The sequence below is a fragment of the Oncorhynchus gorbuscha genome, linkage group LG26 (genome assembly GCF_021184085.1).
Source record: "Oncorhynchus gorbuscha isolate QuinsamMale2020 ecotype Even-year linkage group LG26, OgorEven_v1.0, whole genome shotgun sequence".
Taxonomy (NCBI): Eukaryota; Metazoa; Chordata; class Actinopteri; order Salmoniformes; family Salmonidae; genus Oncorhynchus; species Oncorhynchus gorbuscha.
The window spans coordinates 19,146,740-19,218,828 of NC_060198.1; the positions used below are offsets into that span (position 1 = coordinate 19,146,740).

The window sequence follows — 72,089 nt, forward strand, 5'->3', positions numbered from 1 at the left end:
ACATAGGTTTATAGGCTATATCAAAGATGTTTCCTTTGCACAGGAAAAATATGGCCTTTGACGTAAACTCACCCCATTCCGTACAAATGTGCTCAACGGCGACATTCAAACGAGGCTGCAAAGAAAACTAATGGGACTGTAGCGACTGTTTTGACTTCAAAATCTGGGGTGTAAACTCGATTTCTATTCAAGCGTTGATCGACATGGTAATGGACAGGGACGGGGTAGGGTGGGGATACCTAGTCATTTTTTGCATCATCAATGCATGCGATCATGACTCTCAAAGCCGCTGTTTACTTCTGAAGATCACTTTCGCACCAGATTTAACCAGATTTAAATTCGACACAAAACTTCAAATAGGTATGTAATGACACATTATATAAACTCTTTATAGTGTTTTATTTACATTTTAGAGGATGATAAGGTAATAAGTTGGAAAGATCGAGTGAAAAAATAAGTTAAATAAGTTTTCCCACGCGAGATCTGTGCTTCTCACTATCACGCATTAGTTTCGCTTCCCCACCAGCCATTTTTAAAAAGAGCTAATTTCCTTCTTGAATCATGCAGAAACGGGCAGCGTGGGGGTAATTGATTCTGTTGGAAAGGGGAGAAATTGTGCTTTACAATGGTATTGACATTACAGTTGATCTGGAAGTATTACGTTTTTGGGGCGCTAAAATAAGGTCAATTGTACAGATCAAGGTGATGTACAAAAGTGAGTGAGTTTACGTTAGCCTAGGCCTACTCTTCTGACACTGACAACAGATACAATAAAAATGACCTTGTCTTGAATGCAACCATGTAATCTAGGCTTATGAAAAAGGGTTCCTGGCTAAAAGGAATCCAGCTTTTAGCAAATTGTTAGTTTTTTTTTTTGCATTTTAGCAACCTTAACTTAATTCTCCTAACCTGCCTAATTGTCCTAACCTGCTGCCGAAATTCTCCTAATCTGCTACGAAATATCAAATATGACGTTAATTTTACAGACGCTGGATCCCTTCTAGCCATGACCATGAAAAGGGGAGACGCAAATTGTACAATACGACGTCCGTATACTCCAGTGGTTATCATTTATTCATATTCATATTGGGTCATCAATAATTTGTTGAGAACTGTATTCATAAATTGGGTGGAAATGTATGGACATTACAGTATAGGACAAAGGCCTCAATGGCATAGGACAACCTGCTGTGTTGACTATTTGTTGTTCAATCCCAACAATATATTTGATCTTTATATGACACTAAAACACCTGAATAAATTAAACACAACCAAACAATAAGTGGTGGAAAAAGTACTCAAAAGTCATACTTGAGTAAAAGTAAAGATACCTTAATAAAAAATGACTGAAGTAAAAGTGAATGTCAACCAGTAAAATACTACTTTAGTAAAATACTAAAAGTAGTTGGTTTTAAATATACTTAAGTATCAAAAGTAAATGGAATTGCTAAAATGTACTTAAATATCAAAAGTAAAAGTATTAATAATTTAAAATTCCTTATATTATGCAAACCAGACAGCACAACAAAACCAAGGGGTCAGAGACCAAGTTCAGACCAAGTCAAGACTGAGACCAGAAAAGTGTGAGTCCAATTCAAGACCATGATTGTAATTGTGTCACATCCCCACCATAATAAGAGATCAAAATGTCCAGTATTTCTGCGTTCTTGAGTCTTCCTATAGATTTATCTGATTTTCATTCTCAAAATCACAACTTTATTTTTATAGAAAAAAAATGTGATGGTCTAAGTCCACAACAATGTTTCAACCATATCAATCTGATTGGGTGGGCCTGGCTCCCCTGTGTCCACCCAGGCCCATCCATATCTACGCCTCTGATGCAAACAGCGAATCATGATAATTGCGCATCACAAATAGCCTACAAACCTACACTTCAGAATAAACTTTTTCAATACCTGGTTTGCATACCCATTGTTACCTTAGTTAGCATTTACTGGTAAATATCATATGTTGAAATGTCTTTCCTACCCTACCAGCTACCCAGTGGTGGGCCGTCAGGGCCAGCAAGGCCTTCTCTGCTGGCCTAAACATCATCAGAATATATATATTTTTAAAATATATTTTCCCACAAATACGTATTAAATTATTCCCCAGAGTAAGAGTTATACTCTTCATTTCATAGCTTTCCTCTTGGTTGCACTGCTTCCAGCACCAGGTTGAGATTTGGAGGGCTGGTCTTTATGTTAGATCTTTTATCCAATCATATTCAGCCATCATGTGTTGCCAGGGGTCTCAAATCTGCCCTCAGGCCTTCAGAATCAACAGTGCGGGCGCTTGTAGCTTAAAGTGAATGGAGATTAAAATTTAGTGTCAAACAATCAGCTTTAGAGTTGGCTATTGTACGCCTGCTGGCTGGTTCCAGTGTTACACAGGAGCCAGCTAGCAGGCGTAGTGCGTGCACGTCTTTTGATTGGATTACCAATATCGAGAGGCAGGTCCTATATGGGCAGGTCTATGCAAACCTTAGAACTTAGAACTTAGCTTCTAAATATGACATTTTCATTGGAAGTTTATAGTGTCCAATTAAACTTAAACGTTGCTTTAAGTCTGTTAAAGTGGCACCACATCTGTGTCAGACAAAACCATAGAGCGGGCATAAAGTTCAAATCTGTGGTAGAAGCTATCCACCGTCTGGCCTGGAAACAATTGGTAAAGGCCCAGTGCAGTCAAAATCCTGATTTCCCTGTGTTTTAAACACACTATGAGGTTGGAATAATACTGTGAAATTGTGAAAATTATGATAATGCCCTTTTAGTGTAAGAGCTGTTTAAAAAAACAGCCTGAAATTTCAGCCTGTTTTGGTGGGGTGGAGTTTTGGCCTGCCTGGTGACATCACCAGGTAGTAAATTAGTTAATAGACCAATAAGAAAGAGTTCCACATTTCTCTGCTAATAACAGTTTGTTTTCAGTTTTCCCTCCCCAGTCAGACCACTTCCAGAAAGTCCTAGCAAAATTCTTGCTTGAGAAATTGCTCTTTGCTAAGAAGCTATTTTTGTTCATTTTTGACCATTTTTGTTGAAAGCAATCACAGTAAGGTACTTTTTTTATTGAATCCATGTCACGGTTGTCGTAATAACATTCGGACCAAAGAGCAGCGTGAAATCGGTTCGACATTTTATTAGAAGTGAATCGCACAAAAAAACTATAAAGTGCAAATGACACGTGAAGCTATGGAGTGCTCACAGGCAACTACAACATAAACAAGATCCCACAAAACACAGTGGGGAAATGGCTGCCTAAATATGATCCCCTATCAGAGACAACAATAAACAGCTGCCTCTGATTGGGAACCATACCAGCCCAACATAGAAATAAAACAACCTAGATTACCCACCCTAGTCACACCCTAACCAAAATAGAGAATAAAAAGGCTCTCTATGGTCAGGGCGGGACAATCCAAAACATACAATATACTTGCAGTGCTCAGCAACTACACCACACCAGTCATCCAACAGACTCCCATTCAGAGCGACACACAGAAGTATCCAGGGTCAATGCCCTGCTCAAGGGCATGTCGACAGATCTCCCACAAGGCCAAACATGGGGACCCAAACCCTCCAAGATCCCCCACAGTTCCCCAATAGCTGCCCCTCAACCATCTGAGACCCCTTCCACAGTCCCCGCCCCCAAGAAAAATAAATAACAACAAATATTTGACAAAAAGCCCTAAAAACCCCCCACCAATGCACCAACAACCAAGAAAATTGACTAAAGAGAAAAAATTAAAAGACAAAGGTAAACAGGAAACAACAATGCAAAAAAAAACAAAGGACATCAAGGACAACTACAATCATAACAGCAAGGCCAAATGTATATGTTTGAGTGGATGTCTGGCACTATTTACGTGTGTGTGTGTGTATGTGTGTATTTGAATGAGAGTATGTGTATACGCATGTGGACAAACACCTGCACGGCATCAGTCTCAGGCACACTGGCATTAGCTGTAAAAACACTGCCCCTCAGTGTCATTCAAACTGACTTTATGAATTAAGTTTTATTTCAACTTTATTTTTCAAACTTTTATATGATGTTTTCTCAATAATACCATTACCTAATAACTGTGTGACAATGCCGACTAATACACCTGTTGACCTAGAAATTGGTTTGACCTAGAAAGTCTGATGGCAGAACATAAAACATCTTGATAAACTGGCAATGTTGATCAATCATATGAATTTAGATTCTCAGATGACTATATTTTCTAATCTAGACCAATATCAAAAACAAGGAAGTGGGGAATGTGTTATTCTGGCTGGCATTCATAAGAGCATACAGGTAGTTCCTCCCATTTTCAGTCCGTTTTCTATACTATAAATAGGAATATCCTTTGAGGATGTGTCCATAACATTAGTGCTTACTCCAAGTGAAACTATGAAATGGAGCTGCAGACATGGCTCCTGATGGTCTTTACGTGCTGCTATGCTGTGCCAGAAGGTAAGACTGAAATATTGGAGATGGCCCAAAATACTATCATGAATTGTTGAATAATTACATGTGTTTCAGTAGTACTTACTGTATTTACTATACTAATAGGATTGCAAAATTCCCTGTAATTTTCCTAAGTTCTACACATTTTCAAACACTAGATTTAGAAAGTTTCCTCCCTTTGCAACTCTAATAATGAATCTTATTCTAATCGTAACAGACATGTTAGGGAAGCAAATCATTTCCCCAGTGAAGTCAAACACTGCCTATGTCAAGATAACCCCTGACATGAACAAAATCTTCTTTGCTGTGACTGTCTCCGTTCGATTTTTCACCGACTACCAGACAAAGGAGCTGACCATTTTCTCATTGGCCACGCCTTCTCATGCTGATGGTTTTGTCATCTTCAGGGGAGATGGGGGAAATTACAGGGTGTACATTGGGGACCAAGGTATCTATTTCTGGGGATTGCCAGACAAAATGAACGAGTGGAACTCTGTTTGTGGGACGTGGGATGCCAGTACAGGATTGACTCAACTGTGGGTGAATGGGAAGCCAAGTGCAAGGAAAGCGCTCCAAGCCGGCAGCTCCATCTCTGGTACTCCCAGTATTATTTTAGGTCAGGACCAAGATGCATACATTGGTGGGTTTGATGTGTATGACTCCTTTTACGGACATGAGACTGATGTCCACATGTGGGACAGAGTGCTCTCCCCATGTGAGATCCAAAGCTACATGAAGGGGGAGGTGTTATCTCCAGGGAATGTGGTAAACTGGAATGCACTAAAATACACAAGGCATGACTATGTGGTTGTTGAGAGGATGCAGAACCTGACCTGTTAAACATTTGACCTCAAGAATCACAAACGGATCATTTCAAACCATGCTTACTTTTGTATACGATCATGTGTCTGTTATGTGTGGGAATAGTGTGGAACAGATTTCCAAAATTAAAATCACTTGGAGCTGATTTCCTGGTGGTTTTACAGTCTTTTATGTCCAACAATGAAAATGAAAACAAGAAAAGTTTTGGGGGAGGAATAAAACCACCCAGGGGCCAAATTTGGCCTGTGTGCCACCAGCTGGGGAAACCTGCTATAGGGGGTTGTATCAATTATGTATTAAAACACTAGATTGTTGATTATAAAATTTGATTTGATATGTATTGGCCATTGAGAGACTTTAAAGCCACTGTCCCCCATATTGGTACTTCTCAGGAGCAGTCCTCCATAGGAATGAATGGAATGCTACATTATTTCAATTTAAGGGCAAAATTACATATATTTAAGCATTTATTTGTTGTAGAGTGAACAGTAACATTCGTATTCTCAAAAAAAATACTTGAAGGAAAAACTATTTTTGTTTTGTTTGTTCATATAATACAATTTAAAAGTATGCATTGAGGTGTCTTATGTAATATAATTGACAAAGTGTTGGAGGGGTACAAAAATGGTGACAGTCACTTCAAAATAGCGCCCCCTGTCAGTCATCTAGTGTTTATATGCACGAGTCGTGCACGTCAAGCAGTGTTCGGAATAAAGAACCAAAAAGGATGTAGCTGTGCCTGCCCACTTATAATTGTTGATATCACAATGCCAAATTACTTTCTCATTTTAATAAAATCTCAATTGTAAATACAATGAAAATGTACAACCATGTCTTTATTAATTGTTTGTGTTTCCATGACAGCCTAATTTTTGACACCACAGTAAAGCAGACAGAGGGCTTTTTACTGTATCACCCTTCCTCCAGAAAGGGCAGGTGTAGAAGAGAGCATGTTGATGGGCATGGACAGAGAGTCATAGGATTTATCATGACCACTGTGGTATGCACACTCCTGACCAGTGGGACCATGCTGTACAGAACTGTCTACCCCTCCAATACCTCCTAAAGCCCCACTGAAGCAGAGTTGGATGGAGTTTGTGGTCAACACCCTGGGAGTGGCAGGGAGGATTATGTCCATACTGGCAATTATTCTGTTTCCCCATTACATTGGGGTTGTAGCTTTGGCCATCACCTCCATCACCAGCATCCTTGGGCCAAGTGCACTAAATACCTCAAGTGTAATTTGTCCATAGACAAGGTGACGGTCATTGGCTGGAACATTTCTCATCCTGGCCGGTACCGCTCATCTGATCTTTGTCTTCTTGGTTGCTCTTGATGTAAACTCGAAAGCCAAAAATGACCAAATCATGAATCTGAATGCAATAGGTGGGCCCCTGTCCTGCTCCTGATAGTAGGGACCATACTCCTGGTTATAGCAGAACAAGCCAGACTCTGCTATTCACTCAACCTCTCTCTAACAGCTCTGTACAGTGACTCATTTGCTGTTACGTAAACAGTGTTGGCAGAGCCATCATCAACATTTATTTAGGGAGTTTCCTCCATATTCCTTGCACATATTTTATTCCTTCATACATTTGTAAACACCAAAAGAGTAGGGACTAGAAAAAGGTCATTGGCTTTCCTGTGGATGTGATGTGAGACAACACCTGGGAAGAGAAGTTCCTGAGGAGACTCTGCAATGAAGGGATATAAATTCAGACATGGGTGAAAAAAATGTATATTTCCACTGTGCTTGATTGAGCTTGCCCTTTACAATGGAACCAATTGAAAGGTCAGTAATTACATACTGGAATTTATATTTTAAAGTTAATGCAAACAATACATACATACATACATACACTGCTCTCTAAATGTTGTCTTATTTACATGTCAACTGATTTATTGATACATGAATAGATCAATGGCAAATAAATACAGTTTGAACAAAAATTCAAACCAGCGAGTTCGGATACTAGCCCAACGCTCTTAACCGCTAGGATACCTGCCGCATTCAGTTGGCTCTGCCAATTCTCCTGTTAATAAACTCATTGGTCAGATGTGACCACATGATGGCGATGGTGTATAAGCCAGAGAGAATAGTCATGCCGGTATTCTTGCAGTCGCTCTCACTCACTTTCAACCTCTGCTCAGTGGTTAGTGAAGGTATTGCACACATGCATACGTGCAGATACACACACACACAAAACACACACACACGCTGTAATGATGAGACCATACAGCAGTAGACTCAAATTGCACATAAAAAACCCACCTTTTTACAAAAAAATTCAACTTCAGAACTGCAAACTGTTTTTTAAGACAAAGGTGACATTAACGTCTGCAACAACTGACAGATCGCAGGTCAGGATGCTCCTGTAGCGTACACAGGGCCGTGTTCATTAGGGCACGCAAGGAATATTTTTAAAACTGTTTTGCAACGGAAAACGAGCATGTCAGTTTCAGTCCATTTTCTTCTGTTTGGTGCCTAATGAACAAGACCCAGTTACCAAGCAATGAGTGCCAGGACACAGAACAACACCGCAGTCAACATATACCTGCAATGTGAAAATCACTACCGCAGTTTGCAAAAAATGTGAAAACTTCTATCTTATTCGAGTCAGTGCAGCTCAAGCTATTAATAGCCTTTTTACTCAACTAAGCCAAACCGGGCCGTGACTAGTTGTACTGTACTGGTCTGGCGTGGTTACTCATCATTCTATAATTGTGATGCAAAGGATCATGTGAAAAGAAAGTATCCAAATTAGCGCAGTGCGGTTTGAGTCGGCTCTATAGTGCGCATCAGGCAATAGCCGGACAGTGTCACAACCTCCTGTCGAGGGACATCACGCACAGTCTTTTGTACCTTTTTTTTATAACACTGAGAGATCCATCCGATGGAGACCGCGACAACCCGTCTGACAGATAAGTACACATCGGTACACTTCTTTCATCACCCCAAAATTCACAACAATATATTTTTTTTGCATTCGATTCACTTAATACATATTATTTTTCTCCATAGCTCATTTTTACACCAGCATTCTTCACATAATAAAGCCCAAAAATCAATGCAACAAGCAAAAACAGAAACTTAGCAAATAATGATGATTCCTTGCAGTGCAATGACATCACATTCAGGGTCTCTGTGTGTGTTGTGTGTCAACTTTGGATATTAAAAGTTTAAAGAAACCCAAGTTGGGTTCTTTCATCTCCTTTCTCTTTCTCCTCTACATCCCACCATCCCTTTTCCTTCCCTCTCTCCCACCATCCATCCTTATTTCCCCATCTGTCCACAGCAGCAGCAGGTGATGGCAGGACGCTTCTCTCATATTAGCTCAGATCCGACGGCTTGTTCAATTCTACTTTTTCTCCCTTTTCTCCTGCACCTATAGGACGGAATAGAGAAGGAGGGTGAGCGAGAGAGTTATATTTTATGAAATTTGATTCAACCCGTTAAAGAAAGAATTCTAATTTTATTAATTTTTATTCAACCAGTTAAGAACAAATTCTTATTTCTTATGACTTCATATAAATTATTCTTTCTTCAAATCAAATCAAATTGTATTAGTCACATGCTCCCAATACAACAGGTTCACCTTACAGTGAAATGCTTACTTACAAGCCCCAAACAAACAATGCAGTTTAAAAAATATGAATAAGAATAAGAAACAGAAGGAACAAGTAATTAAATAGCAGCAGTAAAATAACAATAGCGAGACTACATACAGGGGGGTACAGTGTCAATGTGCAGGGTAATATGTACAGGTACAGTGCCTTGCAAAAGTATTCATCCCCCTTGGTGTTTTTCATATTTTGTTGCATTACAACCTGTAATTTAAATATATTTTCATTTGCATTTCATGTATTGGACATACATAAAATAGTCAAAATTGGTGAAGTGAAAAAAAAAAAAACAGTTGTTTAAAAGAAAACAGGAAAGTGGTGCATGCATATTGATTCACCCCCTTTGCTATGAAGCCCCTAAATAAGATCTGGTGCAACCAATTACCTTCAGACATCACATAATTAGTTAAATAAAGTCCATCTGTGTACAATCTAAGTGTAACATGATCTGTCCAATGATCTCAGTATATATACAGTCGTGGCCAAAAGTTTTGAGAATGACACAAATATTAATTTTTCACTAAGTCTGCTGCCTCAGCTTGTATGATTGCAATTTGCATATACTCCAGAATGTTATGAAGAGTGATCAGATGAATTGCAATTAATTGCAAAGTCCCTCTTTGCCATGCAAATGAACTGAATCGCCAAAAAACATTTCCACTGCATTTTTGCCCTGCCACAAATGGACCAGCTGACATCATGTCAGTGAGTCTCTCATTAACACAGGTGTGAGTGATGATGAGGACAAGGCTGGAGATCACTCTGTAATGCTGATTGAGTTTGAATAACAGACTGGAAGCTTCAAAAGGAGGATGGTTCTTGGAATCATTGTTCTTTCTCTGTCAACCATGGTTGCCTGGAAGGAAATACGTGCCGTCATCATTGCGTTGCACAAAAAGGGCTTCACAGATATTGCTGCCAGTAAGATTGCACCTAACCATTTATCAGATCATCAAGAACTTCAAGGTAGAGCGGTTCAAATGTTGCAAAGAATGCTTCAGGGCGCCCAAGAAAGTCCAGCAAGCGCCAGGACCGTCTCCTAAAGTTGATTCAGCTGCAGGATCGGAGGCACCACCAGTACAGAGCTTGCTCAGGAATGGCAACAGGCCGGTGTGAGTGCATCTGCATGCACAGTGAGGCGAATACTTTTGGAGGATGACCTGCTGTCAAGAAGGGCAACAAAGAAGCCACTTCTCTCCAAGAAAAACATCAGGGACACACTGATATTCTGCAAAAGGTACAGGGATTGGACTACTGAGGACTGGGGTAAAGTCATGGCTAGAAAAAGTAATTGCTTAAAGAAAAAAATAGGCACACAAGTTTGGTGTTAGCCAAAACGCATGTGGAAGACTCTCCAAACATATGGAAGGAGGTAGTCTGGTCAGATGAGACTAAAATTGAGCATTTTGGGCATCAAGGAAAACGCTATGTCTAGCGCAAACCCAACACCTTTCATCACCCCGAGACACCGTCCCCACAGTGAAGCATGGTGGTAGCAGCATCATGCTGTGGGATGTTCTTCATCGGCAGGGCCTGGGAAACTGGTCAGAATTGAAGGATGGTGCAAAATACAGGGAAATTATTGAGGGCAACCTGTTTCAGTCTTCCAGAGATTTGAGACAGGGATGGAGGTTCACCTTCCAGCAACATTTGAGTGGTTTAAGGGGAAACATTTACATGTCTTGGAATGGCCAAGTCAAAACCCAGGACTCAATCCAATTGAAAATCTGTGGTATGATTTAAAGATTGGGGTACACCAGTGGAACCAATCCAACTTGAAGGAGCTGAATAAGTTTTGCCTTGAAGAATGGGCAAAAATCCCAGTGGCTAGATGTGACAAACTTATAGAGACATACCCCCAAAGACTTGCAGATGTAATTGCTGCAAAGGGTGGCTCTACAAAGTTGTCACGTATGCTCTCTCTCCAGCGCTCTAGGTCACCATGCTCCCGCACCTAAGCTGGATCGACAGGTTCCCGCGCCTTAGCAGAAGTGAACGCTCCGCTCCTGATGCCCGGGATCTTCATCTTGGTCAACGTCCTGTGGATGGAGCCGCGCGTCAGGGAGGGGGTGTAGTCACGTGTGCTCCCTCTCCGGCCTCTAGGTCACCGGTCTTCTTGTTATGGCGCACACCTGTCACCATCGTTACGTGTATTATGACACTCACCTGGACTCCATCACCTCCTTGATTACCTGCCACTCCCTTTGGTTTCTTCCCCAGGCGTCATTGTTTCAGTTTCATGTCTGCGTTGTTCGAGTGTCTTGGTTTTTATTATGTTTTCATTTATTAATTAAATGATTCACTCCCAGAACTTGCTTCCTGACTGTCAGCGCACATGTTACAGAAGTATTGACTTTTTTTTTTTTTGGGGGGGTGAATAGATATGCACGCTCAAGTTTTCTGGTTTTTAAATCTTATTTCTTGTTTGTTTCATAATAAAGAATATTTGGCATCATCAAAGTAGTAGGCATGTTGTGTAATTCAAATGATATCACCCCCAAAAAATCTATTTTAATTCCAGGTTGTAAGGCAACAAAATAGGAAAAATGCCAAAGGGGGTGAATACTTTCACAAGCCACTGTAGGTAGAGTTATTAAAGTGACTATGCATAGATAATAACAGAGTATCAGTGGCGTAAAAGAGGGGGTGGGGAGTTGGGCAATGCAAATAGTCAGGGTAGCCATTTGATTAGATGTTCAGGAGTCTTATGGGTTGGGGGTAGAAGCTGTTTAGAAGCCTCTAGGACCTAGACTTGGTGCACCAGTACCCCTTGCCGCCGTGAGGTAGCAAAGAGAACAGTCTATGACTAGGGTGGCTGGAGTCTTTGACAATTTAGGGCCTTCCTCTGACACCACCTGGTATAGAGGTCATTGATGGTAGGAAGCTTGGCCCCAGTGATGTACTGGGCAGTACGCACTACCCTCTGTAGTGCCTTGCGGTCAGAGGCCGAGCAGTTGCCAGACCAGGCAGTGATGCAACCATGCTCTCGATGATGCAGCTGCAGAACCTTTTGAGGATCTGAGGACCCATGCCAAATCTTTACCGTCTCCTGAGGGGGAATAGGTTTTGTTGTGCCCTCTTCACGACTGTCTTGGTGTGCTTGGACCATGTTAGTTTGTTAGTGATGTGGACACCAAGGAACTTGAAGCTCAATCTGCTCCACTACAGCTCCGTCGATGAGAACGGGGGCATGCTCAGTCCTCCTTTTCCTGTAGTCCACAATCTCCTTTGAGGGAGAGGTTGTTGTTCTGGCACCACACGGCCACTCTGACCTCCTCCCTATAGGCTGTCTCGTCGTTGTTCAGGCCTACCACTATTGTGTTATCAGCAAACTTAATGATGGTGCTGGAGTCGTGCCTGGCTGTGCAGTCAAGAGTGAACAGGGAGCTCAGGAGGGGGGTGGGGGCTGAGCATGCACCCGAGGGGCCCCTGTGTTGAGGATCAGCGTGGTGGATGTGTTGTTACCTACCCTTACCACCTGGGGGCAGCCCCTCAGGAAGTCCAGGATCCAGTTGCAGAGGGAGGTGTTTAGTCCAGGGTCCTTAACTTATTGATGAGCTTTGAGGGCACTATGGTGTTAAACGTTGAGCTGTAGTCAATGAATATCATTCTCACATAGGTGTTTCTTTTGTTCAGGTGGGAAAGGACAGTGTGGAGTGCAATAAAGATTGCATCATCTATGGATCTGTTAGGGTGGTATGCAAATTGGAGTGGGTCTAGGGTTTCTGGGATAATGGTGTTGATGTGAGCCATGGCCAGCCTTTCAAAGCTCTTCATGGCTCCAGATGTGAGTGTTACGGGTCGGTAGTCATTTAGGCAGGTTACCTTTAGTGTCCTTGGGAACAGAGACTATGGTGGTCTGCTTAAAACAAGTTGGTATTATAGACACGGACAGGGAGAGGTTGAAAAAGTCAGTGAAGACACTTGCCAGTTGGTGAGTGCATGCTTGCAGTACACGTCCTGGTAATCCATCTGGCCTGTTTAAAGGTCTTACTCACATCGGCTGCGGAGAGAGTGATCACACGGTCATCCGGAACAGCTGATTCTCTCATGCATGTTTCAGTGTTATTTGCCTTGAAGCGAGCATAGAAATAGTTTAGCTCGTCTGGTAGGCTCGTGTCACTGGGCAGCTCTCGGCAGTGCCTCCCTTTATAGTCTGTAATGGTTTGCAAGCCCTGCCACATTAGACGAGCATCAGAGCTGGTGTAGTACCATTCGATCTTAGTTCTGTATTGACGCTTTGCCTGTTTGATGGTTCGTCAGAGGGCATAGCGGAATTTCTTATAAGCTTCCGGGTTAGAGTCCCGCTCATTGAAAGCGGCAGTTCTAGCCTTGCAGCTCAGTGCAAATGTTGCCTGTAATCCATGGCTTCAGGTTGGGGTATGTTGGGGTCTGTACGGTCACTGTGGGGACGATGTCATCAATGCACTTATTAATGAAGCCAATGACTGATGGGGTGTAGTCCATCGGAAGAACATATGCCAGTCTGTTCTAGCAAAACAGTCCTGTAGCTTAGCATCTGCTTCCTCTAACCACTTTTTATTGACCGAGTCACTGTTGCTTCCTGCTTTAATTTTTGCTTGTAAGAAGGAATCAGGAGGATAGAATTATGGTCAGATTTGCCAAATGGAGGGAGAGGGAGAGCTTTGTACGCGTCTCTGTGTGTGGAGTAAAGGTGGTCTTGTCATGCAGGTGAAAGAGGACCCAAAAGCGACTTGGCGAAAACAGAGTCTTTAATCCAGTAAAGTAAATACAAACAAAAAACACAACTTTCACTCGAAATGACGAGGACAAACTGGAGACTCGATCTTGAACAGCAGGTGAACAGCAGGTTGCCTCGGGAAGGCACTTGAACCAGACAGACTCAGACACCTGCTCACCACGCAGCATCTGAGGAAAACACGACACGACAGGGCGATACACAAACACAGCACGGTGAATTCTAGACAAGGAACCGACAGGACAGGAACGGAACACAAAGGAAGAAATAGGGACTCTAATCAGGGGAAAGGATCGGGAACAGGTGTGGGAAGACTAAATGATTGATTAGGGGAATAGGAACAGCTGGGAGCAGGAACGGAACGATAGAGAGAAGAGAGAGCGAGAGAGTGAGAGAGGGAGGGGGAGAGAGAGGGATAGAAAGAGGGAAAGAACCTAATAAGACCAGCAGAGGGAAACGAATAGAATGGGAAGCACAGGGACAAGACAAGATAATAAATGACAAAACATGACAGTACCCCCCACTCACCGAGCGCCTCCTGGCGCACTCGAGGAGGAATCCTGGCGGCAACGGAGGAAATCATCAATGAGTGAACGGTCCAGCACGTCCCGAGACGGAACCCAACTCCTCTCCTCAGGACCGTAACCCTCCCAATCCACTAAGTATTGGTGACCCCGTCCCCGAGAACGCATGTCCATGATCTTATGTACCTTGTAAATAGGTGCGCTCTCGACAAGGACGGGGGGGGAGGGAAGACGAACGGGGGTGCGAAGAAAGGGCTTGACACAGGAGACATGGAAGACAGGATGGACGCGACGAAGATGTCGCGGAAGAAGCAGTCGCACAGCGACAGGATTGACGACCTGGGAGACACGGAACGGACCAATGAACCGCGGAGTCAACTTACGAGAAGCTGTCGTAAGAGGAAGGTTGCGAGTGGAAAGCCACACTCTCTGGCCGCAACAATACCTTGGACTCTTAATCCTGCGTTTATTGGCGGCTCTCACAGTCTGTGCCCTGTAACGGCAAAGTGCAGACCTCACCCTCCTCCAGGTGCGCTCACAACGTTGGACAAACGCTTGAGCGGAGGGAACGCTGGACTCGGCAAGCTGGGATGAGAACAGAGGAGGCTGGTAACCCAGACTACTCTGAAACGGAGATAACCCGGTAGCAGACGAAGGAAGCGAATTGTGAGCGTATTCTGCCCAGGGAGCTGTTCTGCCCAAGACGCAGGGTTTCTAAAAGAAAGGCTGCGTAGTATGCGACCAATCGTCTGATTGGCCCTCTCTGCTTGACCGTTAGACTGGGGATGAAACCCGGAAGAGAGACTGACGGACGCACCAATCAAACGACAGAACTCCCTCCAAAACTGTGACGTGAATTGCGGGCCTCTGTCTGAAACGGCGTCTAACGGGAGGCCATGAATTCTGAATACATTCTCGATAATGATTTGTGCCGTCTCCTTAGCGGAAGGAAGTTTAGCGAGGGGAATGAAATGTGCCGCCTTAGAGAACCTATCGACAACCGTAAGAATCACAGTCTTCCCCGCAGACAAAGGCAGACCGGTAATGAAGTCTAGGGCGATGTGAGACCATGGTCGAGAAGGAATGGGGAGCGGTCTGAGACGACCGGCAGGAGGAGAGTTACCCGACTTAGTCTGCGCGCAGTCCGAACAAGCAGCCACGAAACGGCGCGTGTCACGCTCCTGAGTCGGCCACCAAAAGCGCTGGCGAATAGACGCAAGAGTGCCTCGAACACCGGGATGACCAGCTAACTTGGCAGAGTGAGCCCACTGAAGAACAGCCAGACGAGTGGAAACAGGAACGAAAAGGAGGTTACTAGGACAAGCGCGGCGACGCAGTGTGCGTGAGTGCTTGCTTAACCTGTCTTTCAATTCCCCAGACTGTTAACCCGACAACACGCCCATAAGGAAGAATCCCCTCGGGATCAGTAGAAGCCACAGAAGAACTAAACAGACGGGATAAGGCATCAGGCTTGGTGTTCTTGCTACCCGGACGGTAAGAAATCACAAACTCGAAACGAGCGAAAAACAACGCCCAACGAGCTTGACGGGCATTAAGTCGTTTGGCAGAACGGATGTACTCAAGGTTCTTATGGTCTGTCCAAACGACAAAAGGAACGGTCGCCCTCCAACCACTGTCGCCATTCGCCTAGGGCTAAGCGGATGGCGAGCAGTTCACGGTTACCCACATCATAGTTGCGCTCAGATGGCGACAGGCGATGAGAAAAATAAGCGCAAGGATGAACCTTATCGTCAGACTGGAAGCGCTGGGATAGAATGGCTCCCACGCCTACCTCTGAAGCGTCAACCTCGACAATGAATTGTCTAGTGACGTCAGGAGTAACGAGGATAGGAGCGGACGTAAAACGTTCTTTTAGAAGATCAAAAGCTCCCTGGGCGGAACCGGACCACTTAAAACACGTCTTGACAGAAGTAAGGGCTGTGAGAGGGGCAGCAACTTGACCGAAATTACGAATGAAACGCCGATAGAAATTAGCGAAACCTAAAAAGCGCTGCAACTCGACACGTGACCTTGGAACGGGCCAATCACTGACAGCTTGGACCTTAGCGGAATCCATCTGAATGCCTTCAGCGGAAATAACGGAACCGAGAAAAGTAACGGAGGAGACATGAAAAGAGCACTTCTCAGACTTTACGTAGAGACAATTCTCTAAAAGGCGCTGTAGAACACGTCGAACGTGCTGAACATGAATCTCGAGTAACGGAGAAAAAAATCAGGATATCGTCAAGATAGACAAAAACAAAGATGTTCAGCATGTCTCTCAGAACATCATTAACTAATGCCTGAAAAACAGCTGGCGCATTGGCGAGACCAAACGGCAGAACCCGGTACTCAAAATGCCCTAACGGAGTGTTAAACGCCGTTTTCCACTCGTCCCCCTCTCTGATGCGCACGAGATGGTAAGCGTTACGAAGGTCCAACTTAGTAAAGCACCTGGCTCCCTGCAGAATCTCGAAGGCTGATGACATAAGGGGAAGCGGATAACGATTCTTAACCGTTATGTCATTCAGCCCTCGATAATCCACGCAGGGGCGCAGAGTACCGTCCTTCTTCTTAACAAAAAGAACCCCGCCCCGGCCGGAGAGGAAGAAGGCACTATGGTACCGGCGTCAAGAGACACAGACAAATAATCCTCGAGAGCCTTACGTTCGGGAGCCGACAGAGAGTATAGTCTACCCCGAGGAGGAGTGGTCCCCGGAAGGAGATCAATACTACAATCATACGACCGGTGAGGAGGAAGGGAGTTGGCTCGGGACCGACTGAAGACCGTGCGCAGATCATGATATTCCTCCGGCACTCCTGTCAAATCGCCAGGTTCCTCCTGAGAAGTAGGGACAGAAGAAACGGGAGGGATGGCAGACATTAAACACTTCACATGACAAGAAACGTTCCAGGATAGGATAGAATTACTAGACCAATTAATAGAAGGATTATGACATACTAGCCAGGGATGACCCAAAACAACAGGTGTAAACGGTGAACGAAAAATCAAAAAAGAAATAGTCTCACTGTGGTTACCAGATACTGTGAGGGTTAAAGGTAGTGTCTCAAATCTGATACTGGGAAGATGACTACCATCTAAGGCGAACATGGGCGTAGGCTTCTCTAACTCTCTGAAAGGAATGTCATGTTTCCGAACCCATGCTTCGTCCATGAAACAACCCTCAGCCCCAGAGTCTATCAAGGCACTACATGTAGCACCCGAACCGGTCCAGCGTAGATGGACCGACAAAGTAGTACAGGATTTTGATGGAGAGACTTGAGTAGTTGCGCTCACCTGTAGCCCTCCGCTTACAGATGAGCTCTGGCTTTTACTGGACATGAATTAACAAAATGTCCAGCAACTCCGCAATAGAGGCACAGGCGGTTGGTGATCCTCCGTTCCCTCTCCTTAGTCGAGATGCGAATCCCTCCCAGTTGCATGGGCTCAGACTCTGAGCCAGAGGAGGGAGATGGTTGCGATGCGGAGCAGGGAAACACCGTTGATGCGAGCTCTCTTCCACGAGCCCGGTGACGAAGATCTACCCGTCGTTCTATGCGGATGGCGAGAGCAATCAAAGAGTCCACATCTGAAGGAACCTCCCGGGAGAGAATCTCATCCTTAACCACTGCGTGGAGTCCCTCCAGAAAACGAGCGAGCAGCGCCGGCTCGTTCCACTCACTAGAGGCAGCAAGAGTGCGAAACTCAATAGAATAATCCGTTATGGACCGTTCACCTTGGCATAAGGAAGCCAGGGCCCTAGAAGCCTCCCTACCAAAAACTGAACGGTCAAAAACCCGAATCATCTCCTCTTTAAAGTTCTGGAACTTGTTAGAGCAATCAGCCCTTGCCTCCCAGATAGCTGTGCCCCATTCTCGAGCCCGGCCAGTAAGGAGTGAAATGACGTAAGCAACCCGAGCTCTCTCTCTAGAGTATGTGTTGGGTTGGAGAGAGAACACAATCTCACACTGCGTGAGAAAGGAGCGGCACTCAGTGGGCTGCCCGGAGTAGCAAGGTGGGTTATTAACCCTAGGTTCTGGAGGCTCGGCAGGCCAGGAAGTAACAGGTGGCACGAGACGTAGACTCTGGAACTGTCCAGAGAGGTCGGAAACCTGAGCGGCCAGGTTCTCCACGGCATGGCGAGCAGCAGACAATTCCTGCTCGTGTCTGCCGAGCATGGCTCCTTGGATCTCGACGGCAGTGTAACGAGCGTCTGAAGTCGCTGGGTCCATTCCTTGGTCGGTTCCTTCTGTCATGCAGGTGAAAGAGGACCCAAAAGCGACTTGGCGAAAACAGAGTCTTTAATCCAGTAAAGTAAATACAAACAAAAAACACAACTTTCACTCGAAATGACGAGGACAAACTGGAGACTCGATCTTGAACAGCAGGTGAACAGCAGGTTGCCTCGGGAAGGCACTTGAACCAGACAGACTCAGACACCTGCTCACCACGCAGCATCTGAGGAAAACACGACACGACAGGGCGATACACAAACACAGCACGGTGAATTCTAGACAAGGAACCGACAGGACAGGAACGGAACACAAAGGAAGAAATAGGGACTCTAATCAGGGGAAAGGATCGGGAACAGGTGTGGGAAGACTAAATGATTGATTAGGGGAATAGGAACAGCTGGGAGCAGGAACGGAACGATAGAGAGAAGAGAGAGCGAGAGAGTGAGAGAGGGAGGGGGAGAGAGAGGGATAGAAAGAGGGAAAGAACCTAATAAGACCAGCAGAGGGAAACGAATAGAATGGGAAGCACAGGGACAAGACAAGATAATAAATGACAAAACATGACAGGTCTAGAGTTTTTTTCCCTCTGCTTGCACATTTAACATGCTGATAGAAATTTGCTATAACGGATTTAAGATTCACTGCATTAAAGTCCACGGCCACTAGGATCGCCGCCTCTGGATGAGCGTTTTCCTGTTTGCTTGAGTGCGGTCTTAGTGCCAGCACCGGACTGTGGTGGTATGTAGACAGCTATAGAAAATACAGATGAAAACTCTCTACGTAGTTAGTATGGTCTACAGCTTATCACAACATACTCTACCTCAGGCGAGCAGGACCTTAAGACTTCCTTAGATATCGTGCACCAGCTGTTGTTTACAAATATGCATAAGCCGCCATCCCTTGTCTTACCAGACACCGCTGTTATATCCTCCCGATACAGCGTACTACCAGCCAGCTAGCTGTATGTTGATAATGTCGTCATCCAGCCACGACTCCGTGAAGCATAAGATATTACAGTTTTTAATATCCTGTTGGTAGTTTATTCTTCCTTGTAGGTCATCAATTTTATTTTTGAATGACTGCATGGTAGCTAGTAGAACGGAAAGCAGTGGAGGTTTATTCGATTGCTTATGAATTCTCAGAAGGCAGCCCAACCTCCTTCCTCTTTTTCTCCATCTTCTCTTCACGCAAATGACAGGGATTTGGGCTTGTTTCCAGGAAAGCAGTTTGTCCTTCACGTGGGCTCGTCGGACTTGTTAAAGGAAAAAGCTTCTGCCAGTTCGTGGTGAGTAATCACTGTTCTAATGTCCAGAAGTTATTTTCAGTCATAAGAGACGGTAGCAGCAACATTATGTACAGAATAAGTTTTAAAAATCAGTTACAAACAACACAAAAAAATGAACAAAAAAATATGTTCTTATGAATGTGTCCATATGATGATCACTTTGACCCTGTATTCATAAAGTGTCTTAGTCTCACATTGCTAATCTAGGATCAAGTGCTGATCTACGATCATTTTATCTTATTTCACTTATGATCTAAAAGGCAAAACCGATCCTAGATCAGCACTCTTACTTTGAGATGTTTTATGAATACGTGCCCAGGACTCCATCTTACTTGTTAGATATTTCTCCTTGGCCCGAGCTCGTTCATCGGCATCAAAATACCACACTGTTATGGCATACCTGGACAGCGAGTGAGACAACGGAAACAGAGAGGTCAACTAACATACAATTATTCACATAATAGGTATACCTACTAACACCAACACTACCATTTGTCATGGTCCAACTTTTCTAACAGTATTGAGCATTTTCCAATATATTAAAGCTGGATATTGTTGGTGGTGTTGCTTAATGTGGTAACACTTTACAATAATGTCTGTTCATAGATCATGGCATGCATTAACCTAATGTAAACTATGTCACAATTCAGGCTTCAGCCAAGTTCTCAAAATGGCCTGTGATGGATGCTTTACTTAAATGACATTACAATAAGCAACAAAAAACAGGAGGTTTGGGATTGTGATGGAAGACAAGCAGAAAACCCTGGGTCCAAGGTCAGGAGCATTGACGTTTTCTCTGGGGTCAAAAGGTCAGAGGTCAAGCTAAGAGATCCCCCTACCTGGTGTAGTATGCCGGCTGCACCTCATGGGGGTTCCGCCGGTCCGACCAGAAGAAGAGCAGGCGGTCGAACTTGGGTTCGATGTCGACGAACTGCGCCTTGGCCTCTGGGAAAATCCTCAGGATTCCTCCGTGTTTCTACATGACAATACAAGTCATGTGTGACATCAATACATTATCCAAATAATGAATTCATTCATTCAGAAATTAAGTCCAAATTTAATATAAATGTATTCCCCCTTTTTGATTTGTCAAAGAACATAGAACCAATCCCCTCATAAAACAGCAAAATGTGTGAATAGAAAGAAAAATCACATCGAATAAGAAGCTTTAAAAACATCTACTGTTCTGGGCATCGAAACATAACTTTTTTCAAAATACATTGCTGCAGCAAGGTTCATTGTTAATATGACAAGCTTTCGCAGGGAAACCAAGCACCAAGTTTCATTAGTAATAGCAACTATCATCGAACAATAACTTTTGTAATAAATATTATTTGAAATAGACTACACCTGCTCATCGAACATCTCATTCCAAAATCATGGGCATTAATATGGAATTGGTCCCCCCTTTGATGCTATAACAGCTTTCACTCTTCTGGGAAGGCTTTCCACCAGATGCTGGAACATTGCTGCCGGGACTTGGATCCATTCAGCCATAAGAGCATTAGTGAGGTCGGGCACTGATGTCGGGCGATTAGGCCTGGCTCGGCGTTCCAATTCATCCCAAAGGTGTTCGGAGGGGTTGAGGTCAGGGCTCTGTGCAGGCCAGTCAAGTTCTTCCACACCGATCTCGACAAGCCATTTCTGTATGGACCTCACACAGGGGCATTGTCATGCTGAAACAGGAAAGGGAATTCCCCAAACTGTTGCCACATAGTTGGAAGCACAGAATCGTCTGGAATGTCATTGCATGCTGTAGTAATAAGATTTCCCTTCACTGGAACTAAGGGGCCTAGCCCAAACAATGAAAAACAGCACCAGACAATTATTCCTCCACCACAAAACTTTACAATTGGCACCATGCATTAGGGCATCTGCCAAATCTATATTTGTCCTTGGACTGCCAGATGGTGAAGTGTGATTCATCACTCCAGAGAACGCGTTTCCACTGCTCCAGAGTTCAATGGCGGCGAGCTCTACACCACTCCAGCTGACACTTGGCATTGGTGATCTTAGGCTTGTGTGCGGCTGCTCAGCCATGGAAACCCATTCCATGAAGCTCCCAACAAACAGGTATTGTGCTGACATTGCTTCCAGAGGCAGTTTGGAACTCGGTAGTGAGCGTTGCAACCGAGGGCAGGCGATTTTTACGCGCTACACGCTTCAGCACTCGGCTGTTTCCATTCTGTGAGCTTGTGTGGCCTACCACTTCATGGCTGAGCTTATGTTGCTCCTTAGACTTTTCCACTTCACAATAACAGCACTTACAGTTGACCGGAGGAGCTCTAGCAAGGCAGAAATTTTACAAACTGACTTGTTGGAAAGGTGGCCTCCTATGATGGTGCCACGTTGAAAGTCACTGAGCTCTTCAGTACGGGCCATTCTACTGCCAATGTCGGTCTATGGAAATTGCATGGCTGTGTGCTCAATTTTATACACCTGTTAGCAACATTGTGGCTTAAATAGCTGGATCCACTAATTTGAAGGGGTGTCCACATACTTCTGCCCATGTAGTGTATGACATGACCCTGACTGCATAAAAAAAAGTGATGTGAGGTTTGGGAGCCAAACAGGGCTGTATTTTGATTCAAACCATTTGTACCAGATTCACCTTCAGTTGAAGCTAAATGAGGAAGTATGTGTGTTTGTTGCTATTTACTTCATGCAGATAAGTGTGGTTTGGTCTACACACATGACAAGGAAAACAAACAAGAGGAGCAATCACGTCCACCTCTTCCCAAATGCCCCATACAAAGCTGTTACCATGTGAAGTGTTTCCTGGGAGTTGGGTTAGTGTGAGTTAAGAGGAAAATTTGTTACACCAAGATAACAAACACAATAACACACACGCCAAAATACACATTATGAACAAAGTGGTTCGAGCCCTTAATACTGATTGGCTGACAGCCGTGGTATATCAGACTGTATACCAGGCATGACAAAACATTTATTTTGACTGCTCTAATTACATTGGTAACCAGTTTATAATAGCTATAAGGAACCTCTTGGCTTTGTGATATATGGCCAATATACCACGGCTAAGGGATGTGTCCAGGCACTCTGCGTTGCGTTGTACATAAGAACAGCCCTTGGCTGCGGTATATCGGCCATATATCACACCTCCTCGTAACACACACATCCCAACACATGATCCTGACACACACATACACATAAATGCATGCAAACACACATAGGTACACACAGCAGCACATGCATCCCTACATACACACACACACCCGTTGAAACACGCTACGATAGGAATGTTAAGGGTGCGAAAATGTTAAAAGGAGAATGGCTTTTTCATGTGTGGGGCTACCTTGTTGCAAAAACATGACTCATAACTGCAGGTTTGCGTGAACTGCTTGGGGGCCGGTGTGTGACAGGTATGTGTGAGGGGTGTGTCCATGGGTGGGGTGTGTGTGTGTTTGCATGTGACTACTAGGGGGCCGATGTGTGTGTGCAGTGTGTAAAGAAGACATGAGAGCGGGGTCTGTTGACCTTCAAACATGCATGTTTCCCCCAAGCTTCTCCGGATGATCAAGTTATCCGTTCACCTCCTAAATGAGGCTGGGGAATTATGAAGAACTGGTGGGTATGAGAGAGTACTAACTTGTTCTTAACCCTACATCATAAGTATAAAATAACTTAAAGGGAAAGTATTGCTCTATGGAGTGATTTTAGTGGCAACAGAAATTTAATCTGATCTCAATCATTTTGAAATGATTCAAAATGAATATATTCAGAATCAATTTCTGTTGACTCTAATATCACTCCATAGTGCCGTGTGGATACACTTGCAGTCCCAAAGCATGACAGCATTGAATCCAAGATTGCGTAGCAGTGAGATGTTTTGATTTTTCTTGTCCCGTCCTTTGTATATATAGTTTCTTTCTTCGTATGTATTTTTTATCTAATTTTTCCATCTACGGACTGAACATACTCTCCTGCAACCCGCCTCACCCAATGCCGTATGGATCTGCGATTTTTTTATACTTTAGAACCGTAACCCCCTTCAAGCCAGCCAGCTACTAGCTAGTAGTCAGAAAGCCACTGCTAGTTAGCCATCACTGTTAACAAGGGACATCTGCCAGCTTCAGCCCAGTCAACTCCTGCCAGCCTGCACAACGCGATATCAACCCAGAGCATATCGGACTGCTTTTCTCCACCATATCTCCTGATTCCTACCGCAAGCTCTGAACCTTTACTCTGGATCATCGCAGTTAGCTAGCTGCTATCCGAGTGGCTACTCCTGGCTAACGTCTCTGTCTTGAACCAAGCACCAGTTAGCCTGGAGCTAGCCTCGAATCAAGGCCCGTCTCCCGGCTAGCCGAATAGATCTATCAAGAACTCCTGGGATTCAATTACCTCTTTGGCCAATTGGCCTGGACCCTTTGCTGCCGACACGGAGCCCCGCCAATCCATCACGACTGATCTGCTGACGTAACCGTGCAAGGGGGTTTCAACACGCTTCCCCGTTGTGACATCCCCCTGAGGCCCATCTGCTAGCCCCGGTCTGCTAGCTGTCTGAATCTCTGTGCCTACTCACTGGACCCTATGATTACTTGGCTATACATGCCTCTCCCTAATGTCAATATGCCTTGTCCATTGCCGGTTTGGTTCAGTAATTGTTGTCTTATTTCACTGTAGAGCCTGCAGCCCTGCTCAATATGCCTTAGCTAGCCCTGTTGTTCCACCCCCACACATGCGGTGACAGCACTTTGCTTAAATAGTGCATCTAGAGACATAACCTCTCTCATCGTCACTCAATGCCCAGGCTTACCTCGACTGTATTCACATCCTACCATACCCTTGTCTGTACATTTAGCCATTAATCCATCCTTCCGTGCCCAGAAACTTGCCACCTTTACTCTCTGTTCCGAAGGCACTAGACGACCAGTTCTTTTAGCCTTTAGCCGTACTCTTATACTATTCCACCTCTGTTCCTCTGGTGATGCAGAGGTTAACCCAGGCCCTGCAGCCCCCAGCATCACTCCCATTCCCCAGGAGCTCTCATTTGTTGACTTCTGTAACCGTAAAAGCATTGGTTACATGCAAGTTAACATTAGAAGCCTCCTCCCTTAGTTTGTTTTATTCACTTCTTTAGCACACTCCGCCAACCCGGATATCCTAGCTGTGTCTGAATCCTGGTTTAGGAAGGCCACCAAAAATCCAGAATATACATCCCTAACTATAACATTTTCCAACAAGATAGAACTGACAAAGAGGGCGGAGTTGCAATCTACTGCAGAGATAGCCCGCAGAGTTCTGTCATACTATCCAGGTCTGTGCCCAATCAATTCGAGCTTCTGCTTTTAAAAATCCACCTTTCCAGAAACAAGTCTTTCACCGTTGACGCTTGTTATAGACCCTCTTCAGCCCCCAGCTGTGCCCTGGACACCATATGTGAATTGATTGCCCCTCATCTATCTTCAGAGTTCGTACTGTTAGGCGACCTAAACTGGGATATGCTTAACCGTCCTACAATCTAGGCTAGATTCCCTTAATCTCACACAAATTAGCAATGGAACACACCAGGTACAACCCAAAATCCGTAACCATGGACACCCTTTTAGATATCATCCTGACCAACTTGCTCTCTAAATACACTTCTGCTGTCTTCAACCAGGATCTCAGCGATCACTGCCTCATTTCCTGCGTGTGTATGGGATCCGCGGTCAAACGACCAACCCTCATCACTGTCAAACGCTCCCTAAAACACTTCAGTGAGCAGGCCTTTCTAACCGACCTGGCCCGGGTATCCTGGAAGGATATTGACCTCATCCTGTTAGTAGAGGATGCCTGGTTGCTCTTCAAAAGTGCTTTCCTCTCCATCTTAAATAAGCATGCCCCATTCAAAAAATGTACAACTAAAAACAGATATAGCCCTTGGTTCACCCCAAACTTGACTGGGCTTGACCAGCACAAAAATATCATGTGGCGTTCTACATTAGCATCGAATAGCCCCCACGATATGCAACTCTTCAGGGAAGTCAGGAACCAATATACTCAGTAAGTTAGGAAAGCTAAGGCTAGCTTTTTCAAACAGAAATTTGCCTCTGGCAACACTAATTCCAAAACGTTTTGGGACACTGTAAAGTCCATGGAGAATAAGAGCATCCCCACCCAGCTGCCCACTGCACTAAGGATAGGAAACACTGTCACCACAGATAAATCTACGATAATTGATCATTTCAATAAGCAGTTTACCACGGCCTGCCATGCTTTCCACCTGGCTACCCCTACCCCGGCCAACACCTCAGCACCCCCTGTAGCAAACTTGCCCAACCCCTCTCCCCCATTTCTCCTTCACCCAAATCCAAACAGCTGATGTTCTGAAAGAGTTGCAAAATCTGGATCCCTATAAATCAGCTGGGCTAGACAATCTGGACCCTCTGTTTCTAAAATTATCCGCCGAAAAAGCTGTAACCCCTATTACTAGCCTATTCGTCTGAGATCCCCAAAGATTGGAAAGCTGCCGCGGTCATCCCCCTCTTCACTTTAGACCCAAATTGTTATAAACCTATATCCATCTGCCCTGCCTTTCTAAAGATCTTTGAAAGCAAAGAATCCCACTGTACCTTCTCCACTATGCAATCTGGTTTCCGAGCAAGTAAAACTAAGTGCATGCTCTTCAATCGATTGCTACCTGCACCCTCCCGCCCGACTAGCATCACTACTCTGGACGGTTCTGACCTAGAATATATGGAAAACTACAAATGCCTATGTGTCTGGTTAGACTGCAAACTCTCCTTCCAGACTCACATTAAGCATCTCCAATCCAAACTAAATCTAGAATCGGCTTCCTATTCCTATAACAAAGCCTTCACTCATGCCGCCAAACATTCCCTCGTAAAAGGGGATGTTTTATCTCCCTCTCTAACTTTAAGCATAAGCTGTCAGAGCAGCTTACCGATCACTGTACCTGTACACAGCTAATCTGTAAATAGCACACCTGACTACCTCATCCCAATATTATTACTTACCCTCTTGCTGTTTTGCACCCCAGTATCTCTACTTGCACAGCATCATCTGCACATCTATCACTTCAGTGTTAATGCTAAATTGTAATTATTTTAGTCTCTATGGCCTATTTATTGCCTACCTCCCTACTCTTCTACATTTGCACACACTGTACATAGATTCTTTCTATTTTATTTTGTGTTATTGACTGTACGTTTGTTTTTGTGTAACTCTGTGTTGTTGTTTTTGTCACACTGCTATGCTTTATCTTGGCCAGGTTGCAGTTGTAAATGAGAACTTGTTCTCAACTGGCCTACCTGGTTAAATAAAGGTGAAATAAATAAATACAATTAAAAAAGGGCAAATGATACCTCATGCTTACATGATTGAAAATCAATACCTTTATCACTTTTAGTTTACTCTATGTGATAATAGATTGGCTAACCAAATACTCTCTCTATTCATTGTTTAGGTATTTGTAAATCAGTCGTCTGTACTTTCTTGGTACCTTAACTTGTGTCCTATTGGCAGTTTTCCTTCATAGTAATCCCAACTATGCCTCCAATTTTGTTACCCACTGTCAGCTTATAAAGTTAACTGAAAATGTGGAAGTACCGTAACTTATTTTTAATTTGTACGAGGTAACAATCGGTCTACAACATGGTTTCTACTCTTTGAGGGTGTTTTCACATAGTCCTCTTTAAAGTGAACTGGATAAGATAAATAACTCAGTTATCTTTGTATTCACACTGCCCCTGCCTTTAAAATGAGAACTCAACTACTTTGCCAGTTCACGTCACCTATTCTGTGATCCGAGTCCTCTTTGCATTGAAATTGATATGTTTCGAAAGGAACCAATAACTTTTTCTAACATTCACTCAATGCACTCAGGGTGTTGTCGGACAGTTATCAGACAGCCTACATACATATTGGACGCTAATAGATTGCATTTAGTTAAAAGATTAGATAATACATTTTATCATTTTACTATTAACATGTGCCTTCAGAAAGTATCCACACTCCTTGACATTTTCCACATTTTGTTGTGTTACAAAGTGGGATTAAATTGTGGGATTTAATTGTCATTTTGTGTCAAAGGATCTACACAAAATATTAGAGCTGAGTGTCTTTCTGAGTAAGTCTCTAAGAGGTTTCCACACCTAGATTGTGCAACATTTGCCCATTATTCTTTTCAAAATTCTTAAAGCTCTGTCAAATTGATTGTTGATCATTGCTAGAAAACTATTTGTAGGTATTGCCATAGTTTTTCAAGCAGATTTAAGTCAAAACTGTAACTCGGCCACTCAGGAACATTCCTTGTTTTCGTAAGCAACTCCAGTGTCGATTTGGCCTTGTGTTTAAAGTTATTGTCCTGCTGAAAGGTGAATACATCTTCCAGTGTCTGGGGGAAAGCAGACTGAACCAGGATTTTGCCTGCGCTGAGCTCCATTCCGTTTGTTTTTTATTCTGAAAAACTCCTCAGTCTTTAACGATTACAAGCATACCCATAACATGATGCAGCCACCGCTATGCTCGAAAATATGGAGAGTGGTACTCAGTAACGTGTTGTATTGGATTTTTGATTCAGGACCTAAAGTTTGTTGCAAACAGGATGCTTAAAAAAATGTATTCTGTACAGCTTGTCTTCTTTTCACTCTGTCAATTAGGTTAGTATTGTGGAGTAACTACGATGTTGTTGATCTATCCTCAGTTTTCTCCTATCACAGAAATTAAACTCTGTAACTGTTTTAGTCACCATTGGCCTCATGATGAAATACCTGAGTGGTTTCCTTCCTCTCCTGCAACCTTCCTGGCCTTTATGGTTGAATCTGTGTTTGAAATTCACTAATCGACTGAAGGGACATTACAGATAATTGTATGTGTGGGGTATAGAGATTAGGTATTCATTCAAAAATGTTAAACACTGGGGTTGAATACTTATAGACTCACATGTTAACTTTTCATTTTTTATACATTTGCAAAAATTTTGACAAAATATAATTCCACTTTGAAAAATCTAAATTTAAAACATTTTTAATTCAGGCTGTAACAACAATATGTGTAAAAAATTAAAATAAATAGCAAAATAATAACTGAAGATTAAATCATGCTTTCATTCAAAATTGTACACCCAATGTAGGCTACTGCTCCCTTAAGAGCTAGAATTGATTTTGGACCCTATGTTGTGATTCTCACCAAATATGATGTTGAATAAACAGCTTATGAAGCTCTCTTAGCCTATAGATCACATATTGCAAACAAATAATCTTAACTAAAACATATTATTTGTTAACACAATTATTTTGGTTTTCTGTGCATCCTTGACAATAGCTAATCAATATAAAAAACAGCACTTTTTTGCCAACCTACACCATCTCTCTCTTGTGGCACCAATGTGAGGGCTTATTTAAGGGGAAACTGTGTTGCATTAGCCTAGTGTGGTGCAGGAATAATGACAAGCGAACCTGAGGAGCTCACATTGCCCTAAAAAAGGGAACCGGACCCCTGTAATTCAAGCAACCTCTCGAGATCACGTGGGCTATGGAAAGCTGTTTTAACATGTATTCATATAATTTTTTATATATATCAATAACTCCCAATAGGATTCAATGGAGAAACTGGTGTTTGTGAGTTCCATTTCCCCAGCAGACAAACTTTTTTCCTCCCTGAAAATACTATCCACTGCTGCTCCTCAACAGTGCCAGAAGAGTTGTGCTTAGGCCTACATAATGTGAATATTACTGTAGCAAAAGGGTTAGGGTCACGGCTTCCTGCGCATCTTTGCTGCAACACTCCTAACTTGGAGAAATACACATGCAACCATGTTGCTGTGTCTTCCTGTTGGGAGCATAGAACGTATGTAGCAGCATGCAAATGTGATCCTGCCCACATGAAGGTCATTATCATAGAATTCTTGATATCAAAAAAGGATTTATGATATCAAAAATAATTTACAAATTATACAAATAATAAAACATTTCATATGAATAAAAAATATATTGATATATTGCTATAAAAAGCAATTTTATATCAATAAATATTATGTGGAATATAAAATTAAATTACTAATATAAGAAATTCAATTATTGATATAAAGAAAGACAATTATTGATATAACATTTTTATGTATTTCCATATGGGGGCTCATTTGAGGGGTCTGAGTTCCTTTAGAGTGTTCACACTGCACCAAAAAAATCAAGGGAACCGTACTGAGTTCACAAAAATAGTCTGAAAGGGACCAAGTGTGAAAACACCCCGAGGATCTGCATGGTGTAAATGGCACTAAACACATACTTTCTAATTCGTCCTGCAGTTTGTTTTATAAAGTCTCTTTATCCATAACTGGAGGCACATCTGGGCTTACCCAGGCCTCCTTTTAGAAACTTGATCTGTTAATAATCCTATATTGTAGATGAGTATTTCTTAAAACCTGTTTGTGGAGACCCAAAGGGCTGGACATTTTTGCTTTGGCCTAGCACTACACATGTCATTCCACTAATCAACTCATCATCTAACCTTTGATTAGTGGATTTGTGTAGTGCTAGGGCAAAAACTAAAATGTGCACCCTTTTGGGTCCCAAGGACCAGGATTAACACTGCTGTAGATGGCACAGACCAAGTCATGGTGTAATCTAACATCTTACTATGTGCTCTGAAATAAACTGAACAAAAATATAATTGCAACAAGTGTTGGTCCCATGTTTCATGAGCAGAAACAAAATATCCCAGACATTTTCCATATGCACAAAAAGCTTATTTCTCTCACATTTTGGCACACATGTTCTTACATCGCTGTTATTAGTGAGCATTTCTAATTTGTCAAGATAATCCACCAACCTGACATGCGTGGCATATTAAGAAGCTGAGAAAAGTTGAGAAAAGTGTGTATGGTGTCGTGTGGGCGAGCGGTTTGCAGGCATAAGATTGGGACAACGAAAACAATTGCATTTTATTGATTGCAATTTGAATGCACAGAGATACCGTGACAAGATCCTGAGTCCCATTGTCGTGCCATTCATCCACCGGCATCACCTCATGTTTCAGCACAATAAAGCACGGCCCCAAGTCACAAGGACCTGCACACAATTCCTGGAAGCTGAAAATGTCCCAGTTTTACATGGCCTGCATACTCACCAGCCATGTCACCCATTGAGCATGTTTGGAATGCTCTAGATCGACGTGTACGACAGTGTGTTCCAGCCAATATCCAGCAACTTCGCACAGCCATTGAAGAAGAGTGGGACAACATTCCACATGCCACAATCAACAGCCTGATCAACTCTATGCGAAGGAGATGTGTTGCCCTGCATGAGGGAAAATGTGATCCACTCCCTTTCTTTTAAGGTATCTGTGACCAACAGATGCCTATCTATATTCCCAGTCATGTGAAATCCATAGATTAGGGCCTAATTTATTTATTTCAATTGACAGATTTCCTTATATGAACTGTAACTCAGTAAAATCTTTGAAATTGTTGCATGTTGCGTTTATATTTTTCTTCAGTGTATTAGCAGCTATTAAGACCCAATGGAATTATCTACCTCTTAGTAGAGTTCCTAATGTAGATCATTATAAAACAGGTTGTTTGGATCCTGGATGCTGATTGGTTGATCTGTGGGACAACAACTCCCGCAATATACCATGACGTGTTAATTCCACTGTCCCGCAGCCCAGGCAGGAAATTCATAAACTTAATCTCCCTTGGGGAAAAAATACTATTTGGTTTGCAACAGTTGTCAGCGTCATGTGCAACAATGTATCATTTGATCAATTGACAAATGCGATCTCTCCTGTGCCAGTAGGCTATCTAGCCCAAGAACGAACGTGAACCTAATCATTTACCATGGAAACCGTAAACACCCAGAATTCGATTCCGTCATTAACCAGCGCAGTGTGGGATATGTATTAATATTTATTAAATCCTTATTTATTGAAGTTCTTGTCTCTCATCATCGAATGCTATCTACATGTCAACGATTTGTTTAGCATAGCAACGTCGAATGAATAGAATTAACGACTGGGCCAAAACATGAGAAAATAACTCACGACCAGTTCTTCCATTCGTGTGCCATCAACGGAAAACGTCACTATTAACATCACCAACTAGCCTATTGGATATTTATTAAATCATTATTTATTGAGCTACATGCCAATGATTTGTTTAGCATAGCTATGTTGAATGAATATAATTATTTGAATTAAGGACTGGGTAAAAACATGAGAAAATAACTAAAGACCAGCCAGCTAGGAGAGCAATTTCAGAATACAAAACCACATTTACTTGTAATGAATATTTTTATAAATATGTTGGCAAACATTTTCTAAAAGCAATAATGCCCACATACCCAGAAATTATCATGTGACAACTCCCTCCAAGGGCTGTATCCCGGCCCTTGGCTTCACCTAGGGTCTCAGAACAGCCCTTGACGGGAGCTGTCTGACAATAACTCCCAGTTCTCAGGTATTATTTTTTAAATAATTCCCAACCCCTGGTCCTCAACAGCACACATTTTTGTTGTAGCCCTGGACAAACTCACCTAATTCAACTAATTGAGGGCTTGATGATTAGTTGACAAGTTGAATCAGGTGTGCTTGTCCGGGGGTACTGGATGACGGAAACACTGATGATGCATCTATTGATAGAACCTCAGCTGCTATAAACTTCTCCAGCATTCCTCAAACCATTCCACGGAGACCTCCAGCCATTCCATTTATGTGATATTCCAGAGCTAGCACACCTGATTTAACTCGTCAACTAATCATCAAGCCCTTGATTAGTTGAATCAGGTGTGCTGGTTTAGGGCCACAACAAAATGTTTTGGGTGTCCGATGGTGAGGCATTTGCAAGTTTACTGTCGTGCTCAGTAGGGCACACCATAGGCAAATTAAACAACAGTAAATTAAAATCTGTGTCCTTATTGCAAAAGTTTAGGTAGTTCCTTGTTTCACTCCTTTTTCTCCTTACCGAACATGACCCAGGTAAAATCTCTAAGTGGTCCTAATTACACCAGGCCTGTAGGGCAGTGAGACTGACAGCTTCTCTTCTGTTGAGTCTTACTAGGACCTTGGCTGCAGCCCTACTATACGACCCCACTAGCGGATTCCAAACTGATAATTCCCTATCCCCTTATTCACGTTCATTCTTTCAGATCTGAGAGGAGGGTCAGCAAAGGCAAAGATCAGGGGAAAAGAGAAGGGAGGGCGCTATCGGATTAGAATTAAGGCCCACAATGTCAGAGTGGGAGTGTGAGAGGAGCTGCCTGCCTGTCATCCCAATTCCAGCATAGTTTCCACCTGCAATCACAATGTTCTAGTGGTAGCCCTGGGGTTGGTTCTAGCAGTTACTGCCACTTCCTTTGGTGCATGAATGCCTGTGTGTGTGTGGAATTGTGAGCATTATTTGTGCAATTACATGAAAATGTAATAGCAGTGAGTGCCCACATTAGCTGTAAATTATGCAGACTGTGTCCATTACATGTTTTCCGTCCCAACAGGACTCCAGCCGTGCTTTTGTCATCACTTGTCACACTGTAGCATGTATGGTTGCCATATTAGAACAGATTCACAAGGTGTTGGTGTCCATCAGAGGCTGTCCTTATATGGACACTATACATATGGTATGGAGTCAGTTACCTGACGACTCAAACTGAGTTCTTTCGCTGCTCTATCATTTGCTACACACTTCAGTCAGACTGCCATTGTTAAAGACGTCTGTGGTGACGTCAAAATGAGGGGTGCTTTACAAAACAAAGTCATCAGTGATTGGATCATCTCTAACCAATCAGAGTATCAAAGCCAATGATACATTTTCAAAATGACTTCTGGCTCTGGCCCAACCCACTGGTTTCTGGAGCAAGGAGTTTCAGAAGCCAGGCAATGGAGTCATTGTACAGTATGTGTGGGATTCATCCATAGCGTGTCAGTACCTGTTTAGACACCCCACTTTCCCTCACTTTATCGATCAACACTTCTCCCATCCGCATAAACTGATTTAGTGGGCTGGTTGGTGAACTTTGGAAGTACATCCAGAAACTGACCTCTAAAGGGTGACTGAAGTGTGACTGGCATGGAATTTATTTAACTAGGCAGGTCAGTTAAGAACAAATTCTTATTTACAATGACGGCATGGAATTTATTTAACTAGGCAGGTCAGTTAAGAACAAATTCTTATTTACAATGATGGCATGGAATTAACAAACAAATGGAATTAACAAAGTCAAAATACAAAGCCACAGTGTTGTTCCCAGCAGAGAAAACATTTAAAAAATCAACTAAATATTGGACATAAATTTGCTTTCAGTTCATTGTATTGACATACCTTAGCCTCCCAGTCTTTATTGAGATAGTAAATACACGTTACACATCTCCCATCGCCGTTAGGGTTATCCACATGACGTACATACCCAGTCCCGTTGCCTGGGTAACAGGCCACCATGGCCTGAAAAAGAACATGAGAAGGACATGTTAGGAGGAAATATTTTGGGTAGCCATTTTGACAGTGTTGTAAAAGTTGTCACAAGATAAAAATGCTTCCCAACAGTAGACATACTTTCAACACCTATTTCTGAGATGTCCATTCAAGTCAGCAATAAATTACACCGGTTGAGGATATCATTGCAGATGCAATTCAGTTGCTTGGCTGTTGCTTCCAAATTAATTTTTAAATACATTTTGTGACAATCATTACAATGCGTTTCACAACAAATGATTAACGCATAGCCAATTGGTTAAAGTGACCCCTTTTAACAGGCTATTCTATGTCACTTCAGAATACTTGCCTCCATGAATAGGCTACACTCTGGTAAAGCATATAACAGAACAACATATTTCCTATTATGATATTGTCATGTCATTCAAGAAGTCTCATTGATTCATAATTGATAATACTGCTGTTGAAATTCATATGTGTATAAAACGAATATATAAAATTATTCCCATTCAATGCATGCTAACAAAAAAGAGAATCACAAACAAAAAGGGGAGCTTGTTATTCATAATTGCTGATATGTGAAAGACGAGGCAGAGAGGAGATTGACACGCTTGCTGGGCTGATTTGAAAGGAAAGAGGCTAATTGGAGTAGCCAAGTTGTTTTTGCTGTGTCATCGGTCTGGCCTTTACTTCAAGTGTTTGAAAACAATGATTTATTATGTCGGTCTCTGGGTCACACGCACAAGTTGTTACGTAATAAACTGTGGGTGGGAAGAAGAAAAAAAGCCAGCTGGATTATTTTAATACACAGATACATCCTCTTTATTTATTTATTTTTATAAATGGATACATCCTTTTGGTTCTCGGGTATTGCCATGGGACCGGGCCAAAGTGGAGGGACAAACACACACACACACACACACACACACACACACACACACACACACACACACACACACACACACACACACACACACACACACACACACACACACACACACACACACACACACACACACACACACACACACACACACACACACACACACACACACACATGTATTTTGCTCAGTCATTGGAGATGTATAGTACTTCCAAGGACATAGGCTACAATTGAGTAGTCACAAAGTAGTATATTTTGTCAGACTTTATTTGGATAGTCCCATATAGATGATCTCCATATCAAAAGAGATGGCAAAGTGCTCTGATATAGATTCATTCATTGTTAGGAAAGAGCTTGCAAAAAAGGCATTTCACTGTACTTGTGACAATACAACTTGAAACTTGAAAGTACAGATGGTCAAACAAGGCAACAGTAAACATGTCGTCCCCCATGAATGATGCCGCACCCCCCTTGGTTCAATTAGTGTCATTTTGTAAATCTCTGTGGCAAGATGCATCATTCACCCAAGTTGAATCAAAATCGGGCCAGTGGTGTCTGAGATATCGCATGGGTTAGCTAGACTCATATCCCTGAGCGTGTGTGCCAAATTTCATGTTGTTTTAGGAAAATATTGTGTTGAGAGACTTTTGTCCATAGATGCCATTTTTTTGCATGAGTTGCATTTTAAGTGTTTTTCACAACATTCTAAAGGGTGGAAAATCCCTGGGTTCCTGAGGCAAATTTTAACTAGCTTGTTAAAGCGCCACCATCTGGACAATCAGTGTAATTTTGTAAATGCCGGATCTCTATGGCAAGACACATCATTCACGCACATTTTCATCAAAATCAGTCCAGTGGTGCCTGAGAAATCATGTGTGGCGAACAAACATACTGACGGAAGGGGACTCATTTAATCATGGGGGACAACTATCTGTTGATAAGCAATTGCTTGCTAAGGTTAAGATTAGGGCTAGGGTTAGTGGATAGTTAGTTGAAATGTTGTTGACAGTTATTGAACTGAACATCTACAAATCATATACAAACCACTTATTTTGGACTATCCAAATAAAGTGTTACCGTATATATTTCATATCTAATCACAGAAACAGAAGACATTGATGCTACAAATATGTTACCATTCAATTCCAATGTATACAAACTGACAACACTCTGAATTCGACCTGCTTTCCAAACAATATCCCTGTCAAGTTCCTATAGCAAGTCCTCTTCAATTATGTTCTACAATAATCATAACTATGCTAAACTAATAACAGAATTCCGATAGGTCCTTAGACTGTCAACAAGGGCCAGAGTGTAATTCACCACCCCACAGGACTGTATGATACTATGACATGAGACTGCTTACACTGCCGTTTTCCCCAGATCGCTGGGCTCTCTCTGTATGGGTTTATTTGTGACCTGGAAGGCCTTCTGATCTCTTTTCCATCTGTGGAGGAGGGAGGAGGACGGAGGGGTGAGATGAGCTGAGGGGAGAGGGGGACGGGAGGCTGTTAACCACCAGGATGTTCTGCACGTCTCACGTTCACGCCGCTCTGCCAGGGTCATTTCCAGATGGTGGAAATCCCCTCGTCTTTTTATTTAAGAGAGGCCCGCACGCAAAAGAAAGGAAATCAAAGGGAGGAAAGGGGGTCGGAGGTCACGAAATCGGTCACCGGCGCTCTGGGTCAGGCCTTGAGTCTAACTGGTATAGGCAGTGGTGACCATAGGTGTGTGTGTGTGACAGATGACAGCCCCCACAACCCATTATTTCAACCATTAGTGCTGTGCAAGAGCGATTTCCATCGAGAGAGGGCATGTGAATAGAGAGAAGGGCGGGTGAGGGGGTTGGCAGCCATACCGCCTTCATACAGACAGTGCCCATACTAAACCTGGGGTTGCAAAATTCTGGAAACTTTCAATAACTTCCCTGGTTTTCTAGAAATCCTGTTTGGAGGATTATGGATTTTCTGCTTATTCGCTCCTGAATCTGGGAATCCTCCAACTGAGATTTTGGGAAAACCAGAGAATTGATTCAAAGTTCCAAGAATGTTGCAACCCTACACATACCTTACTATGATACAACAGCAGTCTACAAAATACAAGAAATATCTTATACTGTAAGCACTTAATATGCATAACAAGTCTGTTATGGGGGTTGAGAGTCATTTGGTAACTGTGACCTGAAATTCCTGCTCGTTACATTATTTTCCAGATGTTTAATGAACGCTTTATGTTAACAAAGTTGGTGATCAGTTACATTGTCTTGTCTTGTCATTATGCTTTCCCTTCTGTTCGTTTCCCCCTGCTGGTCTTATTAGGTTCGTTCCCTTTTTCTATCCCTCTCTCTCTCCCTCCCTCTCTCTCCTCTCTCTATCGTTCCGTTCCTGCTCCCAGCTGTTCCTCATTCTCCTACTCACTCATTTAGTCTTTCCACACCTGTTCCCTATCTTGTCCTCTGATTAGAGTCCCTATTTCTCCCCTTGTTTTCCGTTTCTGTCCTGTCGGATCCTTGTATATTGTTCGCCGTGCTGTGTCTTTGTCTCGCCCTGTCGTGTCTTGTTTCCCTCAGATGCTGCGTGTGAGCAGGTGTCTGAGTCTGCTACGGTCGGTGCCTTCCCGAGGCAACCTACAGTTTATGGTCGAGTCTCCAGTCTGTCCTCGTCACTACGAGTGGAATTAGTTTTTTATGTTTTGTTTTCTGCTCCGATTTGTCTAGGAGTATTGCCTATTTCCTTTACTGGAATAAAGACTCTGTTTTCGCCAAGTCACTTTTGGGTCCTCATTCACCTGCATAACAGAAGGATCCGACCAAAGAATGGACCCAGCGACTACAGATGCTCGTAACACTGCCGTCGAGATCCAAGGAGCCATGCTCGGCAGACACGAGCAGGAATTGTCTGCTGCTCGTCATGCCGTGGAGAACCTGGCCGCTCAGGTTTCCGACCTCTCTGGACAGTTCCAGAGTCTTCGTCTCGTGCCACCTGTTACTTCCTGGTCTGCCGAGCCTCCGGAACCTAGGGTTAATAACCCACCTTGTTACTCCGGGCAGCCCACGGAGTGCCGCTCCTTTCTCACCCAGTGTGATATTGTGTTCTCTCTCCAACCCAACACATACTCTAGAGAGAGAGCTCGGGTTGCTTACGTCATATCACTCCTTACTGGCCGGGCTCGAGAGTGGGGCACAGCTATCTGGGAGGCAAGGGCTGATTGTTCTAACAATTACCAGAACTTTAAAGAGGAGATGATTCGGGTTTTTGATCGTTCAGTTTTTGGTAGGGAGGCTTCTAGGGCCCTGGCTTCCCTATGTCAAGGTGATCGATCCATAACGGATTACTCTATAGAGTTTCGCACTCTTGCTGCCTCTAGTGACTGGAACGAGCCGGCGCTGCTCGCTCGTTTTCTGGAGGGACTCCACGCAGAGGTTAAAGATGAGATTCTCTCCCGGGAGGTTCCTTCCAGTGTGGACTCTTTGATTGCTCTCGCCATCCGCATAGAACGACGGGTAGATCTTCGTCACCAAGCTCGTGGAAGAGAGCTCGCGTTAACGGTGTTTCCCCGCTCCGCATCGCAACCATCTCCCTCCTCTGGCTCAGAGACTGAGCCCATGCAGCTGGGAGGTATTCGCATCTCGACTAAGGAGAGGGAACGGAGGATCACCAACCGCCTGTGCCTCTATTGCGGACTTGCTGGACATTTTGTCAATTCATGTCCAGTAAAAGCCAGAGCTCATCAGTAAGCGGAGGGCTACTGGTGAGCGCTACTACTCAGGTCTCTCCATCAAGATCCTGTACTACTATGTCGGTCCATCTACGCTGGACCGGTTCGGGTGCTACATGCAGTGCCTTGATAGACTCTGGGGCTGAGGGTTGTTTTATGGACGAAGTATGGGCTCGGAAACATGACATTCCTTTCAGACAGTTAGAGAAGCCTACGCCCATGTTCGCCTTAGATGGTAGTCATCTCCCCAGTATCAGATATGAGACACTACCTTTAACCCTCACAGTATCTGGTAACCACAGTGAGACTATTTCCTTTTTGATTTTTCGTTCACCTTTTACACCTGTTGTTTTGGGTCATCCCTGGCTAGTATGTCATAATCCTTCTATTAATTGGTCTAGTAATTCTATCCTATCCTGGAACGTTTCTTGTCATGTGAAGTGTTTAATGTCTGCTATCCCTCCCGTTTCTTCTGTCCCCACTTCTCAGGAGGAACCTGGCGATTTGACAGGAGTGCCGGAGGAATATCATGATCTGCGCACGGTCTTCAGTCGGTCCAGAGCCAACTCCCTTCCTCCTCACCGGTCGTATGATTGTAGTATTGATCTCCTTCCGGGGACCACTCCTCCTCGGGGTAGACTATACTCTCTGTCGGCTCCCGAACGTAAGGCTCTCGAGGATTATTTGTCTGTGTCTCTTGACGCCGGCACCGTAGTGCCTTCTTCCTCCCCTGCCGGGGCGGGGTTTTTTTTTGTTAAGAAGAAGGACGGTACTCTGCGCCCCTGCGTGGATTATCGAGGGCTGAATGACATAACGGTTAAGAACCGTTATCCGCTTCCCCTTATGTCATCAGCCTTCGAGATTCTGCAGGGAGCCAGGTTCTTTACTAAGTTGGACCTTCGTAACGCTTACCATCTCGTGCGCATCAGAGAGGGGGACGAGTGGAAAACGGCGTTTAACACTCCGTTAGGGCATTTTGAGTACCGGGTTCTGCCGTTTGGTCTCGCCAATGCACCAGCTGTTTTTCAGGCATTAGTTAATGATGTTCTGAGAGACATGCTGAACATCTTTGTTTTTGTCTACCTTGACGATATCCTGATTTTTTCACCGTCACTCGAGATTCATGTTCAGCACGTTCGACGTGTACTCCAGCGCCTTTTAGAGAATTGTCTCTACGTGAAGGCTGAGAAGTGCTCTTTTCATGTCTCCTCCGTCACTTTTCTTGGTTCTGTTATTTCCGCTGAAGGCATTCAGATGGATCCCGCTAAGGTCCAAGCTGTCAGTGAGTGGCCCGTTCCAAGGTCACGTGTCGAGTTGCAGCGCTTTCTAGGTTTCGCTAATTTCTATCGGCGTTTCATTCGTAATTTCGGTCAAGTTGCTGCCCCTCTCACAGCTCTTACTTCTGTCAAGACGTGTTTTAAGTGGTCCGGTTCCGCCCAGGGAGCTTTTGATCTTCTCAAAGAACGTTTTACGTCCGCTCCTATCCTCGTTACTCCTGACGTCACTAAACAATTCATTGTCGAGGTTGACGCTTCAGAGGTAGGCGTGGGAGCCATTCTATCCCAGCGCTTCCAGTCTGACGATAAGGTTCATCCTTGCGCTTATTTTTCTCATCGCCTGTCGCCATCGGAACGCAACTATGATGTGGGTAACCGCGAACTGCTCGCCATCCGCTTAGCCCTAGGCGAATGGCGACAGTGGTTGGAGGGGGCGACCGTTCCTTTGTCGTTTGGACAGACCATAAGAACCTTGAGTACATCCGTTCTGCCAAACGACTTAATGCACGTCAAGCTCGTTGGGCGTTGTTTTTCGCTCGTTTCGAGTTTGTGATTTCTTACCGTCCGGGTAGTAAGAACACCAAGCCTGATGCCTTATCCCGTCTCTTTAGTTCTTCTGTGGCTTCTACTGATCCGGAGGGGATTCTTCCTTATGGGCGTGTTGTCGGGTTGACAGTCTGGGGAATTGAAAGACAGGTTAAGCAAGCACTCACGCACACTGCGTCGCCGCGCGCTTGTCCTAGTAACCTTCTTTTCGTTCCTGTTTCTACTCGTCTGGCTGTTCTTCAGTGGGCTCACTCTGCCAAGTTAGCTGGTCATCCCGGCGTTCGAGGTACTCTTGCTTCTATTCGCCAGCGCTTTTGGTGGCCTACTCAGGAGCGTGACACGCGCCGTTTCGTGGCTGCTTGTTCGGACTGCGCGCAGACTAAGTCAGGTAACTCTCCTCCTGCCGGTCGTCTCAGACCGCTTCCCATTCCTTCTCGACCATGGTCTCACATCGCCTTAGACTTCATTACCGGTCTGCCTTTGTCTGCGGGGAAGACTGTGATTCTTACGGTTGTCGATAGGTTCTCTAAGGCGGCACATTTCATTCCCCTCGCTAAGCTCCCTTCCGCTAAGGAGACGGCACAAATCATCATCGAGAATGTGTTCAGAATTCATGGCCTCCCGTTAGACGCCGTTTCAGACAGAGGTCCGCAATTCACGTCACAGTTTTGGAGGGAGTTCTGTCGTTTGATTGGTGCGTCCGTCAGTCTCTCTTCTGGGTTTCATCCCCAGTCTAACGGTCAAGCAGAAAGGGCCAATCAGACGATTGGTCGCATACTACGCAGCCTTTCTTTTAGAAACCCTGCGTCTTGGGCAGAACAGCTCCCCTGGGCAGAATACGCTCACAACTCGCTTCCTTCGTCTGCTACCGGGTTATCTCCGTTTCAGAGTAGTCTGGGTTACCAGCCTCCTCTGTTCTCATCCCAGCTTGCCGAGTCCAGCGTTCCCTCCGCTCAAGCGTTTGTCCAACGTTGTGAGCGCACCTGGAGGAGGGTGAGGTCTGCACTTTGCCGTTACAGGGCACAGACTGTGAGAGCCGCCAATAAACGTAGGATTAAGAGTCCTAGGTATTGTTGCGGCCAGAGAGTGTGGCTTTCCACTCGTAACCTTCCCCTTACGACAGCTTCTCGTAAGTTGACTCCGCGGTTCATTGGTCCGTTCCGTGTCTCCCAGGTCGTCAATCCTGTCGCTGTGCGACTGCTTCTTCCACGACATCTTCATCGCGTCCATCCTGTCTTCCATGTCTCCTGTGTCAAGCCCTTTCTTCGCACCCCCGTTCGTCTTCCCTCCCCCCCCCGTCCTTGTCGAGAGCGCTCCTATTTACAAGGTACGTAGGATCATGGACATGCGTTCTCGGGGACGGGGTCACCAATACTTAGTGGATTGGGAGGGTTACGGTCCTGAGTGCTGGACCGTTCGCTGATTGATGATTTCCTCCGTTGCCGCCAGGATTCCTCCTCGAGTGCGCCAGGAGGCGCTCGGTGAGTGGGGGGGTACTGTCATGTTTTGTCTTATATTGTCTTGTCATTATGCTTTCCCTTCTGTTCGTTTCCCCCTGCTGGTCTTATTAGGTTCGTTCCCTTTTTCTATCCCTCTCTCTCTCCCTCCCTCTCTCTCCTCTCTCTATCGTTCCGTTCCTGCTCCCAGCTGTTCCTCATTCTCCTACTCACTCATTTAGTCTTTCCACACCTGTTCCCTATCTTGTCCTCTGATTAGAGTCCCTATTTCTCCCCTTGTTTTCCGTTTCTGTCCTGTCGGATCCTTGTATATTGTTCGCCGTGCTGTGTCTTTGTCTCGCCCTGTCGTGTCTTGTTTCCCTCAGATGCTGCGTGTGAGCAGGTGTCTGAGTCTGCTACGGTCGGTGCCTTCCCGAGGCAACCTACAGTTTATGGTCGAGTCTCCAGTCTGTCCTCGTCACTACGAGTGGAATTAGTTTTTTATGTTTTGTTTTCTGCTCCGATTTGTCTAGGAGTATTGCCTATTTCCTTTACTGGAATAAAGACTCTGTTTTCGCCAAGTCGCTTTTGGGTCCTCATTCACCTGCATAACACGCACTGCTGCAAGCAGATGTGACAAAGCCAATGTTATGGAATAGAAATGTATTGGAGCGAGGTACTCGCTTACTGTAGGCACAATGCATAAATGGGTCACAGCTCTGAACTGTATAAGGCCACATAAATGGAATAGGCTATATTGCACTTGTAGGCATTGCGCGCAATACACTTCAACACTCCAGTCTTGCACACTTGGAGTGAGTGTGTCTGTATCTGAGTGAGTGTATCTGTATCTGAGTGTAAATGTCTGAGTATTCCTGTGTTTGTGTGTCTGAAGGTAAGGATGTCTGTGCATATTTCAGTCTTTCTGTGTAATTGCATGGTTTGAAAATGAGTGTGTGTCTGTGTGAATGCACCTCAGTGAGTGTGTCAATGTGTGCGTGAGAATGGTCTGCTACTCTCTCATCCTGCTCGATCTCTCACACGCGCCACCTCCAGAGTAGGGTTGGGTAGTATCCAGATTTTCATATCGTGATACCATCCTTCTCTCATTCCGGGATATTACCGGCATAGCACACAAGCGAGAGCTAAAAACGCAAGAAAAGCTAATTGGCCTTCTATCACCGGAATGCTAACAACATTAGCACAAAAAAAAATCAAAGACACTGCTAACTGCTAATGAGTGAAAAACAAACAAACTAATTGCAAATGGAAATCGAGCTCATAAAGTTACCGAAAGTCAAGAGAAATTGTGTAATAAGAGAAATAAGAGAAATTGTGCAAATGAACAAAGTTCTGATGCATGCTTTTCTGAAGGAAGAGCAGCATGTGAACACTGAGCAGATGGGAGAAAAACGGAGGGAAGAAAATGCTAATAGGAAGCACAGGGGAAGAAATGTAGCTGTGCAAATAACTCATCCAGAGTTTGACTTCTGGCAGAAAGGCATTATAAGATATCTGGTGAATAACATACAAGCGTAACTTCATCACCTCATGTGCGCCACACAACTGAGACTCGCCGATATACATAGAACGCTATGGACTCACCAGCTCCTGCTGTGCTATTTAAAAATAAACACACGCCCGGCTCATCTGTTCTGGGGAAATATGGTAAGCTTCATAATGTGACAGGTAAAATGAAGAACTCAATCTGCTTTATCTCCTAACATATAACACAAGTTGACTTCAGGGAGGTACAAATATTCACATTTATTGAAAACTTAATAGAAATTGTTGACAGTATTGAAAAACCATCCTGTGGCTTTGTCCAATACCACGGGTATACCACAGGAGGTTGGTGGCACATTAATTGGGGAGGACTGGCTTGTGTTAATGGCTGGAGCGGAATTAGTGGAATTATAGTGGTTCTGTAACAACAGACGCTGGGTGACGAGATGCAAGTACAGGGTGTGGATTTAATAATAAATTGGCATGAAACAAAACAAGAACAGCATCTGGACAGGAGAAACATTAACATCAATGCTGACTCGGGAATGAAACTGAGGAAGTGACAAATATAGGGGAGGTAAATGACATAATGGAGTCCAGGTGAGTCCCATAATTAAGCGCAGGAGAGCGTAACGATTGTGGCAAGTGTGCGTAATGAGTGAACTGGTATCCTCGAGCAGTACCCCGTCCTCTAGGGGTGACACCTGGCGTTCTACCTGAGCAAGCCTGGCGGGCCGGCCGAGGTGTGGGAGCCCGACGAGCCGGCCGAGGCTTGCGAAACTCTCAAGCCAGCTGAGGCATCCCCGATTGTGTCGGTAGCGGCACCCGGACCCAATGTCACCAACAATAAATAAATAAATAACAAAAAAACTCTGCTTCCAATTGGTGAGTCAGGATTCTGTAATGGTTCTGTAAGAAGAGACGCCGGGCGCAAATTGAAAGTACAGGGTGTGGATTTAATAATAAATAGACATGAAACAAAGCAAGACCAGCGTCTGGACAGGAGAAACATAACATCAATGCTGACTTGGTAAATGAGGTAAATGACGTGATAGAGTCCAGGTGAGTCCCATAATTAAGCGCAGGTGCGTGTAATGATGGTGGCAGGTGTACGTAATAATGAGTGAACTGGTGACCTCGAGCACCGGAGAGGGGGAGCGGGAGCAGACGTGACAGGAACGGTATCAAATACATCAAACACATTCTTTCCATGTGTTCGATGCCATTCCATTTGTTGCGTTCCAGCCATTATTATGAGCCGTCCTCCCTTCAGCAGCCTCCACTGCAGTATACGGTATAAACGGTATACTGCCCAAGTTACTCCAGGGTGAAGAGTGGCTGAACTGATCTAAACTCGGCGGTGGCTGTGTCGGCAGCTGGAGCCCATCCAGACAGGATTTATTTTAATGATCGCGCTACGTGCGGTGCGTGAGGCTGCCTGTCTGTCTTCTAGCTGGCTGCTGTTCCTCTAGCGGGGAGTGGGGACCTGCCCTGGCACTAGAAGAGCATCCAGGCCAGGCTCAACCGGTGTTGGAGTAAACACATATGTTATGGTCAAAGGGAGGGAGGTTAGCGAGCCAATTGAGGATTGAGACGGGTCATGCACAACCCCCGCAGTGTGCAGTTTACATTTAATGAGTTACTGTATGACACAGACACTTAGTGTTGTTTGAGATGGAGGACCTGAACTGCCTTCAAAGTGACCTTTTAAAGTGAGACTGACTTTCACGTCGGTTGTGCACTGTTTTATGCCTTAAGCTAGATTTACTTAAAGCAGCTGTTTTAAAAAGCAACTATTTTCACTCTTTCAATGCAACTTCACTTATAACAGGGAGCAACTCACTCATGTTTGAAATTGCATGCAATATCCAATTCAATCATAGTCAATAAATATGCTCTTCTTTATGGCAGTGTTCTACAATTTAGGTCCTGGGGACCACCAAGGGTGTGGACATTTTAAGTTCTATCCCAGAGCTAAACACACCACATTAAAACTTATCAGGGGCGTGAATGTGCAAAAGCTGTGGGTCCCCGAATATCACGACAGAAGAGTATTGCACTACTGTAAGAATTTGCTACAACAAGTCGTGCCATCATATCAAAGCTTTCTGTGCAGCTGGAGACGAAAGTCGGTAGCCCCACTTCAACCATTGGTAAAGCAACGTTATTTCAGAAGCACATGAGAACCCATTTGGACCAGGATTAATTTGGTTTTCACATACGAGATGCAGCACAGATAAGAAGTTCAAGCACTCAAGGTTAAAAAAAGGACGTTGCAATGATGTGAACATTTCTTAAATAACCTCTCAAACAGAGTAACATAAAACTCTTATTTTCTGTCAGTTTCAAACCGTACTGAGGGGGACTTTCCACGGGGAGTCTACAGAGCCACTGTGAGTTCTGGGCGACTGGAGCAGCCTTGGTCTTCTGAATTAAAACAACGGGGAAAAACCGTCTCTCCTTAGTCTGTGCATCTCCACCTTAGAATGTAAAGAGAGTCATTGGGCATTTCCTAGAGCTCCAGCACCGACCCACCACCAGGGAGGAAGTATAGGCTGACAGACCCAGAGACACCAGGGTCGTGCTCATTAGGGCACGCAACGGAAAACAATTTTTGCCACGAAAAATGAAAATGTGTGTTTCTTATTGGAACGCTGACCCTGTTCTCAGCCTGTTTTGTTTACATTCCCTAAATTGCTGTTTTAGCACCCATTAGCCTTCATCTCCTTAGCCTGTGAGGGTCAACCCGTTGCATCGCTGCCTGTCCAAACAAGCCCCTAAATTAATCAATAGCGCTTCCTAGACAGGAGAAAAATGGCGAGAAAACTGCTAGGACTGGTTCAAACAACCCTAACGCAGCCTGTAACTCACCAAAGGCTTTTTGGAATTTTTATGAGGCTTGAATTAACCAGTATAGACAACCAGGAGGAATTATGCCATAAGTTTCCCATTACCACGTGTGGACCACTGCATTTTGTAGGTCCCCATAAGTAAGATTCTTTAGGAAGCACAGGTGGATCCCAAATTTATGCAATGGGCCATGTTAAGGGGAAAGGGATAGTGTACAATTATTTGCCTAGTAACTTGAGCATTTTATCATTGTCTAGTAGGTGCTAACATGCTATTGTGCTAATGGCCAGAGAAACCAGCATGGCCCTGCTGCCTGTATCAGTGTCTGCAGGAAGTACTGCTTCGGCGCTTCTGGAAACATCCTGTTGTAGTGCACGGCCACAGATCACACAGGGACCAGCTGCATTGAACTGTTGCCAATTTCCTTGAATGTGTACAAAAGTGTATCTGGTGTTGTGCATTTTCCAAATATCGCCTAGTATCTTCCATTTGTTCCCAACGGAATAAGTCTATCAATTGCAGTTGACATGTCCTTTGAACTGTCAAACAGAAAAGTACACAGGAAAATCTCCTAAGCAATTTTAACACCCACAGTGTTCAAATAAACACTTTCAACATGTACATATAATTATCCGGAAAAGCGTTAAATTAAAACTTTGAAAAGTGTTGATAAATGAACACATTTTAAAAGTCACAGTCCATCAATCAAGAACTTTACCGTGTTAGGCTCCAAACACTTTGGGTGATAATGTATATTTCAAAATAGTGACAAGAGACAACACATATATGTGCAATATTTGGTGGCAAATAAGTCAAAGCCTTGCAATCACAGAAAGGGGACATTTTCTTATCCTTTAAGACCTTGACAGAGTGCATTTGTGCAAAGTCCTCGGACCGCTGGAAAACAATCAGTTAGGAAACAATAATGTAATTCTTTTTTTATTTGTTAGCTGATACGGCAGGTCCCAGGACCGCTGGAAAACAATCAATAAGGAAACAATAATGTATTTTTTTGTGTTTTTTTTTGTTAGCTGATACTGCAGGGGAGTCTGAATACTCGCCGCACAATATCATGGTCAGTCTGTTTATTTTCCTACTGTTTAGGCCTAACACCCGGAAAATGTTCAAATGAAACCTTCAGGCCTGGACACTGCTCTGCTTCTCACAAACTGATGACTGAGGCAAACATCCAATTATTATAGAAAATAAACAAGCTTGCAGGGCGGATTACTTCCTATCAAATTTCTCTTGAAAGCCCTATCTGTACTCTAGGTAGAGGATTGTTTTCCTTTAAGATCATACCATAGTGTTATTTCCAGTGTATTATTGCTGTAATTTCATATTACTTTGAGATCTTGACACCAGATACCAATTCTAGTAACCACAAAAGCCAGGCTTTGCTTGTAGTGAAATGTTGTGTTTGCATTCCCCACGTCAACAACAGAACCACTCATAATAGATAGAAGATACATCACTTCAAGACACAGAGCATGTTAGGGTTCCAAAAGCAACATTCTCAGAGTAGTTTAGACGTTTTTGGTTTGGTTAGACTCGGATATAAAGTTCACAGACCTTGAATCTGGGGCTTGCGTGACAAGCAAGCAGAGCTGCACTGTTTTCCACAAAGTTGAGCTTCATGCGTGCGTCTGTCTGTGTGTAGGGCCTGATAAGGGAAGCCCTCCAATCTACAGTCCAAACAGTCAATCTATCAGGGGTCGTCCTTCTTCACAGCTGTGACAAAACAAGTCACCTTGCTAGCCAACAGTGTGGAGAGAACTACAGCAGCTCAAAGGGTTCAGATACACATACCCAAACCAAACCCATCAGTAACTGACACATCAGTGTATTTTTTTCTCTATTGGTCAAACAACTTAAAGAGCCTATATGTAGCATTTGCCCGGAGGTGCTCTTGAGCCAAAGGAAGTACCCTAAATGGACAGAAATAACCCATTGTCCAGAAATGACCTCATTGGACAGAGTGGCACATCACAACCATGAGAAAAAGCATACATTGTAAACTTCCATTGTGTATCTTTAAGGCAACTGTCCTCTAAAACAAAACACAACCTTTTTGAGGCATGGGCGCAAAATTGACGGTAAAGGGGCGTTCCTCGCATGCAGGAAATGTAAAGGTCGTCCTGGCGATGGATGACTCAAATACAGCCTATCAGTAGCATTGGGTGCAGCCTGCCAGGAAGTCCCTGTTTAAAGAAATGGACTCTAGTTTTTATATCAGAGAGTTCAGAACAATAGAGAGAGAAGATACACAGCAGTTTGGCTGTGGGCCTGGGGACTGCAATGAACCCCTGGCGAGAACCTATAAGGGCCACAACAGATGCATTAGTCCTCCCGAGGGGGACAGATTGTGGAATGAAGTAGAGTTTGGCAGTAGAGTACCATTAACAGCTGGTGAGAGAGGCACAAGGGGCAGCAATGCAACTCAATGGAAGGTATTCGAATTGCATTGCATTGAATTATTTTCCATTGTCTTGTAAAAATTGCATCACCTGTCAACCGGTTAACAGTACACACCATCTCTGTATATAGAATGGTTAAGTCTTCAAAGTTTTCCAAGAGATTAGAATTAATGAGTGCATGCTAGCAGCGTGGTTCAACTGGTGTGTGTGGATAGACTGGAGGAATAACACAGTACTGTATTATAACCCTAGAACAGTTCTGTCTGGTTGAGGGGTGAAGAATGATCTCACACACAAGTATAGGTTGCGTTCCTTCCCCGACTAGATGTGTACCAATGGTTGTGTGCCACATCATTAACTGTGCATCAGATGGCTATTTCATATGATGTGGTTAGCTTATATGTTAAATACATATCCAAGCGTAGTAAGGTCTGGCATGTAATGAAGCAATAAAGTCTGGCAGGAACTCAATCATAAAGTAGGGGACGCATCGGAACCAACGATCAGTCCAACACCGTCTGTGGTCGACCATTGCTCACAGGTGTGTGCCGCACCCTCGCCGTCAGTTGGACGTGAGCGATTGGCTGTCATTCCCAAATTCATGTATAATCTTGTTCAGGGCGGACAAGGGGTAAAGAATAGTCAGTGGCCAGCCAACGCTGAATCCTTTCTGTTTTAGGCTAAACACTTTTGACTGCCCCCTACGTTCTTGACTTTTCCTAAATAAGTGTTAGAATGGTTATCCCCCGTTGCCCCTGCCTCTCCCGACAGTTGAAAGGGGGGGATACCTAGTCAGTTGTACAACTGAATGCCTTCAACTGAAATGTGTCTTCCGCATTTAACCCAACTCCTCTGAATCAGAGGGGTGCAGCGGATTACCTTAATCAACATCCACATCTTCGGCGCCCGGGGAACAGCCTTGCTCAGGGGCAGAACGACAGATGTTTACCTTGTCATACCTTTCGGTTACTGGCACAATGCTCTAACTACTAGGCTACCTGCCATGCCCATCATCCCAATAATTGACTCGAAACTAAACCGAAACTGATTGCACACGTATAACAACAGATTAAATAAATGAAGTAAAGTATAATGGGGGAAAAGGGGGTAAATGGGTTGATAAGCGAGGGAAAGCGAACAATGTATAATTATGTAATCACCAACTGTGAATAAAGAACAGGACGGGCCATTCTATTGTATTGATCTGTTCTAATTGGTATGGTATTGAAAGATGGTATGTACCCTATATCAGGGTTGGCAAGGGGAGAAATGTCACCATGGACAATTTCTTCACTCCACTGTCAATGGCAGTGTTTTTATACACTTTTGCAAATGTAAAAAATAATAAACCTGAAATATCACATTTACATAAGTATTCAGACCCTTTACTCAGTACTTAGTTGAAGCACCTTTGGCAGCGATTACAGCCTCAAGTCTTCTTGGGTATGACACTACAAGCTTGGCACACCTGTATTTGGGGAGTTTCTCACATTCTTCTCTGCAGCTCTGTCAGGTTGGATGAGGAGCGTCGCTGCACAGCTATTTTTAGGTTCTGGCTGGGGCACTCAAGGACATTCAGAGACTTGTACTGAAACCACTCGTGCATTGTCTCATGCATTGTCTTGGCGGTCATTGTCCTGTTGGAAGTTGAACCTTCGCCCCAGGCTGAGGTTCTGAGCGCTCTGGAGCAGGTTTGCATCAAGGATCTCTCTGTACTTTGCTCTGTTCATCTTTCCCTCTATCCTGACTAGCCTCCCAGTCCCTGCCGCTGAAAAACAGCATGATGTTGTCACCACCATGCTTCACCGTAGAAATGGTGCCAGTTTTCCTCCAGATGTGACGCTTGGCATTCAGGCCAAAGAGTTCAATCTTGGTTTCATCTGACCATAAAATCTTGTTTCTCATAATCTGAGAGTCCTTTAGGTGCCTTTTGGCAAATTCCTTTTACTGAGAAGTGGCTTCCGTCTAGCTACTCTGCCATAAAGGCCTGATTGGTGGAGTGCTGCAGAGATGGTTGTCCTTCTGGAAGGTTCATCTCCACAGAGGAACTCTGAGGTCTGTCAGAGTGAACATCGGGTTCTTGGCCACCTCCCTAACCAAGGACGTTCTCCTCCGATTGCTCAGTTTGACTGGGCGGCCAGCTCTAGGAAGAATCTTGGTGGATTCAAAACTTCCTCCATTTCAGAATGATGGAGGTCACAGTGTTCTTGGGGACCATTAATGATGCAGAAATGTTTTGGTACCTTTCCCCAGATCTGCGCCTCGACACAATGCTGTCTCGGAGCTCACAGCAAAGGGTCTGAATACTTACGTAAATAAGGTATCTGTTTTTAATTTTTAATACATTTGAAAACATTTCTAAAAACCTGTTCTTGCTTTTCATTATGGGGTATTATGTGTAGATTGGTAAAAAAATAGATATTTAATACATTTTACAATAAGGCTATAACGTAACAAATGTGGAAAAAGTCAAGGGGTCTGAATACTTTTCGAATGCACTGTGTGTCAAGCACGTGAAAAGTATGAAGATTTTTGTCAACTGTTGGACAACCAATAACAGCTAAATAAAATCCAAATTATGCAATTCCGTGACGACGCACACAATGTGAGCATGAGCTGACAATAATGAACTATTTTTGACTGCTGTCATAGACACTTATATTCATTATAATGCCATTATTGCTTTTCTGATGATTTTTACAATTTATCAAGGTTACTTGTCGCTTATAATGATGTTTAGGCTACAGATGTTTTAATCATTTGACCACGCATCTTGCTGACTGTGTGTCTTGGTGGTTGGGGCATTTATTTTATTTTGTCATTATAAACAGAAGCTGTTACCGAGTTCGAACACATATGCTTTCTGTTTCATTGTTGTAACAATGGCACTCCACAAATAAAATTGATTCACCACTTGAATTTGGGTGTTTTCTGTTTTTACATACAGTAACATAAACTAATGGAAATGCTGTAGTGTTATTTGAACTAAAATAACAATTATATTCTAATGTTACCCAAGGCCTTCATAAACACAATCAAATTATAATTGTTGCCATATCATATATGAAATGTATGAATTACACTGTTAAGAGTGTTGCAGACAGAATCACTCCTCATTCGCTTGAACGGGGTTCCTCGAGGCCCAGCGGTTCTAGTGTTAAGAGGGAGGGGTTGTTGTGTGGGAGTGTGGCACATTGGTAGTGCTGTAGTCCCCCAAGCACATATGGCCAATAACTGCATGAAATCAAATCCTGCCACCACTTTCCTCATGAATAAACTGAAAAACATACGTTAGGACGACAGAGCTCCATTGTCCTTACAAAGATAAAGGAGGTAGTGATGGAGGGAAAGAGAATCTGGACTCTTTAGTAATAGGGAATACCCCATTCTCTGTTTTTTTGTCATAAGACTCAAATATCCTAGCATATGGAAAGTAGCATATCGTAGTAATAGTTTAAGTCTTAATAAATGTATGTAATATTAAATGAAATATACAATTTAATAATCAAGTAATTTTGTTGATTTTGTTTTGTTTCAAGCAGTGGTGTAAAGTACTTAAGTAAAAAATACTTTAAAGTACTTTATATATTTTTTACAGTGTAAATAGTAAAGTAAACACAACATGTAAAGTGTTGATCCCATGTTTCATGAGCTGAAATAAAACATTCCAGAGATGTTCCATACGCACAAAAAGTGTATTTCTCTCAAAAGTTGTGCACAAATTTAGTTCACATCCCTGTTAGTGAGCATTTCTCCTTTGCCAAAATAATCCTATGCCCTCCCAGGCCCACCCATGGCTGTATCCCTGCCCAGTCATGTGATATCCATAGATTAGAGCCTAATGAATTTATTTAAATTGACTGAACTGTCACTCAGTAAAATCTTTGAAATTGTTGCATGTTGCATTTATATTTTTTGGTCAGTAAATATTTTTGACAACTTTTACTTCAGTACATTCCTAAAGAAAATAATGTACTTTTTACTCCATACATTTTCCCTGGTCATCCCTACTGCCCCTGATCTGGCAGACTCACTAAACACAGATGCTTTGTTTGTAAAGAATGTCTGAGTGTTGGGAGTGTGCCCCTTGCTATCCCTAAATCAAATAAATAAAACATTGACAATTGTGCTGTCTGGATTGCTCAATATAAGGAATTTTAAATAATTTACACTTTTACTTTTGATAATTAAGTATATTTTAGCAATTACATTTACTTTTGATACTTAAGTATATTTAAAACGTTGTAATTTACTGGGTGACTTTCACTTTTACTTGTCTCATTTTCTATTAAGGTACCTTTACTTTTAGTCAAATATGACAATTGAGTACTTTTTCCACCACTGGAATGCAATGTGCACTATTCAATTATTATTTCCCCCCATTAAATTACTGTTATTTGACTGACAGACGCAGGGACCTGACTGGGTACCAGCTGGAGAAAGGAGGGGGGGGGGGACTTGTGAGCTCTCTGCAGGATGGGGGTAGTGTGTGTAGGCTCCTTAGTACGTTCAGAACTCTTGGTGTAAGGTGTGAGGTGTTGGACTGACAGACTCAGGGACACGGGTTCCTGTCCATATCAGGGCTACTTTCCAAATTTTCGTTCGTACATTGCATTCAGAAAGTTTTCAGACTCCTTGCCTTTTTCCACATTTTATTACGTTACAGCCTTATTCTAAAATGTATTAAAGTAATGTTTTTCTTCCTCAGTCTACACCACAATACCCCATAATGACAAAGTGAAAACAAATTTTAAGAAATGTATGCTAATTTATTACAAATAAAAACCAGAAATACTTTAATTACATACGTGTTCAGACCCTTTGCTATGAGACTTGAAATTGAACTCATCCTGTGCATCCTGTTAACATTGATCATCCTTGAGATGTTTCAACAACTTGTCGTCCCCCTGTTTTAAATTCAATTGATTGGACATAATTTGGAAAGGCACACAACTGTCTATATAAGGTCACACAGTTGACCAGTTCATGTCGGAGCAAAAATGTCTGCAGCATTGAAGGTCCCCAAGAACAGTGGCCTCCATCATTCTTAAATGGAAGTTTGGAACCACCAACAATCTTCCTAGAGCTGGCCGCCCAGCCAAACTCAGCAATCGGGGGAGAAGGGCCGGAGTTTTCCAAAATGCAGGATCAAGGGAATGATGAACAGAGCAAAGTACAGAGAGATCCTTGATGAAAACCTGTCCCAGAGCGCTTAGGACATCAGACTGGGGTGAAGGTTCACCTTCCAACAGGACAACAACCCTAAGCACACAGCCAAGTCTCTGAATGTCCTTGAGTGACCCAGCTAGAACCCGGACTTGAACCTGATCTAACATGTCTGGAGAGACCTGAAAATAGCTTTGCAGCGAAGCTCCCCATCCAACCTGACAGAGCTTGAGAGGATCTGCAGAGATGAATGGGAGAAACTCCCCAACTACAGGTGTGTCAAGCTTGTTGCGTCATACCCAAGAAGACTCGAGGCTGTAATCGCTGCCAAAGGTGCGTCAACAAAGTACTGATTAAATGGTCTTAATACTCATGTAAATGTGATACTTCCGTTTTTTTTATACATTTGCAGATTGATGAGGGAAAAAACAATTTAATCAATTTTAGAACATCTGTAAAGTAACAAAATGTGGAAAAAGTAAAGTGCTCTGAATACTTTCCGAATGCATTGTATAGGCCTATGCTTATTCCATATTATTTTAAGAATAGGCCTATCTGTTATTATAATATTATATATTCTTATAGTATAATTAATATGATACCATATTCATATTCATATTATTACACATTTAAAAATATTTTATTATTGTTTTCAACATTAGGATTATTATGTTGCTGCAAAAATAAATGCTTAAGACTTTCATAACTTTTAAATATGCCTACCTGGAGAAGATAAATAGCTATTTCAATAAGTTAAAATCTAATAATAATGTGCTACTCACTTTCAGTGTTTACTTACTTTCGTCCTTCCATTTATTCTGTAGTTTCCCAGTTTACCATTACAGTGTCGGACCATGTCGTCCATGCGACTCATGAGAAAGGCTACCTTCTCACAACCAGGTTCTCTTCCTTCAGTCCAGGTTATTTTGTCTCCTCGTATATCTTTAGTGGAGTCGCTTCTTTGACTAACCAACTGCCCATCAGTAAATTTACCAGTCTTGTGGAGGGCTCTCACATCCTCCAAAATGCTCAGTCCAGTCTCTTCTCCAAGGAAATTGTCAACAACACAAATGCCATGCTTATTCATACATGGAACAATATAGTCCACAGCCAGTTTTTGCGGGGGGGACATCGTTTGTCCGTTGGTCTTAGAGCTGAGTTTAATTCCTTCCCCAGTATGCTTGCTGTCAGACACACTACCCGAGCAAGTAGCTGAAGTGATCAAATCTTTCATTCTTTCGCCACCTGCAGGCGGATTTGAAAGCCCAGTGTTTGTGGTGCTCTGAGAAGCTGTTTTACTCTGTTGTTCTGTGCTTTTCTTTTTTAGCTGCTTGTCTTGCCCTCCTTTCGCAGTCCGTGAGGGCTGTTGTGTTGATTCGGGCTGTGGCTGACTCTGTGGTTTCTCGGCCTCTTTACAAAACTGCTTGTGCTTCTTCCAGTCCGCTTTCTGGTGTTCTTTACTACAGTAGAAAGAGTTCCGACACCGTCCACATTTAAGCAGGTTTTCCATCTTTCCACAAAGCTCACAATAATGCTGGTCCATGTCCAAATCGGTCCCGGCGGCCCTTTCCTTTACGCTCTCTCTCTCCATGCTTATACAAGAGCGAATGCCACTTTAAACCGAGGTCTTTTCACGCGCTTCTACCGTGCAAGTTTAGAAGGCTCCTGAAACAATACAGACGAAACCAGAGAGCGGGGGCTCCCAGGTAAATCATTGAATCATGCGGTGACTTGCGCTCCTTTTGGGTTCCGTAGTAGATAAAATACTGTTTGAACGCGACATAACAAATTGTCGGACTCTTGTTTGCAGTGTGACGTTCTGGTCGAGTCGCATGGCGACGACGCACGGTACACCCCCCAACCCCCCCAACTCACTCCACACGTAGCCCAAAGTAACCCAACCCCTGGCGTCAGCATAACGAGGGCATGGCCAACCGTTAAGGGCCAAGGCCCATTCATAAGGTTGAAACAAAGAGTGCAGTTTTTTTCAAATAAGTTGTTGTTTTTGTCATTAAAATCATTATTAACTATAACCACTCATTATTTTATATTTTCAGTTAAAGTTAAAGTGGTTGTTTACATATGCATGTTATGTTTACTGCTTATGAATGTGTTTCTAAGTTATGAATGTGTTATGAAGTCCTTAGGTACATTTCATGATTTGATGTTCCCAATATTCTTCTCATCATTAAATAGAACGTGTTTCGACCTGCAATGAAGCTTTGTTAATTTGCAATATGTCTTTCATCAAATTTACTTTTTATACTCGGATAAAGAGTGAACTTATTAGCCTAACATATACAACAGTATATTCAGAGTTTATTAAAAAAATATATGATACTACATTATAAATATAATATCATAATAATCATAAACCAGAAATATGTCTCCTACATCATACACCAGAAATACCTGGACTGTAATAAGAAGAAACAGCAACACCTTATCAAAACTGTTGACAACAATTCACCACCCATTGATGTTTGACTCATTCACTGAAAATAGATACTGGCAAACGGTCAAGTTCCTTTACCTAGAAATTCCTCTGCACCAGCAGCATAAAATAAATTAGGATTAATATCAAACCGAGTTGAATACCTGCTTAGTAAATACTGGCACTCTTACAGGAACCGTACACAGTCGGCTTCAGTCTTTTTAGAGGGGAAGACCTCATATAGCACTCAACCTTTACCTCTCCCGAACTAGGAGGCATGAATGTGTTTCATTGTAAAAACAAGGAAGACCAACCTGCAACCTTACTGTGTCTCCTAGCAGGGTTATAAAAAACCATGAGTTGGAAGTGTATCATCAAAATTATACTGCTCAACTTTGGAATAAAAGGGTGTTGGTGCATTTAAAAAGTTGAGCATGCACTTTAAATAAAATATAGTTCAAATATCAACAACAACAAAAATATTTTGATTGTGATTAATACCCATTTTTGCTGTATAAACAGAGGGACACAAATGTAATTTTAAAAAACAACAACAACACAAATCACCAAGTAGAAACGTTTGGTAACACTTTCTATGAGGCACCAACACTTTCAAATTGCGTTATGCCTTAAGATATACTTACAGTAAATTATAACACTAGAAAGTGTTACCAAGTTTTTTCTAGGCACTAGGGCCAACTCAGCCATTACATGAAGTGTGTCAAGGCACTGATTATGACATGCCGCCCTTGGATAAGACATAAAATTACCCAAAGATTATTATTTCTCATTGCTATCTTAAGGGAGAGGTAGAGAATTGGACTGAGGCAGACATTTTGTCTGCCAAGTTTTTGAAGGGAACATTAGGGGCTTTTTCTAACTGCTTTTTTCTGTAGTTATCTTAAAGCTTGAAGTTAATTTTAGAGTAGAGTCCTAGATGAATTGCTTTTTCATCCATGCTGACTTGACCTGTTATGCAGGTGAATGAGGACCCAAAAGCGACTTGGCGAAAACAGAGTCTTTAATCCAGTAAAGTAAATATACAATCATAAAGCACAATTCCACTCGTAATGACGAGAACAGACTGGAGACTCGATCATGAACTGCAGGTTGCCTCGGGAAGGCACTTGAACGTAGCAGACTCAGACACCTGCTCACCACGCAGCATCTGAGGGAAACACGACACGACAGGGCGATACACAGACACAGCACGGTGAACAATAGACAAGGATCCGACAGGGCAGAAACGGAAAACAAGGGGAGAAATAGGGACTCTAATCAGGGGAAAAGATAGGGAACAGGTGTGGGAAGACTAAATGATTGATTAGGGGAATAGGAACAGCTGGGAGCAGGAACGGAACGATAGAGAGAAGAGAGAGAGGAAGGGAGAGAGAAAAAGGGGAACGAACCTAAAAAGACCAGCAGGGGGAAAACGAACAGAAGGAAAAGCAAAATGACAAGACAATATAAGACAAAACATGACATGACCACTAGCCCTTTCCCAACAATTCAATATTTCTTAAAAACAAATATAGTTTTAAATCAACATTCCAAAATTGATCGTCAGTCCAACATTGTGGTGGTTATCTCACAGCAAAACAGCAAGTGTTAAATCAGAAGTGTCTATATTGTCCTACACCACACGGTGTTAGCTACCTCTGTGTAGTGTGGAACAATATAGACACTTTTTTGTGTTACATTTAATCCTATAAGTGTTCGCTTTCGGGGAGTTTCAGTAACCGCAAAGAGTTGAAAATGAACACTAATACAGTTGACTACTTTTGAACACTGTAGAGTTGTAACTTGAATTATACAATGTAAAACCTTAAGGTTAAGATGTTCTCACAGAGGGCTAGTTTTTAGAGTGGTTGTTGTTTGCACAGTAACCATTAACCTCTCTCAGTGGCTACATCTGGGGCGTAATTATCCCTGATATGAAAAGTGCTTTGATAAGGTCTGTCTGAGTAACAGTTGGCTTGCTGGAACTTTTTCTGCTAATACTATCTTAGATACGCTAAGAAGGCAGGGTATTTTCACAACAACTTTTGGTAACTTTCTATGAGGCACATGCATTTATAATGCCTTAATATAGGCCTACCCTTGTAGTGTGTTGTAACACTGGCTGTGAACTGTCATAAGAACTCGTAAGTAGATATAAAATCCTTATAATACACTCTCTGAATTCTGAAATACCCCTTTGTACAGTACCAGTCAAAGGTTTGGACACACCTACTCATTCAAGTAAAAAAAAAAAAACTATTTTCTACTTTGTAGAATAATAGTGAAAAGACATCAAAACTAGGAAATAACACACATGGAATCATGTAGTAATCAAAAAAGTGTTAAACAAATGAAAATATATTTTATATTTGAGATTCTTCAAAGAAGCCACCCTTTGCATTGATGACAGCTTTGCACACACTTGGCATTCTCTCAACCAGCTTCATGAGGTAGTCAGCTGTAATGCATTTCAATTAACAGGTGCGCCTTGTTAAAAGTTCATTTGTGGGATTTATTTCCTTCTTAATGTGTTTGAGCCAATCAGTTGTGTTGTGACAAGGTAGGGGTGATATACAGAAGATAGCCTTATTTGGTAAAAGACCAAGTCCATATTATGGGAAAAACAGCTCAAATAAGCAAAGAGAAATGACATTCCATCACTACTTTAAGACGTGAAGGTCAGTCAATCTGGAAAATGTCAAGAACTTTGAAAGTTTCTTCAAGTGCAGTCTAAAAAAACACCAAGCGCTATGATGAAACTCGCTCTCAAGAGGACCACCTCAGGAAAGGAAGACCCAGAGTTACCTCTGCTGCACAGGTTAAGTTCATTAGAATAACTGCACCTCAGATTGCAGCCCAAATAAATGCCTCACAGAATTCAAATAACAGACATATCTCAACATCAACTGTTCAGAGGAGACTGTGTGAATCAGGCCTTCATGGTCGAATTACTGCAAAGAAGCCACTACTAAAGGACACCAATAAGAAGAAGAGACCTGATTGGGCCAAGTAATACGAGCAATGGACATTAGACTGATGGAAATCTGTCCTTTGGTCTGACGAGTCCAAATTTGAGATGTTTGGTTCCAACCGCCGTGTCTTTGTGAGACACAGAGTAGATGAACAAATGATTTGTGGTTCCCACCGTGAAGCATGGAGGAGGAGGTGTGATGGTGTGGGGGTGCTTTGCTGGTGACACTGTCAGTGATTTATTTAGAATTCAAGGCACACTTAACCAGTATGGCTACCACAGCATTCTGCAGTGATACACCATCCCATCTGGTTTGCGCTTAGTGGGACTATCATTTGGATAATGACCTAAAATGCACCTCCAGGCTGTGTGAGGGCTATTTTACCAAGAAGGAGAGTGATGGATTGCTGCATCAGATGACCTGGCCTCCACTATCACCAAAACTAAACCCAATTGAGATGGTTTGGGATGAGTTGGACCGCAGAGTGAAGGAAAAGTGGCCAACAAGTGCTCAACATATGTGGGGGAACTCCTTCAAGAGAGTTGAAAAGCATTCCAGGTGAAGCCTGGTTGAGAGAAGACCAAGAGTGTGCAAAGCTGTCATCAAGACAATGAGTGTCCACTTTTTTTGTGTACTACATGATTCCATATGTGTTATTTAATAGTTTTGATGTTTTCACTCTTACTCTACAATGCAGAAAATAGTACAAATAAAGAAAAACCCTTGAATGAGTAGGTGTGTCCAAACCTTGACCGGTATTGTATGTTTGGATAGTAGGTAGGCCTATTATATTAACTTCATGGCCAGCCTGACTGTCATCTCCTCAGTTGCTTATTAGGCCCACTTTGCTGCCACATATAAAATTACTCAACAACATTGGCACAGGGTATGGTTGGCAATAACTCACCTTCTCCTTTCTGCTCCATCTGACGGCGGCAGTGACTTTCCACGCCCCAACACCGAAGGCTTTGCTAGGCCCTGCCATGATGGTACGTGGTGCTGACGTTGGCACCTGCGGGTAGACTTGAACCGATCCATGGTGTTGGAAGCATCACAGTATTGGCATTGCCAGTCTTGGCTTGCAGCTGAGTGTGCCTCTCCGATGCACGTGTATGCAAAACAGCTGTGTGTAAAGTGACCATTTGCAGTGTTATGGATGAAACGTTATGGATGAAACACCAGTTCGTTATGGAAGCAGAGTCAAAATCATAATCAATAATTGGATAGAATTAACACAGCAATTTATGGATAAATAGTCTAAGCTAACCTTAAATCGTTGCAATTTATCCATTATTCTCACATGGGGGCTTTGAAAAAGCCATACCTTCACAGAAGAAGGCTGTAAGCATTTAAAGTGAATGTGGAGAGAGGACTCAAGCAACTGCGCATTCACGACCCACATAAACTCCCACATCGCTCAGTCTGTGATATGTATTGTCTCACTAAGAAAGGCCCAGTCGACCCAAAGTGCTAAGCGCACTGGGTTTCTTAACAGATGCATACCAAATATAAATTCCTGCCCCTATCTACATGGCTGCAATATTACCACCTCCTTTAGAGGGTGTCACAATATACCAACCCCCTTTAAGAAGGTGTTGCAAAAGATGGAGGTATATATTTAACCGTCTGTTTTGCCCTCATTTTTATGTCACTTACGCGGTTCACCGCTCCCATAGAAAACAAGGGACCTGGTTTTGTCGATGTGGGCAGACGTTTTCATATTCTTGGATGCCTACCACGCCAGCTCATTTTCAAGGTTGCATCTGAAGTCTTACCCTAAATTCTTCCTATCTAGTGCACCTTTGACCAGAGCCCTATGGTCCAGAGCCCTATGCACTACACAGGAAATAGCAGAGGTGTGGACTCGAGTCACATGACTTGGACTCGAGTCACAAATATGATGACTTGCAACTCTACTTTGACTTTAACACCAATGGCTCGTGACTTGACGTGGACTTGAGCCTTTTAAATCGAACTGACTTGATACTCTACCCAATCCCAAATATAATAAATTATGCTGTTTAAAAAAGTGTGCAGTGTATCAACTCTTCATTTAACGGGATCACAGTTGGAATCAGACAGCAGCCAATCAAATTGTGCCAGCTGAGAGAAAGTTGTGCGTGGCAATGCAGAGTAACGTCGGCAGGTGAATTCAGATGGAGCCCTTGGAAAGATGATACCCAAAATGTATTTTCGGATATAAAGACTACGCTGTATCAACAAAAAAAGGATTGCAACTTGCAGAACATGCAGGAAGAAAATTACAGACGGAGATGCAACAATTTCCAACTTTGTTTGACATTTGAAGCTGCACAAAGAACAACGTGGCTAATATAGCCGACAGCTATATATTTAATTACTTTACTAGTGTAGGCTAACATAATGTTAAATCAATGACCCTCCACACAGTCAGTCAGTGCGGGAACGTGAACATTGCACCCAAGATTGAGCTACAACTGGCTACGCAGTTGGTATCCTAAATCCTCCCTGATGTTACTGCTGTTCCTAAAACCATTGACATCAGTTAGCCTACTGCAACCACACAGAGAGAGAGAGAGAGAGAGAGTGTGTGTGTGTGTTAAGGTTGAGCGATTGTGTACAAGCCTGCATCGCCCGATTGCGCCCCATAGTGATCCTCGATAGTCGATCCCTATTGGGGGGGGGGGGGGTCTTTCTCATGGCTACCCATGTTTTTCCACGGCAAATAACGTTTGTTTGGAAAGTAATAAATATATAGATATTTTTAAAAGCATTCATGATTTGCGTAAATTTAATATACCCTCTCTTCCTTTTCTCCTCATCACCTTAAATAAACCAGACTGTCCCTGTATTATTTCAGATCATCATCGTAGGGGGGAAAGTGTGGCCTGAAACATTGTTGAATGTTGAATTGAAAAGGAATTTTGTGTTTCATGTATGTAACCTTTGAGTTACTTTGTATATATAGTTTACTTTAACGTATTAAACATGATTTATAATGGCCCTAATCAAAATGATAACAATCATTTTTTAAGCATTGTACAATGGATTTTCTCATGGGTTTGGAAATTACTGTCCCACCTTTTGCGAAATAATGACTCAACCCATGTTAGGGAAAGGTGGGAAAAGTTTAAGCCTTGTCTCTTGCCAAATCCACTGATCCAATACTCCACGAGTCACCTAATAGTCACCTTGATTGCTTAATGGCACATTACTGCCCAAGTGCCATGGAAAGGAATGTTGGACACTCCACAAATCATCCAACCGTGGGCACTGCCAGGCACCTCTCTGACACAAGGGACACCAAGACGGCGTAGCAGTGAAGACGTGTTTGTTTGTCCTCTCGTGTACTTTTGTATTTTTTGTATTTTTTGTATATATATTTCAATTTATTTTCAATCTCTTTTCGATTTTTAATTCAATTATACCTTCTGGTAACCTGCCTCACCCAATGTGATACAGAATCGCTATTATTTTCAATTTTAGAACACATTCAAGAACCTCCAGAAGCTAACCAGCTAATTAGCTACAAGCTATTTAGTCGTTGTTAGCCACTGCTAGCGGCTTTACCTTCTGCACATATACCAGCCCTGTTTTTAGCCTGGATAATACTCATTAGTCTACCAGTATCGGACTGTCTCTCCACAACAATGCCGGATTCCTGCCGTAATCCCTGGACCACTACTTCTGATCTTCACAGCTAGCTTGCAGCTAGCTAGCTCACAGCTAGCTTGCACTCACCGTGGCACCCAGTACCGAAGCTATCCCTGAGGCCCACCTCCCGGCCTACTCAGCTGTTCACCTGAACCCCACTCATACACAGCTAGAGCCCAATACTCCACCGGATCCTTGCTGTAAACTCTGGACCTTGGCACCGGATCCCCGCTGCTACCGATTGGCTATAGTGGCTAACACCACTGCCACGAAGCTAGCACCAGTTAGCTGTGTTAGCCGTGAGCCAGGCGCATCACCCAGGTAGCAAACTAAATCCTACAATACCTCTTTTGCCATCTGGCTTGGATTCTCTGTCGACACGGCGCCCCGCCGCACCACCACGACTGGTCTGCCGACGAATACTCCATCCGCTGTGCCTTCAACTGGCCTCCATCGGAGCAGACGCTCCTACTAGCCCCGGGCTACTAACTTTAAATGGTGTGTCGCCCGTGTGCTAACGTAGTGGTGGCTTCCCTGTTCCATCTACTGCTGCCCCCTAGACACTATGATCACTTGGCTACATAGCTGATGCCTGCTGGACCGTCATTAATCACGGTACTCCATTCTGTTTATTTATTTTTATCTGTCGGCCCCAGCCACGAACTCAGGCTCTGTGTGTAGTTAATCTGACCCTCTCTGCCTAGTCATCGCCATTTTACCTGTCGTTGTTGTGTTAGCTGATTAGCTGTTGTTGTCTCACCTGTTGTTTTAGCTAGCTCTCCCAATCAACACCTGCGATTACTTTATGCCTCGCTGTATGTCTCTCTCAAATGTCAATATGCCTTGTATACTGTTCAGGTTAGATATCATTGTTTTAGTTTCACCTCATTCACCTCTATGAATGCTTTATGGAATGCATCTGAAATGTACAGATTATTTGCCTAGTCTTCCAGGATGCCTGAGAGGCTGGCGTCCCTGGGGCTGAAGAGGTCCTCGAGCCCCATGGCCTGAAGTTGCTCCTTCAGACTGAAGCTGTCTTCGATGCTGTTCAGGTTAGTTATCATTGTTTTAGTTTACAATGGAGCCCCTAGCTCTTCATACCTCTGATACATCCTTTGTCCCACCTCCCACACATGTGGTGACCTCACCCATTACAACCAGCATGTCCAGAGATACAACCTCTCTTATCATCACCCAGTCCCTGGGCTTACCTCCGCTGTACCTGCACCCCACCATACCCCTATCTGCGCATTATGCCCTGAATATATTCTACCACGCCCAGAAATCTGCTCCTTTTATTCTTGGTCCCCAACGCTCTAGGCGATAGCCTTTAGCCGCATCCTCATCCCACTCCTCCTCTGTTCCGCGGGTGATGTGGAGGTAAACCCAGGCCCTGCATGACCCCAGGCACCCTCATTTGTTGACTTCTGTGATCGAAAAAGCCTTGGTTTCATGCATGTCAACATCAGAAGCCTCCTCCCTAAGTCTGGCCTGCTCGCCTCCCTACCACTGAGGAAGTACAGTTCCCGCGCAGCCCAGTCAAAACTGGGCTGCTCTGGCCCCCCAATGGTGGAACAAACTCCCTCACGACGCCAGGACAGCGGAGTCAATCACCACCTTCCGGAGACACCTGAAACCCCACCTCTTTAAGGAATACCTAGGATAGGATAAGTAATCCTTCTCACCCCCCCCCTTTAAGATTTAGATGCACTATTGTAAAGTGACTGTTCTACTGGATGTCATAAGGTGAATGCACCAATTTGTAAGTCGCTCTGGATAAGAGCGTCTGCTAAATGACTTAAATGTAAATGTAAATGTTTTACTCACTGCTTTAGCACACTCTGCCAACCCTGATGCCCTTGCCGTGTCTGTATCCTGGTTTAGGCAGGCCACCAAAAATTCTGAGATTTCCATACCCAAATATAACATTTTCCATCAAGATAGAACTGCCAAAGGGGGAGGAGTTTCAGTCTACTGCAGAGATAGCCTGCAAAGTAATGTCATACTTTCCAGGTCCATACCCAAACAGTTCGAACTTCTAATTTTAAAAATGAATCTCTCCAAAAATAAGTCTCTCACTGTTGCCGCCTGCTACCGACCCCCCTCAGCTCCGAGCTGTGCCCTGGACACCATTTGTGAATTGATCGCCCCCCATCTAGTTTCAGAGTTTGTTCTGTTAGGTGACCTAAAATGGGATATGCTTAACACCCCGGCAGTCCTACAATCTACGCTAGATGCTCTCAATCTCACACAAATCATCAAGGAACCCACCAGGTACAACCCTAAATCTGTAAACAAGGGCACCCTCATAGACGTTATCCTGACCAACTGGCCCTCCAAATACACCTCCGCTGTCTTCAATCAGGATCTCAGTGATCACTGCCTCATTGCCTGTATCTGCTACGGGTCCGCAGTCAAACGACCACCCCTCATCACTGTCAAACGCTCCCTAAAACACTTCTGCGAGCAGGCCTTTCTAATTGACCTGGCCCGGGTATCCTGGAAGGATATTGAATGATATGATATGCAACTGTTCAGGGAAGTCAGCTTTTTCAAGCAGAAATTTGCATCCTGTAGTTCTGGGACACTGTAAAGTCTATGGAGAACAAGAGCACCTCCTCCCAGCTGCCGACTGCACTGAGGCTAGGTAACACGGTCACCACCGATAAATCCATGATAATCGAAAACTTCAACAAGCATTTCTCAACGGCTGGCCATGCCTTCCGCCTAGCTACTCCTACCTCGGCCAACAGCTCCGCCCCCCCCCTCCCGCAGCTACTCGCCCAAGCTTCCCCAGCATCTCCTTTACCCAAATACAGATGGCAGATGTTCTGAAAGAGCTGCAAAATCTGGACCCGTACAAATCAGCTGGGCTTGACAATCTGGACGTTCAATTTCTTAAACTATCCGCCGCCATTGTCGCAACCCCTATTACCAGCCTGTTCAACCTCTCTTTCATATCATCTGACATCCCCAAGGATTGAAAAGCTGCCGCAGTCATCCCCCTCTTCAAAGGGGGAGACACCCTGGACCCAAACTGTTACAGACCTATATCCATCCTGCCCTGCACTTATATAAGGTCTTCGAAGGCCAAGTCAACAAACAGATCACTGACCATCTCGAATCCCACCGTACCTTCTCCGCTGTGCAATCTGGTTTCCGAGCCAGTCACGGGTGCACCTCTGCCACGCTCAAGGTACTAAACGATATCATAACCGCCCTTGATAAAAGACAGAACTGTGCAGCCGTCTTCATCGACCTGGCCAAGGCTTTCGACTCTGTCAATCACCATATTCTTATCAGCAGACTCAGTAGCCTCGGTTTTTCTAATGACTGCCTTGCCTGGTTCACCAACTACTTTGCAGACAGAGTTCAGTGTGTCAAATTGGAGGGCCTGTTGTCCGGTCCTCTGGCAGTCTCTATGGGGGTGCCACAGGTTCAATTCTCGAGCAGACTCTTTTCTCTATATATATCAATGATGTTGCTCTTGCTGCGGGCGATTCCCTGATCCACCTCTACGCAGACGACACCATTCTGTATACTTCTGGCCCTTCCTTGGACACTGTGCTATCTAACCTCCAAACGAGCTTCAATGCCGTACAACACTCCTTCCGTGGCCTCTAACAGCTCTTAAACGCTAGTAAAACCAAATGTATGCTTTTCAACCGTTCGCTGCCTGCACCCGCACGCCCGACTAGCATCACCACCCTGGATGGTTCCGACCTAGAATATGTGGACATCTATAAGTACTTATAGTACCTAGCACGCGCTCCAGCAGGTGTATCTCACTGATCATCCCTAAAGCCAACACCTCATTTGGCCGCCTTTCCTTCCAGTTCTCTGGTGCCTGTGACTGGAACGAATTGCAAGCATCGCTGAAGTTGGAGACTTTTATCTCCCTCACCAACTTTAAACATCTGCTATCTGAGCAGCTAACCGATCGCTGCAGCTGTACATAGTCCATCGGTAAATAGCCCTCCCAATTTACCTACCTCATCCCCATACTGTTTTTATGTATTTACTTTTCTGGTATTTTGCACACCAGTATCTCTACCTGCACATGACCATCTGATCATTTATCACTCCAGTGTTAATCTGCTAAATTGTAATTATTCGCCTACCTCCTCATGCCTTTTGCACACAATGTATATAGACTCTTTTTTTTCTACTGTGTTATTGTTTTCTCCATGTGTAACTCTGTGTTGTTGTCTGTTCACACTGCTATGCTTTATCTTGGCCAGGTTGTAGTTGTAAATGAGAACTTGTTTTCAACTAGCCTACCTGGTTAAATAAAGGGTAAATTAAAATGTTAATAAAACTAACATTTATCACCATACACTGCTCTGCGCTGGCACTCCTGGTGGTGGGGTTTAGAGATAGTAAAAACAAACAAACAAATACAGAGAAAAACAAAACACACAAGCTTGGCAGACTGGCGAGGAAGGTTTTGTGTGCCTGCCTTGTCACAAGGTAAACATAACTTATTGTCCTACGCTGACATAACTACCCTGTCATAAGGTAGACATAAGGTTGTCACAAGGTAGACAAAAGTCAGCAATGTTTCAGGCCATATGGCAGCTATACTCTACCCCATTGTTATGAGGTAATAAGCAGGTTTTCCCAAACCTATTTATAACATATTTTCACATGCACCCATACATAGGGCAACTATCACTGTAAAACCTGATTAGTTACATTTACTCAAATGGTTGTAGGAAACCAATGGCACTGAACCATTTGAGAATATATATATTTTTTGAGTATACTGCACTGTCAATGTTTGAGTAAGCATAACAAGTGTTCTTGTTAACTGTACTTAAATAAACAGCTCAAATGTAACGTAACAGTGTTGGCTTTACCTGACATTTTTATTTATTTTTATTTTCACTTTTATTGAACCAGGTAGGCCAGTTGAGAACAAGTTCTCATTCACAATTGTGACCTGGACAAGATAAAGTAAAGCAGTGTGACATAAACAACAACACAGAGTTACACATGGAATAAACAAACATACAGTCAATAACACAATAGAAAAGTCTATATACAGTGTGTGCAAATGAGGTAAGATAAGGGGGGTAAGGCAATAAATAGGCCATAGTGGCGAAATAATTACAATTTAGCAATTAAAAACCAGAGTGATAGATGTGCAGAAGATGAATGTGCAAGTAGAGATACTCGGGTGCAAAGGAGCAAAAACATCTATAAATAACAGTATGGGGATGAGGTAGTTGGATGGGCTATTTACAGATGGGTTATGTACATGTAACGGATGTGAAAGGGCTAGCTAGTTAGCGGTGTACGCGCTAAATAGCGTTTCAATCGGTGACGTCACTTGCTCTGAGACCTTGAAGTAGTAGTTCCCTTTGCTCTGCAAGGGCCGTGGCTTTTGTGGAGCGATGGGTAACGATGCTTCGAGGGTGACTGTTGTTGATGTGTGCAGAGGGTCCCTGGTTCACGCCCGGGTATGGGCGAGGGGACGGTCTAAAGTTATACTGTTACATACAGCTGCAGTGATCTGTGAGATGCTCTGACAAGCTGGTGCTTAAAGTTAGAGAGGGAGAAATGAGTCTCCAGCTTCAGTGATTTTTGCAATTCGTTCCAGTCATTGGCAGCAGAGAACTGGAAGGAAAGGTGGCCAAAAGAGGAATTGACTTTGGGGGTGACCAGTGAAACATACCTGCTGGAGCGCGTGCTACTATGGTGACCAGTGAGCTGAAATAAGGTGGGGCTTTACCTAGCAAAGACTTATAGATGACCTGGAACCAGTGGGTTTGGCGACGAATATGAAGCGAGGGCCAGCCACCGAGAGCATACAGGTTGCAGTGGTGGGTAGTATATGGGGCTTTGGTGACGAAACGGATGGCACTGTGATAGACTGCATCCAATTTGCTGAGTAGAGTGTTGGAGGCTATTTTGTAAATGACATCACCGAAGTCAAGGATCGGTAGGATAGTCAGTTTTACGAGGGTATGTTTGGCAGAGTGAGTGAAGGATGCTTTGTTGCGAAATTGGAAGCCGATTCTAGATTTACTTTTGTATTGGAGATACTTAATGTGAGTCTGGAAGGAGAGTTTACAGTCTAACCAGACACATAGGTTGTCCACACCTAGTTGTCCACATATTCTAAGTCAGAACCACCCAGAGTAGTGATACTAGATGGGCGGGCAGGTGCGGGCAGTGATCGGTTGAAGAGCATGCATTTAGTTTTACTTGCATTTAAGAGCAGTTGGAGGCCACGGAAGGAGAGTCATTGAAGCTCATCTGGAGGTTAGTTAACACAGTGTCCAAAGAAGTGCCAGATGTATACAGAATATTGAATATTGTGGATCAGAGAATCACCAGCAGCAAGAGCGATCATCATTGCGACATCATTGATGTATACAGAGAAAAGTCACTTGGCTCTGTCATAACCTCACATGGTCTCTCCTATCATTGCTATGCAGACGACACACAATTAATCTTCTCCTTTCCCCCTTCTGATGACCAGGTGGCGAATCGCATCTCTGCATGTCTAGCAGACATATCAGTGTGGATGACGGATCACCATCTCAAGCTGAACTTCGGCAAGACGGAGCTGCTCTTCCTCCCGGGGAAGGACTGCCCGTTCCATGATCTCGCCATCACGGTTGACAACTCCATTGTGTCCTCCTCCCAGAGTGCTAAGAACCTTGGCGTGATCCTGGACAACACCCTGTCGTTCTCAACTAACATCAAGGCGGTGGCCCGTTCCTGTAGGTTCATGCTCTACAACATCCGCAGAGTACGACCTTGCCTCACACAGGAAGCGGCGCAGGTCCTAATCCAGGCACTTGTCATCTCCCGTCTGGATTACTGCAACTCGCTGTTGGCTGGGCTCCCTGCCTGTGCCATTAAACCCCTACAACTCATCCAGAACGCCGCAGCCCGTCTAGTGTTCAACCTTCCCAAGTTCTCTCACGTCACCCCGCTCCTCCGCTCTCTCCACTGGCTTCCAGTTGAAGCTCGCATCCGCTACAAGACCATGGTGCTTGCCTACGGAGCTGTGAGGGGAACGGCACCTCAGTACCTCCAGGCTCTGATCAGGCCCTACACCCAAATAAGGGCACTGCGTTCATCCACCTCTGGCCTGCTCGTCTCCCTACCACTGAGGAAGTACAGTTCCCGCTCAGCCCAGTCAAAACTGTTCGCTGCTCTGGCTCCCCAATGGTGGAACAAACTCCCTCACGACGCCAGGACAGCGGAGTCAATCACCACCTTCCGGAGACACCTGAAACCCCACCTCTTTAAGGAATACTTAGGATAGGATAAAGTAATCCTTCTCACCCCCTCCCCCCTTAAAATATTTAGATGCACTATTGTAAAGTGGCTGTTCCACTGGATGTCATAAGGTGAATGCACCAATTTGTAAGTCGCTCTGGATAAGAGCGTCTGCTAAATGACTTAAATGTAAATGTAATGTAAATGTAAAAGAGTCAGCCCGAGAATTGAACCCTGTGGCACCCTCATAGAAACTGTCAGATGTCCGGACAACAGGCCCTCCGATTTGACACACTGAGCTCTGTCTGAGAAGTAGTTGGTAAACCAGGTGAGGCAGTCATTTTGAGAAACCAAGGCTGTTGAGTCTAGCGATAAGAATGTGGTGATTGACAGATTCGAAAGCCTTGGCCAGGTCGATAAATACAGCTGCACAGTATTGTGTCTTATCGATGGAGTTTATGATATCGTTTTGGACCTTGACGTGGCTGAGGTGCACCCATGACCAGCTCGGGAAACCAGAATGGTCGGTGATCTGTTTGTTAACTTGGATTTCGAAGACTTTAGAAAGGCAGGGTAGGATAGATATAGGTCTGTAACAGTTTCGGTCTAGAGTGTCTCCCCCTTTGAAGAGGGGGATGACCGTGGAAGTTTTCTAATCTTTGGGGATCTCAGGCGATACAAAAGAGAGGTTGAACAGGCTAGTAATAGAGGTTTCAACAATTGCGGCGGATAATTTTAGAAAGAGAGGGTCCAGATTGTCTAGCCCGGCTGATTTGTAGGGGTCCAAATTTTGCAGCTCTTTCAGAACATCATCTATCTGGATTTGGGTGAAGAAATGGGAAGGCTTGGGCAAGTTGCTGTGGGGAGTGCAGGGCTGTTGACCGGGGTAGTGGTAGCCAGGTAGAAAGCATGGCCAGTCGTATAAAAATACTTATTGAAATTCCCAATTATCACTGATTTATCAGTGCTGACATTGTTACCTAGCTTCAGTGCAGTGGGCAGCTGGGAGGAGGTGCTCTTATTTTCCATGGACTTTACAGTGTCCCAGAACTTTTTTGAGTTTGTGCTACAAGATGCACATTTCTGTATGAAAAAGCTTGCCTTTGCTTTCCTAACTGCCTGTGGATATTGGTTCCTAACTTCCTTGAAGAGTTGAATATCGCGGGGGCTATTCGATGCTAATGCAGTACGCCACCGGATGTTTTTGTGCTGGTCAAGGGCAGTCAGGTCTGGAGTGAACCAAGGGCTAATTTTGTTCCTGGTTCTACATTTTTTGAATGGTGCGTGGTTATCTCTCTCTCTTTATAGCTCGCTCTCCCTTCCTCTCTCACACCACAATCTCCCTTCTATCTGTATCGTGGAGGTATGCTCTTGCAACAGATGGATGCAATCCAAGGGATAGCAGCAGCGTTGAAAGGAGCCATCCAACATTCTACCGAAGCTACGTGTCAGACTGTGGCCAAAGAATGGAGCGATATCACATTCTTTGATGTTAATTGCCGTAGTAAAAATAGATCCAAGTGCCAAACCCTCCTCCCTGTGGCTATTGGGCCTGTAACTATTTTTTTACTGATGGGCAGCTCAAGACCTCATATAACCTCATTTGTATTCAAGGTTGCCATTGAGAGTCCCATCTAGTTGATGAAATACTAGCTAAACTGTGTTGATTTTGTGGCTCAGCTACTTTTCTTCAAACCAAGCTGCTTACCTATTGCAGATTCAGTCTTCTCAGCCTGGTGCAGGTCTACAATTTTGGTTCTGGTGTCCTTTGACAGCTCTCTGGTCTTGGCCATAGTGGAGTTTGGAGTGTGACTGTTTGAGGTTGTGGATAGGTGTCTTTTATACTGATAACAAGTTCAAACCGGTGCCATTAATACAGGTAATGAGTGGCGGACAGAGGAGCCTCTTAAAGAAGAAGTTACAGGTCTGTGCGAGCCAGAAATCTTGCTTGTTTGTAGGTGACCAAA

The 72,089-nt window shown here is 43.6% G+C and overlaps 2 protein-coding genes across 4 annotated transcripts; one reads left to right on the top strand and one right to left on the bottom strand.

Annotated features, from left to right (window-relative positions):
* Nucleotides 1-3,467: 3,467 nt before the first annotated feature.
* LOC124016013 (C-reactive protein-like) lies at nucleotides 3,468-6,080 on the top strand. Its single transcript, XM_046331531.1, has one exon. It carries the CDS (start codon nucleotides 4,642-4,644, stop codon nucleotides 5,287-5,289), a length of 648 nt encoding a protein of 215 aa, XP_046187487.1. The 5' UTR covers nucleotides 3,468-4,641; the 3' UTR covers nucleotides 5,290-6,080.
* Nucleotides 6,081-6,993: 913 nt separating this feature from the next.
* LOC124016012 (egl nine homolog 1-like) lies at nucleotides 6,994-55,704 on the bottom strand. Of its 3 annotated transcripts, none has more exons than XM_046331528.1 (5): nucleotides 54,647-55,704; nucleotides 33,939-34,058; nucleotides 20,500-20,636; nucleotides 19,951-20,060; nucleotides 6,994-8,657 (listed from the first exon to the last, which is right to left on the bottom strand). In XM_046331528.1, the coding sequence occupies exons 1-5, from the start codon at nucleotides 55,436-55,438 to the stop codon at nucleotides 8,602-8,604; spliced, it is 1,215 nt and encodes a 404-aa protein (XP_046187484.1). In that variant the 5' UTR covers nucleotides 55,439-55,704; the 3' UTR covers nucleotides 6,994-8,601. The 3 variants fall into 3 exon arrangements, with proteins under 3 accessions (XP_046187484.1, XP_046187485.1, XP_046187486.1); XM_046331529.1 differs by having other exon boundaries at nucleotides 19,993-20,060; nucleotides 54,647-55,701; XM_046331530.1 differs by lacking the exon at nucleotides 6,994-8,657 and adding an exon at nucleotides 18,543-18,598 and having other exon boundaries at nucleotides 19,993-20,060; nucleotides 54,647-55,702.
* Between the last annotated feature and the right edge of the window lie 16,385 nt (nucleotides 55,705-72,089).

Coding starts and splice junctions, on each gene's coding strand:
- LOC124016013 (XM_046331531.1), top strand. CDS start 4,642: ATGAATCTTATTCTAATCGTAACAGACATGTTAGGGAAGCAAATCATT.
- LOC124016012 (XM_046331528.1), bottom strand. CDS start 55,438: ATGGAGAGAGAGAGCGTAAAGGAAAGGGCCGCCGGGACCGATTTGGAC. Junction 20,637..33,938: donor ATAAAGACTGGGAGGCTAAG/GTATGTCAATAC, acceptor ATTGTCATGTAG/AAACACGGAGGAATCCTGAG. Junction 8,658..19,950: donor TATTCATAAAACATCTCAAA/GTAAGAGTGCTG, acceptor TCCGTCCTATAG/GTGCAGGAGAAAAGGGAGAA.